Source organism: Contarinia nasturtii, unplaced genomic scaffold (genome assembly GCF_009176525.2).
Source record: "Contarinia nasturtii isolate CC-2019 unplaced genomic scaffold, AAFC_CNas_1.1 Cnas_scaffold_695, whole genome shotgun sequence".
NCBI classification, from domain to species: Eukaryota; Metazoa; Arthropoda; class Insecta; order Diptera; family Cecidomyiidae; genus Contarinia; species Contarinia nasturtii.
This window is the reverse complement of record NW_022198046.1, coordinates 4,233,829-4,305,917: the sequence shown is the minus strand read 5'-3', so window position 1 is coordinate 4,305,917 and position 72,089 is coordinate 4,233,829. Positions and strand designations below refer to the sequence as shown.

General features: G+C 34.5%; 2 protein-coding genes across 5 annotated transcripts; one reads left to right on the top strand and one right to left on the bottom strand.

Moving 5' to 3' along the window:
- The first annotated feature begins 15,759 nt into the window (after positions 1 to 15,759).
- Positions 15,760 to 44,431, top strand: LOC116340999. 4 transcript variants are annotated; one of them, XM_031767813.1, is made up of 10 exons: positions 15,760 to 15,876; positions 23,008 to 23,482; positions 26,609 to 26,769; positions 34,786 to 34,863; positions 37,163 to 37,240; positions 37,334 to 37,388; positions 39,819 to 39,938; positions 40,079 to 40,181; positions 40,657 to 40,754; positions 43,279 to 44,431. In XM_031767813.1, exons 2-10 carry the CDS (start codon positions 23,428 to 23,430, stop codon positions 43,584 to 43,586), a joined length of 1,056 nt encoding a protein of 351 aa, XP_031623673.1. In that variant the 5' UTR covers positions 15,760 to 15,876; positions 23,008 to 23,427; the 3' UTR covers positions 43,587 to 44,431. The 4 variants fall into 4 exon arrangements, with proteins under 4 accessions (XP_031623673.1, XP_031623671.1, XP_031623672.1 ...); XM_031767811.1 differs by having other exon boundaries at positions 15,760 to 16,026; XM_031767812.1 differs by having other exon boundaries at positions 15,760 to 16,054.
- Positions 44,432 to 68,082: 23,651 nt separating this feature from the next.
- On the bottom strand, positions 68,083 to 71,529 carry LOC116340988 (protein I'm not dead yet-like). The gene is made up of 10 exons (XM_031767793.1): positions 71,197 to 71,529; positions 70,897 to 71,029; positions 70,633 to 70,699; positions 70,237 to 70,286; positions 69,998 to 70,146; positions 69,815 to 69,929; positions 69,267 to 69,744; positions 68,804 to 69,193; positions 68,616 to 68,723; positions 68,083 to 68,536 (listed from the first exon to the last, which is right to left on the bottom strand). The coding sequence occupies exons 1-10, from the start codon at positions 71,256 to 71,258 to the stop codon at positions 68,301 to 68,303; spliced, it is 1,788 nt and encodes a 595-aa protein (XP_031623653.1). The 5' UTR covers positions 71,259 to 71,529; the 3' UTR covers positions 68,083 to 68,300.
- Between the last annotated feature and the right edge of the window lie 560 nt (positions 71,530 to 72,089).

The following is a 72,089-nucleotide window of genomic DNA, read 5'->3' as shown; positions in this document are numbered from 1 at the left end:
AATCACTTTTGCTTCATTTGATTTATTTTTGTTTATTTTTGCCTTTTGTTTGCATATATTTATTTTCAAATAAACACAAGCTTAAGGTTTTCATAATTTCATTCAATTCTCCACAGAGAGATTTTCATTTTGTTCGGTGTTCTTTTTTAGCAGCCTTATTTCTCTGCATTTTTTCAGCTTCTTTCAAATGTCGCAAAATTGTTCTTATTAAGATTGTTTATTAACGCGTGGACAATATTGCCATTTTCAAAATTCTACATTCTCTTGTATTATATTTCATCAGCAATTATCTTTTGTTTAGTCGGAATGCAAGCCCATAAATCAATTTAACGCTAGATGTTCTCGAAACGCCAACGCAATGGTAAAAACCGGTGGGCGCTGGTGAAGCACTTTTTGTATGGGAATATTTGTTGAAAATTCAACAATACGCCACCTATTAAAGACAATAAAGATTTTCGTTACTACTGCTGTCTTGACACAGCTCTAGCGAACTATATAGCTGTATTGCAAACGTATTAGTACTAACACCGATTCTGTGTATGCGTTTGTGTTGTAAATTTTGCACAAGCAGCTACGGTTGACGACTGAGTGCAGAATTTGCAATACAAACGGACACACAAAATCAGAGTCAGTGTGTTCTTTAGTTACAAAAATCTTTATGTATTTTAATAGATGTCGTATTCGTTGAATCTTCAACAAAAAATCTTCGATACCAGCGCCCACCGGTAAAAACAGTGTCTACATGACATCACCTGGATATATCATTAACACAATTCGGACTGTGCAATTTTGGTGTCGTTTTCTTGAATACCGTGCAATACATAGACAATAATCAGCTACCGTGAGGATGCCGAACTGTGCGGCTCGATGATTTATTTATCTATTTTCCGCTTCATCAACAAGAAAATTGATTGTCTATAAATTATTAGCAGACCGAAAACACAACAACAATAGATCTATCGCAGGTATTTATCATTTTATTTATCATTCTCACTCGATACATGAACAATAAATTTCATTTCATTCTTTTTCTTCAGATTGTTAACTCGATAGGAGTGTGTTTATTCTCTTTCTCTCTCTTTCTTCGTCATCGTGCCAAATTTCTTCCCTACATTTATCGTCAATATGGATAAAATCGAAACATGAAATATTATTGCAAAAGCCCCAGGTAACAATAAACATCCTTCCTTACTTCATACCGATTGAAATAAAAAATGATGCGAAATTATTCTTAAGATTTCTATCGCAATGTGCCTGGAGGGAACGAGAATGGAAGGCCCACCACATTGAGTAAAAAAAATATTTTCAACGAGTTCGGCTGGCCTGATTTCTCCATATCTCAAATTCATTTTTATTCCATTGATGTTGATATTGATTAACTGTATTGAGTCAAAATAATAAATGATTTTTCTACACAATATAGAATACACATAAAAAGACGAACAAAATTATCATAAAACAACTTGCGCATATTTCATATTAATAAAGCATTTTACGTCAAGTGTTGAAGCATATATATACTGCTCGTTCTTAACACAAGAAGAGATCCATGATTTGGAGAGAGAGAGAGAGAGAGATGATAACGACGGGAGTAAAATTGAGAAAACTCAAGAAATTGAGGTTGGCGACACGTCGATGTTGCCTTTGAATATACTTTGTCAAAACAGACACAAATAAATGATGAAATATTTTCACATGTTATTCTCAAAAGCAATACTTAAACTAATTTTCTGGAACAAAAACAAAGTGAAAAGCAAATTAATGAAACTACCATCATCTTAAGATGTCTGCTGCTATTCAAACAAATAATTTATCAACCGTATTTGCGAGAATTATGTAAAAATATTCCTAAAATTTAACTAAATCGGTAGATCAGGTGTGTACACAGTACATATGGCCTTGCGAAAGCTAATATTGAAGCCATCGTTTCAAGTACTGAATTTTGGTTTATCAACGTAATCTTCCCATCGTTCGTTTGCTTTTCTTTCAAACGACTATTGATTGCTGAATGAAATTGCGGTTACCTTTGAAGTATACAAAGTTTTTTTGCAAGCAAATGTAAAAACTGTCTGTAAACTTTTTTGTAGTAAATCGAACAAGCCGATTTCAGATTGACGCCCGAAGATAAAGTTAAACCGAACCGTCGCAAACCTATCTCTATTTTCTATTTGCGAAGCTCATTTCCACTTGAAAAAAGGCAAAATTGGTGTTTGTTGACTGTTTGAATGTAAAATACTTCATTAGTAGAAAATGTGCTGTTTCATTGCTCCTCAAAATCCGCCTTTTTTTACATTGAAGATTGCAGCCAGTGATATTATAGATTGAAAGCTTGTCTGAAGATAACTTAATTATACGTTAAATGGCAGTCAATTGCACAAGTCGATGCTGACTATAAAATGCAACCCGTCTGAATGATACTGCCGAAATTGAGTGAATTAATACGAAATGATGGGTTTGGTTTGCAAACAGCAATTACCTTGTTATTCAAATGGCATAGATAACGAAATGTGTGCCATTTTACCTTCAATCAACGTCGATTTCCAATCACAGCGTGATGAAAACTTTTGTAATCACATGCACGCATCCAAATTCCAATATTATACAAACAATTTAGATACAATTTGTTTCGATCATAAAATTCTTGGAAAAAAGTGACACTTTCCAAACGCATCAAAAAAAAAAGTTTTCAGCACTAAACGTCAATGCCATTGACATATTTTAGATATGCCAAAGATCATGTCAAACGATGCAAAAAAAAGAGGTAGCAACGCAAATCCAGATTCAAACTTTTTCAATTTATACAACAAGCATGGTGGGAAAAAAGCCAACAATTCCACTGATTATACATTTTCGTTTGTTTGCAGGTTGAGGAAAAAGTTTTGGAATAATAATTCGATTGGAGGTAAAAAAAATCAAGGTGTAATGCACACAACTCGCAAGAAGAATACAAACTTACGCACGATAACAAGTTTCAGCGCTTGACGAAAGTTATACACATTTTTTTTGTTCATTTCTTCATGTTTTTCTATGTGTTGTTCCACTTGAATTTTTAACACTTTGTAAATTTGTTGGCTGTTTACCCTTTTTGTTGAATTTCACAAAAGTGATGCATATCGCAAACGGAACATCGTCGTCATCGTTGTTCATCTATATCATGCACCATTTTGTAAACGATGTATGAAGTATAAAATGGGCGTCAAGTTTTGAGTAATTTTTATTGCAAAGCCACTTAAACTAAGCTAACAATTTTCAATGGGAAACACTTGCTAACTTCATTTAATAGTTGAACATCTCACATTCAGACGCGTTCGCTTCGGTGTCTTCGTTACACTTTAATTTTTTTTGCCACCGAACAACAATAACAACAAGAATAATAAAGTTCATGCAAATAAATGTGTCGTAGGGTGAAAAATATAGCATGAAATGATTTAAAAAGTTCCAACAACCAAATATACGTTGTCAATTTCCATTTTAAATGACTTGAACGAGAAATACGCAAGAATTCCGAATGCCCTTCGAAAAGTTGCATGAAATTAGACAAACATTCGTCGTTGTGCTGATTGATGGATTATTCAGTCAGCCTTCCCAAGATGATTCCAAGTCATTGCCATCGTTGATAGATTTCAATTTCGTATAAACATGAAATTTAACCCAGAAATAACGCAAATGTTTTGTCTAGACGATTGATTACTTGGTGGTGGTAGTTTTCAATCTCTCTCTCTGTGTGTGTGAGTGCTTCGTAGCATGTACATTATGTATCCTATGGCCAATGTTTACGCATTTGTTTTCTTTCTCCCATCTTGAAGCTGTCGTATTTTTTTTCGCTGTCTTACAATGTTTCATTTCTATTTTGTGCGATTTTTTTTAACCGTTCTCATTTCGCCTCTTTTCATATACATTTTCTAAATGTCACCGAACATTTTCATCGTTGTTTCAAATAACCGAGTAAACAATTGATGTTGAATTTCATCGCTGAAAAAGCAATTGATTTTTCTTTCAATTGGATTTTCGGTTCATACATCAGTCAGCAGAGTGTAACAGAGTGTGATGCTTACAGTGTCGGCGTTCAGCCAAAATAAAATGCAACAAAAATCCACGGCGAAAAAAGAGTCAAACACCCAAAGAAAAAAGAATCCGTTTACATGAAAAACAAAGAGAAAAAAGAGAAACAAAAGAAAAATCATTCGCGATTTATTCTATTTGGTGAAAAGAAGATATTGTTACAACTTCGAAATGTTCGTGGATTTCACTCGATTTTCGACGATATAAATGTCATTTTCGATTTCAACATTTTAACACAAAGAATGTCAGACATGTAGACTGTTCTAACTACATGAAAAATAATACATATATCAATAAGATGTACCGCAATTTTTGTGTTATGACATTAGCTTTTAAATAAAAAAAAAATCGTTTTTTCTTCGTGGCTGTCATCGTCATCTTCCTTCTCTCGGCACTGGAAAATAGAGTAAATATGCTGTTTATATTGCAGACTAATGGCCATTCGCTGCGCAAAATGTGTGTTAGGGGAATTGGTCGCAAGGAAAAAAAAACAGCCATCAAGCGGCAAACATTTGCCAAGCGTTTAAAAGTACTATCTATTGAAATGTCTCACATATATGTGAAACATCTTACTTCGAATGTAATGGCAATTTTATTTACTCAAACAAAAACCCACAAGCAACAAACATATTTTACAAACGAAATTGTTGATGTATGTGTCGCCATCGACAACATAAACTGCCTTAGTGACATATTTTCTTTCATTGAATTATGAAGAAATGGCATGAGCATCTGTTGTAATTAGGACGAAAATGCTAGATTTTATTGGAAAATGAAAATACAACCGAATGAATCCAATTGAATTAGTTTGAAGAAATCGTGACAGATTTTTGCCATTTCCGCAATCATTAAAATGCCATTGAATGTGCGCACTTTTCTTTATAGCCGGGCATGTGTTACGATTGTAAAAGCAACACATTAAGAAACGAAAACAACTCACGCTCCGCAGTTGCGACCAGCTTTTGAAGACGTTCATTTTTAGGTTCAATAAACGAACTTTCTTCGAATGTATTTCGGTGAATTCATTTTTATCACATCGAATTATTATCACTTAAAAACATCGTCTTTATGAATGTGAAACCGAGGAGAAGAAACGTAACAAATCGATACGAACGAAAATATGGGAATAATGCACTTACTATCAGATTTAACATTCTTTCAATGAAAAAGTGCAATTCAATGTGGAGAAAGAAAGTCTTTGGCACGTTCATCGTTTTCCTTTAAATACGATCGTCTTTAATCCCCATAAAATTATTTGCCATAAAAATTAATTAAAAATCGCTGTAAAACCCGGTGTACAGTAAAAATTTCCCTCTTTTTTTCACCAAGAAATTCAATTCGAAATAAATTTGTTAGTTTTTATTACTTTTCTTTCGATACATATATTCGACATAATACTTCGAACATTATATTTTCCGTAATTGTACAACTACAACGATCTCACGTACTACGGTCGCATCGTATCGTTTTATTCCATTAAATTGCAATGCGAATACAAGATTCAGTAATTTTTGATAACGATCTGAAATTCACTACAAGAATTAATTAAATCGCTGCAGCGCCGATTGTTTCCATCTTTTTAAGAAGTTTTTCGCAAGCATACAAAACTTTTTCACTCTCGATTGCATGAACCATAAAGTTTGTGTGAATAAATATAGATAATCTTGGGGAATGCACGTTAACACGTTCTTATAATATTTTCAAAGCTTTGTTTTGACTTGGCGCGTTCAAGATTCTACTCGACGATAAAACGGCGTTATCTAAACTGAAAGCGGCGAATGCAGTTAAATGGCATTCCGTCAGAATTACCACCGTCGAGAAGGTACATAGTAAGGTACAGCAGAAATAAAAGAGAAAACATCGTAGGCATTGTGAATTAGAATAGCTCTACTATTGTGGAACACTTTCGTTCGAAATAAGTAGTAAGTTACTTCGAAGTATGTGGTTAACAGCTACTTTCGCAAGTGTTCTCATTTCAGTTATTTTGACCGATCCAACATTCTCGCATTAAATAAATATATTCTCTAAAATATGCAACGAATATTATTACTATAAAGTGGTTGTATTTTAAGATAATGTGACACACTGATTGACACTTTGCATTCAAATTTCGTCGTTCAATACAAATGTAAATTGAATATTTGCACCTCTCCATCGTCAGTTTTTTTCATGTCTCTCCCACTCCGTTGACGTTGGTTTTTATTTTCATTCGACGGATATCTTTCATTTTTATGTTCCATTGCTTTAGGTTTTTTTTTCTCTCGTCTCATTCATTCAGATTGTGATACATTTTTTTTGTTCTCATACTTTTTATCATGCTCCTGTTGTGAATTTATCTATTTGCTTGACTGTCGTTCAACAAAGTTCGTATCATTTGTTCAGAGCAGCATGACATGCCATGACATACACGCTTCACAAGACTTTTTGTTCTAAGATATTTGAATATGAGCATTGTGTATTTATTTCATGTTGCATTCAATTTTTTAAATATGTCTCTGTCTGCGTGTGTGTCTGTGCCATGGGATTTAGTTGTCATTCAAATATATATGATGAAAAAAATGAATGTGCATGCACGTAATAACTGAGTGCACATATAAAAAACATTGATCGAATATGTCAGTTGATGTACGGCTGTATTCGTTAAGGAAATGCCAGAACTTCACATTTCACAACTATCCTACGAGCGACAGCCAAACGAAAATACATATTTTTATCAGCACGACGTGAGTATTTACTGATTTTCATAACGAAACAACAACATGACGAGCATTTTGGTGTGAAGCACGTTTTCAAGTTTGTTAAGAAAAATGTAGCATAGCTTCAAGTGACTTTCACCGTTGAAAAGAAAATAGTTGAGAAAATAATAATTTTTCAGCTCAGAAAAAAAAACGATAAAAAGTCGCATACAAAAATCTACATATTTTCCGCTTGCCTGCAAGTGATTTGAAATTAAGCGAATATGTATAGACACTATTTACTGTATGAGATCTGCGACAAGCATCCGGCGAATGAAATCAAGCATCAGGTTTGTGAAGCGAATCAAAACGGAAATTGAATGATTTTTTTTCTAGAAAATGCGTTTTGGTGTCTATTTTGTGTATGAATGAATGTGTTTGCACTGAAAAAGATCATTTCTGCTCCACTGCCACATATTTGTGGGAAAAAACTTTTCACATTGCATCAAACACTTCAATCGATCTTCCAAAATGCATTTCATTCCATTCAAAGCTCTTTTCAGTCAATGAATTCACACAGCGGAACAATCACAACCAAAATATGATGCATCTATTTCCCACAACACTTTTCCACTTCTATCTCTATTTTTTTTTGCACATTCGTTTTCTCTCGCACTCGTTTTGTCGCCCAAATTGAAACATTGCAAATGAGGTTTAGAAAATCACATGAAAATAAACGTGATGCAATCTTACGGTAGGAAACTTTTTCGAATGCTGTTACTTTTGACCCAGATTCCCTGGTAATAATTTGTCAATGCATAAATGGGTGTGTGTGTGTGGGGAGGAATGTATTTGGTATGCCTTTCTTCTCGTGCATTGAGAGTTTTTGTGGTAAAGCTCAAATACGTGACATATTTTTGTGTACACTGCACATTCGAAAGAGTGAGAGAAGAAGCGAATGAAGCGGCAAATGGTGACACTATAAACGCTGCCGGCTGCATTCATGTAAGCTTGTCATGCAGCTTGTGTGAATGAGAGAAAATGCACATTTTGTGAAAGCAAATCATGTCTCTTCACTATCCCATACGAGGATTCAACCGATTACTTTCATTTGCCGATAACCGGTAGGTGAGATTGGATTCGCCTGCTAATTGTCATCAGTCATCATCAACGCTTTTTTATATATTAGAAGTAAAAGCACAAGCCGTCCATTTCATTTTTTGTGTCTGGTCTAAAAATTACGTAAAACCACGAGTTGAAACAGGAAAGAGAAGCGTTTTTGTCCCCATCATAATCTCAGTACTTTTTTGGTGACGTAGAGAAAATGCAGTGTCCCTTTCTATAAGCGACTATCTGAAAATAACAGTTTTTTTTCAATTCACTTTCCATGCAACCAATAGAAGTTATCTTTTCGAAATCTGAATGGATGTACATTGTACAATGCAAGTCATTGTGTTTAAACATTAAGATGCGAAGTGATTATATTGTTCTTATGTTTCTGCTAATTGCGTATATAAATATGAAAAGTAGTACTTAACATTACCTGCACCGTTCCCGATCCTTAAGGTCGTGGTCAAAAAAATAGACCGCACAGAAGATAATACCGATTTACTTCGATGTGAATACTCATAATATATATTTTTCAATTTCTTGTTCACACTCTTGTTCCGGAACGCTGCATTCGTTCGATAACGGCAAAAGGAATTTTTTCTATGTTGAGTATTGCTTTCGGCAAAATGCTCATGCTTTTCATTTTGTGGCCCAGATTCAGTGAGGCCAAGCGCTGTATGCACATATTGAGTTCACACATACGCTGCCACATACGCGTGCTTCCATGAATAGAAATCAGCTTTCGAAGAAACTCCGGTATCCCGGCAAATGCACTTGATGATGCAATATCAACTCACGCTATATCGCTTTTGTACTATGATAGAGAGAGATATGCACATGAATCTTACCGCAATTGATGATTTACGGATTTTCACACTTCAAAGAAGTGCATTTCAATGGAAAATGATGTACCCATTATTATTATTTACGTAAAAAAGAATGCACAATCCCAAAAATAGATACAATATGCCATCGAAAAAGAATGAAATACTTTCTGCATCATCATTTTTGATCATCGTTCTTGCATATTTATTTTTTTATATAATATCACCAATGGATTTCTACTGTAAACTTTACAGTGCTATTGCGCCAAACAAAAGCACGTTCCGTTACGGGCGATAATTAAAATCAACGGTGGAAAGTTTTTAAGTGTAGACGAATGTGGATGTTTTGAATGGGGTTTATGTGACTTGAGCAAATGGATTTTGATGTTCGCGCAAATAGATTTCATTCTCCTTCTTTTTTTTTTTCTTTGCATTCTTTTACAATTTTATTGAAGTTGAAAATTAACGATTTGCAATTCGCTACTGGCCATCCATTACATCTTTTGGATATTTTACTATTGTTTGTTCGTGGGAGAAACTCTCGCCCGTTAACGTGGCAAATATTACACCCAAAACACGAAACGGAAGGCAGAATAATACTTGAGAAATTTCTTCTCTTTTTCATCTTCATCTTTATGGCATTTCCGCTTGTATTCGCTCTCGCTATATCTTGTTGTTAGAATTATTGTCTCGAATTCGGATGTCATTCGTTGGATTTCATTTTCATTATGAACATTTTACATTTAAGAAGTAGTAAAACTTTTGAGCTTTCCAATTAGCGTTGGTTCGTCGTTTGTTGTTCTTACATAAGCACGCTCTCGATTCTCGGAATGAACATGCACTTTTGCATAACGCATCATCTTGGTCGAATTTCATTTTATTCCCATTCTCTATCTCTCTCAATCGCTCTCCATCGCTCGCTCGCTCGTTCGTTCGTTGCAGATTTCCGAAACGACTTTTTCGTTCTATCTCTTTCACACTCACTTTCAAACGTAAAGAACCGTCTGCCACACAATGTACTTTGTGTCGTGCTGTATCTTGCTGCAGTTTGTCTGTGTGAAAATGGCAGTAGATTACAAAATTAACATATAAATAATATAATTTATGATTTTGTGCATTGCAAATAAAATGGAATTTTCGTGAAGCAGCAGCAGCAATGGCAGCAAACGTAAAATATGGTTTCGGTTTTATTGGAAGCGATTTTGTATCTGTTTGTATTGTACAAATACCGTTCATTTGCTTTGTGATGCTTCTTCTTGGTTGCATGGCATAGGTTTGTTTTTATTTCGTTCCTTTTCATCTTCTTCTTCGCCATCGTCGTCGTCGATCTCTTGAATTTTCGGTTTGCATTGCATTTTGTCTTGCATTTTCAATGTTTAAAGCATCTTCGTGCTAATTTTAACAGCGAACGAAAACTTATTAGAATTTTGCGAATTCAAATTGTGGCGGCATATGCAAAGTAGTCAGTGCTGTGAAATCAACCCTCACAATACACTAATATGACTTTATACAGGGCATCATATGCAATTTAACACACACATTCAGTTCGTTGTTCGTGTCTGTTTGCATTGTTGTCAGTGTTTTGGCTGTAAATCTCGTTTCGTGTTTTTGAACATTGTTGAAAAGCTGGAAAATGAGTTTGTCGTGTGGCGTTTCTTTTGGCGCTTTGTTTTTCGCCGATGCGATTGAAATGTGTGCATGTGTGGTTGTCTGTCTTTACACAATTATGGTTGACCTATTATTTTGTCGGATGTATTGTAAAATGGAAATGATTTCAGTGCATAAAAACCATGTCTTTTTGACTAATTTTTTTCTTCTGCTTCTTCCGTTCGAAGCATCTTCACATATGAGCGTTTCAGCAAGCAAACCAGCATCTAATACACAAAAACCAATTTATTTAGCCAGCCAAGTGTATTTTTGATGAACAGACAAAAACCAGTTTTGTGTTGATGCGTTCCAAATATGAACAATTGGAGCGTGTAAGTTTTCAATTCTCCCAAAGATTCAAAGTAGCCGCAAAAATACACAAATCGCTCTCGTACATACACTCACATACACATAGAATTGGCGGTGTGCTTCTCTTCAATGGTTTTATACTGTTTTTCGCATTTCTTTGTTCTAATTGTGTGTGTGCTTTGTGGCGTTTTGTTGAAAATCCTCAACGATTGGATTGACGAGCATCAAAACTAGGATCCGGATATTTCCATGACAACAACGAAATGGCTCTATTTCCTTCTTATAAAACCTTTTTACTTAATGTTGCATAGATGTTTATTGAAGATTCTTTAGATGAAATTCGAATTGTAAGAAGATTGCTTTTGACTGAAATAATTAAATGCATTCTCATTTGCGTGAAATTGCAAATAAATGTGAAAATATGCTGCTTGTAGAAACCAAATTTAACATTGTCTTTAAGATGATGACGACAATGATGACATGATGATGGCAGTGGTTGTAGTAGCAAAAGCTTATACAATGCTGTGTACGTAAATCGATTGGATGTAAAATAAATCATTAAGAAGTACTTTCATTTATATATTAAGCAAAAACGTCGTACGAAATGCTAATGATTTACTTGCATGCGCACATTAAACGGGATTTCTGTAGCAAAATATTCGTCGCCATCCGAAAAATGGTACATTAAAACATACTTTGTTGTCGCATATATCATTTTTGCTGAAAGAAATAAATGAGAATCGGAGAAAATTTCGCAACGAAATTTGTAATTCCATTGAATGTTGAAAGTGTATGTGTAGGACTTTGCCTGTATATACAGCTGAATGGGATTCTTAATTCCGGTAGAATGAGAAAGGTAGAAAAAGTGTGTAGTATCCAAGGTAATGAAATGGAAAAGTTTTCCGAAATTACTAACCGCATGCTAAATGACGAACCGTCAACACACAAATGCTGCAATACATTTTAGGGATAAAAACTCTTAGTCTAGCTTCACTGTGTACGGTGAGTGGTAAGCGGCGACGACGGTGATGCCGACAATGAAGACGACGGGCGAAAGCTATTCGATTGTATGTATATTTTTACCACATGCCTTATGATTTATTTAATTTTAATGTTAAATGCTTTTCGCTCGAATAAAAATTGTGTGGATATATATAAAAGAAATACCGAACAATTTTCATGCAGCAAAAATAAAACTGACTGACTCAACAAAACTTCGGCAATAAACGTTTTGTATGCTGAAATGTAGACGATACAAAAGCCCGTAAAATGCCTTTACAAAACGCCAAGAAAAACAAGCACACAACCACTTCATTTATATGAGGAATAAGTGTTGAAATTCGCACCTTACATATTTCTTACAGCGATTTTCGCAACTTTTCTACTTTTCTACATGCGTCATCGCAAAAATTGTAACATTTATTTTGTAACACTCTTCCGATTCTCAACAAATCGCAATGTATGTTAATTTGAATTTTCCTCATTTGCATTGACAAAGAGAACCAACAGCAATGTGCACGATAGCAAAAGTCTTCGTCATATTTGTTCGAACGTACTTTTTTTCTCCAGTGCAATGTAGGTGAGGGTGGGTGTGTGTGCGTCGGTGTTTTATTAGTCTTGTGAAAAATTGAATTCTTTTTAGTTCGTTGCACTTGAAGGAGGTTGATGTTGAAAGTGAATTATCATCACTTTATCGATTTTTAACACCTGTAACAAATGCGATTTTAACCGAAAGGGCCAATTTCATGTTTTCGCTCGGTGTGATTGCTCGGGAAAGAATTCAATGATTGTTCGCACATGAATCATAAAAAAGCGGCACCACTCAAGAGTCACCTTAAAACGAATAGGTCATCGATTTATTTGCTTTCTTTTCACATTCGAAGAACATTCCTCTATTTTATAGTGATATCGAATAATAACAAAAACTAGTTCAAAAACATTGCAAATATGGGATAAAGTGAAAGATTAACTCCATTCAATGGAGTCACTTTTAAAAATGGTTCAACTTAAATACATTTTCCATGTCGCATCATTGTCTACCTCCTTTTTTTGGTGTGGAAAAAAACCTGTCGGGCAAAATTGGGTTTTATCGTAAATTGGAATCGAATCAAATTAATAACCGTGTACGACATTCGTGCGCCATCAGATCGATTTCTCTTTTCATTTTATTTGTTCAACGATTTTTTTTGCTGCTTCTTCGTTTTCTCTTTCTTCATGAAATGCAGTCTGCATTTAGGTGTTCAAATATATCAGATCTCGATTTCATTTTGTTCTTGTTTAAAAGTTTGAATTGAAGCGTTCTGCGCGCGTTAAGAAAGATTGATTAAATAAGCTTGCAGTTGAACAGCGTTCGATGTGTACGCTACCGTGAGAAAGGTGAAAAAAACATGGAGTATGAAAAACTATTTCAATATATACAGGTATCGTTGGCGGGTTGACACTGGCTAAAGTGGTGCTATCAAAATGTACACATGCAGAGAAGATAGATGCATTGTGATTTTGTTACGTTTGACAGGTGCTAATCTGTTTTAGCCAGTGGTCGTGCTCAACACTGGATGTGCCATTCATCCATATCGTTCATCCGATATGCTTGTATCGGTTGTATGTATATGTTGTCTTAGTCCATTTAGATTAAAGTTTTAGTCCTTGGGTCGGTCGCGTTTGATTGAGAGACCAAAAGACACCAATAAAAAGTGGCATCATCTAATATACGACTCTATCATTATTGAGTTGATCCTCAATTCGTATGAATTGTAGTTTGTACTTTGCGTTTATGGACTCTACTCAAGCGACCACCCCTAAAGCTTCTCAATTTTCAAATGGCGATTTATTGCAATCCATAATGCTTTCTCGCTTTCAACTATTAGGTCAGTGATAGAGTTGCTTCATTTATTAAGCTTTCCGGATTGAGTGCGCTCGGAACGTTGTGTCTTTTTTTCTATCTCCATTCACTTTTGTCCATTTTCGTGTGTCAATTGCGCGTTAAGCGCCAATCAAAAGAAAAATGTTCGTTACTCAATTTGATCGATATTGTGCGTATGTTTTATCAGGCAACGTGTTTGCAACCAAATTGCCAACATTTCTGTCTATCATTTTGTTTCGCAACCCGAACACACCATTTAAAATGAAAGAGATACAAAACCGAAGAATACGAAGGAATGAATGAGCGGTAGAGTACATATGGCCGAGTAGTCGTTAATCTTCTTGCAATATCTTAAATTCTTAAGCCATTATTTATAATGTATGAATCGATACGCAAGCGATAAATCTTCGTATTTAACCCGTTTCTTACTGCTTTTTGGAAAATCGAAATTTATCACTTGATTATGTTGAAAGCGCCACTTCCACCTGCGCAACCATTTTCAGATTCTCTTCGTAAACTCACATTGTATTCATTTACACCAGTGCAAGGCATCGTAATTGTTTGGCCAGCAGAAATGCACAATATAGCTCTCTAAATACCAAATAATTGTTTTCAATATTATTGTGTTTAAATTCCAAAAGCCCCCGTTGTTACCGAAGAGACGGAGAGAAGGAGCCCGCTTTATTTACAGTCCAATGAATGCATCAATTATTACGACAACGCCAAAGCACTCGAAAACTGCATTTTGCGATTTGCTAACTGTTCTCGATTTTCTGTGCCATAAATTGCCTCAAGTACACAATATGATTCAATTTATGGTAGCTGATTGGGACTGTGCTTTGGTTCAATAATTGCACATTCATTGTCGCGGTTAAGCTGAATTTTGGTTGGTATTTTTCTCTTGTTTTTTACGCATTCAATTGGTTAAACAAAACGGTAATTAGAGAGACTGTAATCGGGTCTAATCAGAATTTGTGCGCATCATAAAATACACCGAACATAGATACCGTTCGGGCATATATGTGCGCTTAATCGATTGATGCACATTTTTTACGGTATCGAGTTTACATTGCATTAAATAATTTGGATAATGAAACCTCGTTTAAAATCAATTCAGTTGGTAGCAGAATCAATCAATATATTTCAATTTGAAACCGCCACACATTAGTCAGGCCACACCTTAATTACTTTCGATTTTCATAGCCGGTAACATTTGCAACAGCAGCCATCCACTCTCACTCACATCCAAATTTCATGAATACAAATTAATATTTTATTTAGCCGTAACCAAATAAATGCGGTCATCATTTAGTCTAGGCCTGATTGATCCGCTCAGTCGTATCAGTCAATTGCATATAATGTAACATTGATATGTGAACACTCTATCATGATTTAAACATTTTGAACAAGCCACATACACTCTTGTTTATGAGCTGCCATGAAGAAAAACCTCGGTGACTGATGACTGTTGAGATTTGAGGTTGTGCAAATCAATGCCTTTCGTGTGTCAGTTGCATCAGGCATCGACAATTATACTGACAGATTTCAACTCATTGTGGTCAATCGACGCAATTATACCATTTATTTGGACATACATACATCTTTTTTTTTCACACAATTCTAAACGATTAATATTTGATTGACCGCATGAATTTTCATTTCATTTATATTGAGTCTGTATAGTTTGTTGTGAGCGATACGATTTTTTTTACCATTTCAATATTATTTACGCCCATATTTCAAACGGATTTCAAAACACATTTTGCACACATGTCACCCGTCAACATTGAGTTAATGATTTAAAATAAACCCTTCTCTATGCATTGGACGAAAATTGTAATAATCATTCTTCAGTCGGATAAAAATAGTAATCCATTGATAGTCTCTAGTTCTTTTTGTGCTTAAGTAGATCTTTTGATATATATAGTGTGTTATTTTTCAACCTAGCAGTCCAAAATGATGAGCTGATTAAAGGCATGCGACAGAACGGAGAAGTTGGGGTGATGCGTGCGCCGCACAATCGTTATGTTCCCATGGAAGTGAAAGCACCACTGAACAAGTTCCACAGTCATACGATAATGTCTCGCATTGGAATGATGGAATGGAAAGAATGTTTCTCCGTTGCGTTTGTGAATTGATTTTGAGTACGGCATCGGCTCCCGCTTTATTCAAAACCGGAAAATTCAAGTGTGTGTTGACTCAAACTCAACATAGAGATAGATATGAACATTGCCACTGCATAAGCGATAGTCAGTTGCGAATAATCGAGTGTTCGAATCACACGTCTCATCAATGTATACGGATCAAAGTTGTCGAATTCCTTCCATTTTCTCGCATACATGGTATTGCTCTGCATTGTAATGATGTTGAGAAATTGATAACGCGTGTAAGTGAAACGGACATTTATGATGCGAATTCAATAAAAGACCACTGAGATCGTGTATATTTGATGGAATTTGCGGTTTTTGTGTGATTGGTTTTCTCTTTTCTTGGAAGAATTTCACATTATTTCAAAATGATTGTTAAAAATTTATAAGTAAGTTAATCTACTAATACAAAACGTGGTAATTGTGAAAAAATGCTTATGTGTGCACGACAAAAAATCGAATTTGTTACAATGTGAAAATTAATCCCAGATAGTGTTCGAAGTTTTAATTGAAATACGAAAATAAGTTTGAATATTGTGAGATCAATTGGATGCGAAAAAAAGAATTGCAAGAACAATGGAGCCCATTCATTGATTCATTCTCGCTCTCAATATTGAGTCTGTCCTTCAATGAAAATTAGTGCTTGTGAAAGTTGGCTCGAAATTAAGTGGCGAATGAATTTCTAGTGAATTTTCAGTGCGGAACAAATGTGAAAACAGCGAATATGTTTTTTTTGTACAAGATCGAGCAACAGTAGTTAGTTACTATACGCATTTTCCGGATTGAAATTACAAAAATACCACACCATAAATTACTTTGGACCAATTTGCGGATAGGTTGACCTATTGAAAACGAGATCTTTAGAAATATATTTCAAAATTCAAAGTGATTGCATGCCATTGAAAAGCGAACCAACAACAATAATTGCTTCATGGAAAATTAAATGGTAACACATGCTATGCGTACGTTTAAATTACATTTGCGTAAGTGAATATCCAAAGGGTGGCCAGTAATTAAACGAAATGTGTTTGACTTCAACATCAAATTGCTTTATTTTTCATTATCAAATGTTTTCAAATGTTCCACACTTTATGCGCTATTATGTGTCAATTGCCTTTAATCATTTATTTCCCATCGATTGTATTAAATTCAATAGCAAAACAATTTTATGTGCGATTGACTCAAGTAAATTCATGTCCATCGTCATCGAATGAATGGCATGCGTGGGAGTGAGCCTGACAAAAGGAAAGCCGATGATCAGCGCAAAATCATTTCCAAGATATTTGATTTGTCTCGTATGATGTACGCAGTCAGAATATAAATTAATAATTAACATAAGAGATTGAGGTCATCATGACGTATACTTGCAAACGATTGATTCGTAACGTCGTTTTATGTTGATGCGTTCTGATGTACGCATTGATTTTGTGATATGTGTATCGATGGTTTCGATGGTTTCGAATTTGATGTATGTTATATTGATGTGTATGATTGTTATTTTGGGTTAAATTTAGTGCAAGGGGCGTAAAACGAAGCAAATCTTCGGATTTCTATCGATTTCAAACACTCATGTGTGATTGATTAAAGGGCATGCAGCAAAATGTATGATTCAATTTTTAGCAGCAATAACTGTGTTGATACCACATTAACATGATTAATTCACTCATCCGAAAAACAACAGCAGCCAGACTATAATATTTGATTTCGGAGGGATAAAAATAGCTAGCCGTCAATCGCGCACACATATACACAATTCGATAACCAATTCAGCCACTATCGACATTGTATCGAAAGCTGTGCAAATGCTAAATATTTCGTTTATGTACGCACGTTTTCTTCGAATCCATTCCAAATGGCTGCTTTTTGAAATAATCATATCGTAAAATATAGTCATATACATGGATATTGGATACACTATGTTTAGTCATTCGCTATCAAGTTAAAGCATCTGAATCGAATTTAGATATGAAGACAAACCGAATGCGACGCAAACATTTTTGCATAGACCAAGTCCAATAAAAGGTCGAATATTAACATCGATCGCAAATAATTCACCAGAATATGTATATTGTCTTTCTGTATTTTATCTCTGAACGCATTTGCCATACGAGAATTATAATCCAAAAATGTGTATCGCTTTGTACCACAACTGCAGACGCACATCATTTCTCTTTGAACGCTTTTTCCACTGTATCGTATCAATGTTTATGACAGAATCGATTCGAATAGCAAAATTGTTCAAATAAACGGCAAATGCTCTCACCATATAACCGATTTTTGAAGAATAACAACTTCGTCATTCCATTCATTTTTATTTTTGCCTACCAATTGCACATATACATTTCAATTTCTTTCAATTCATAAACTCAAAATAAATAAACAAAAACCAAAGACACACATTGCAAAGAAAAATCGAAAAAAGAAAGAAACTAGAGCAGGAGCGAAAAAAGGCGCTTACAAAATATCTTCTTCACGTCTAATCGAATAATACGCTTCATTAATTTAGAAATGTATCCGAAAAAAAAATTGCGAGTATTTTGAATGGACTTACATAGATGTGAGCTTTTGATGCTGGTGTCACTCACTACAAAACTCGATTTACTGTTTCATTTTCTTTCTCGCTCTTTTCTCGCGGTCGTTTTCTCCATCTATACATCTATCTCTCTTCAAAAGACTGGAGTCCCGACACCACAATATGACTCAAAGATTTTTTTTTTATTTGAAATCATTGAGCGACCAAAACATGAAATAAATGTGACTAGCTATAAAATGCTACAAGTTACGAAGCATTTCTGCTGCCTCCGTATCGTTCCGTATCGTTGACTATTCACAGATGACAGTCGAATAGCTGACACATTTTTTTTCTTAAGTTTTTTCGATTTTCAATAAAGTTGACATCATGTCCGCAACGCATTTTCCACAAAAGTATCATAGCCGCCAAACAACAACAAATATACGCTACTACGTCAACAAAAAGAAATTCCGTCTTTGAATATAACGTCGCACAAATCGAATATCAGAAATTCTTGAAAAATTTGCCTTTTCTTGTGTTTGCTGTGGTTGGTGAACACGCGCCGTCAAAAAATGTCAGGCAATAAAATTGACAGCTCACAAAAACTGCACTATAATGCGGCTAGCAATTTACCCCACAGACGGAGTCTCACAGTCAGAGTATATGAAATTTTTCTTCTCCGAAATCTACAAATACCGTAATTTGGTGAGACGTTTTTACATTCATACTGAAGCCATAAGACTTGCTAATGATTTTAATATATGTATGTATATGTTTCGTTTTCAATGGCCAGAAATTTGAAATTCGATTGAAAATCACATTTTTGTGCCTAGCCCCAACTACGTAAAACAATTTTTTTTTCATTTTCATTCGAGTTTTTTCGTTTTAAATATGGTTCCATTTACGTTTTTATCGTATGGCTTCTTTACGTCTTGCACTGTATTGACTAGACCGTAAAAAATACAACAAACTGTACAATCTTGACACTCAACCATTGATTGGTTTTTTCCTACTCTTTCTCTCTTTCTTGCCTTGGAATTGGTTAACGATACTTTCTGCACGTCTACAAACAAGAATCTCGATAAAAATTGATGTTTCCCATAGAAAAACTCAAAAAACACAACTCGACAAAAAGTCGTCCCATTTAATAAGTCGAAATTCCCCAAGCAAATAAATGAAATTACCAATTTGTTGTTCGTTAAAGTTGTGAATCTAATCTGCATAGAGAAGAAATCGAAGGGTGCGAAAAGTCCGGAAATAAACACACAAATCGAATGGGCCATTTGAGATGTGTAGTATGAAAGGCATACTTTCTCAAAGATTTCATATTTTTTGATGACCCCTCGACGAATTTTTCCAGCAATTCATTTCGTCGTATCCATCGTTTCATTTTGGTTCGCACAATTGTGCCAATTCCAATTTCGTTTTAAGTTTCGTTGAGGCCAAGATGAATTCAATGGCCAAGTGACAGAAATTTACTCAATCCAACCAGCAAGAAAATGGGCCACTTCAATTGAATATTGTAACGAATTTTTCAAACATTTCCCTTTTCCGTGATACACTCAGAATGGATTGGATTTTTGTCGAGGCGAAAAAACATACGAAAATATTTGCCTCATTTCATCGACGAGGACGGTACAAATGAGTTTTTTTATCGGAGTTGTTGTTTCTTTCATCTCTTCTTCAACCTTCATTCATTTTTTTAAATGGAAAAGGCCGCACTTCTCGTGAAAAGAGAGCAAGAAAAAAATAAATTAGCGGCAAGTTTGTTCATTTTCGTGTTCATCTTGTAAATAATTTTATTAACATTCGCAAGCATTTCTTTTCAACCGAATAGATTAAAAAAAGAGCGAAAGAAAATGAAGCCGAAATTTTCGTAATTTGAATAAAACATCCAATTTATTTTGGTCGATGATGAGCAGAAGAAGAAATTTTTTTTTTGTCGAAGTGCTCGTCTTTTTTTTGTTTCTTTCCAATTGTTATGTGTCGTTATTTTGTCAATTTCATTAGAAAATTACAGTTGATGTGCACTTTTTGAGCCGTCATCGTCTGTTCGCCTCATTATTTTTAATCGCGGCAATTTTATATTTTCAATTTCACTATCATAATTTTTTGTTTGTTGAGTATAGTATCATCGTAGAGAGAACAACAAACCAACACGGCGATGAAGTTTAAAGATGAAAAATGTTGCGTTAGAACGCATACCCTCTTGTACTATAATGACATACGACTAATCTTTATCATTGCAATGAACTCGGCACCCAGCCATTTGATCATGTGCGGCTGTTGAATTAGGGCTTCAATAATGACCTCGCTTTTGCACAGAGCAAAAAAGCGTATTTGCTTGCCAGTCATCAAGCAACGTCACTGATATGATCCGTAAGGGACTTAATCTTCATTTATAATTCATTTTTTCTGTGGTTTCTTTTTTTCTGTCGTCGCTTTCAATTCATATTCCTTTTTTTCGCCGCATCGGAATGTCGAAGCGAATATTCGTTGCTGCTGTATGAATAGCACACCAAAATCATCCGCATGAAATTAATTGCAAATAAAACGTTTTGTTGGCAAATCGAGCTCAAAATAAACGACCACATCGAACCCCGATTAACTGAGCAGTCATCGTTAATTTTCACCCGAATAAAATTAAATTATTTGGAGCTGCTTTTGTTTGTGTGTTTGTGTGTTAGTTGTCAAACATCAATTCTCAAAGTAAATATTAGTTTTTGGTTCAGGCTCTGCGTTACATTTGTTTGTTGCTTCCCGGAGCGTTTAGGAGAGCAAACGACGAGTAAGATTTCAAATTAAACATCCATGGGAAATAATAAAATTTGCATAAAATTTCATAATGGTCGTGTGAAAAGTGTGCCTTGTCGCCTCAAGGAAAAATAACATTCGCGCACCAAAATACAAGCTCCAAGCGTACAACGCATCATGGCTTTTTGGTGTGGCCCGTAATTAAATAAATATCACTGAACCGTTTGCTATGTTGGGGTTGGTGCGAGATTATTTGGTTTTTGGCATTGCTGCCTGCACAGGTTCATGTAAACAAGAGTTTGAATTCACGAATGCGTGTTTTAACAGCGCGACCATAATGAATACATATTAGAGCTCTCACTTTCAATGTCAAGTATCCAAGCTCTCTTTCTCTTTCACCAATTCGCATTTCGTTCATTTAAATGTGCGCTCCATTCGGAATAAGTAATTAAGTTGGAAATTTAACCGCAACGCCAAACAAAATCATCTGCAAAGATGCAAAGATTATGTGCGGGGATTTCTCGTATGAACTCAATGATGCTGAAGCCATTTCGATATTAACTTACAATCTTCTATTAAATTATTTAGTTCGGGGCTACTTACAGATAAGACTTTTCGACACACTGACTGTGGATGATTGCATTTCAGGTGTATATACAGTATAACCATTATCCCTTTCGCAATAGACATGCTTGAAATTGAACCGAAATCTATTTTCGGTAAAATTCCGCGGCTCTCTTTAATTTCAAATAAATTTCTCAGAAAAAGTTGAATGTTCAAAGGTTCAGACAGTAAAAACTCGATGAGATCAGCGTGTATTCTTCTTAAACCACTTTGCATGATTATATGACATTTTGCCGTGGCAGACCTCTTCAAATCGCATTTTCTATGAATGCAATGCTTCGAATTAACTTCAATTTTACATGAAAGAAAATCTACACGACGGCTCAATGGTATGCTCGCTCGTTCAATGTGAAAAACAAAACCATCTAATGCTATTTTTATTGGGCTACTTTGTCAAAACCCCTTTTTTATTTGTTTGAATTGCGTTTGGAAAAAGTTTTTGAAATGTTTAACATAATTTGTACATATGAAATCTGTTCGTCGAAAAATATAATGATATATCGGGCTGAGAGGATAGACCCAACATGTTGTACACTTTGAACGTCATTAGTCATTATAGAACTTAAAATAGCAGTAGTAAGCCAATGTAAAAGCTAAACTCTCTATATTCTCTAAAAATATTATCTATTTGGAAATCTAATAGAGAAAATTCTCTAAAATCCACTCACAAATGAAAGTTATTAGATGGCACATGCCTAGCAGAAATGAATAATACTTACTGAACGACAAAGAGAGAGACAGCGAGAGAGAGAGAAATTGTGAAAACCGTAAGGCATGCCGAAAATGTTATCGTGATGAAATATCGCATAGTCGAAAACAGAGAAAAAGTAAATGTATATAAATAAGAATCCGACACACATACAATCCAGCATTATAAAGAGACTATAAACGCAACGTAGATGAGATGCTGACGAAAAAAAGAATGAATAAAGCACAGAAAGTGGGGAATATATGATATGCGAATTGAAAGCACCCCAAAGTGAAATAAAACTGAATAAACCGAATGTTTTTTTTTTGAATAGTAAAAGTTCGTGAACTTATTGTTGTTGGCGCTTTTTGTTTTTGTTGTTGCCACTATCGTTGAATGATCACATAGCGAGACCTTATAAAACTTTTTTCTGCACAATAACACCATGTGAAAATGGCTGTGAAACACGCAGCATCAATTTTAGTTTGTGTGACCTTTAGGCTGCAACCTTGTTTAGTATACAATTATTATTAACCATAATGGAGTCTTTATTCATATGTATGTATACTGAAAACTAGTTGAACCATATATCCAAGTAAATGGTCGACCAGACTATCTTTCTCTCGCTTTATGCCCCAGCAAAAAACAATATGAAATGGAATGGCGCTTACATTTAATGTGGCACAGATAAAATCGTCCAGCATCCAACAATTGATCTCACAATGCTTTTTTTTTATAAAAAAAATAAATAAATTTGTGAGTGTGTTAAATGTGAATTGAACCTATTTTTAGCTCCCGGCAATATATTAACGACCGACCGAAAAGAGAACAAAAAATATATATAATAAAATATTTGTCTGTTATGCTGTGAACAAGCGCACCCCATCATACAACTTACACATCGCATTCAATTAACCACAACAAACTGGAAAATATAGAGACAAACAATGAAACATAAACATAAAAATCGTATTTGTACCATACACAAGATAAAATTAAATGTGAATTTCGAGCAACCGACATACATCGACATATACACAAACATTCGTCTCGAATGTAACAAACATTCTATCGTGCATTAAATGGAAACTTCATTTAATTATGAACGAACATTTGACAGTTGAACATTTAATATCACAACAGAAAAATAAGGTCAACAATAAGCGAAACAGTTTAAATGTGATCAAGTGAATACGGTTAAATACACATAGCATGATGCATGGATTACCAACCCTGTTCATCATATTTTATTTGAAATTTTTTGAAGGTAAGTTTAAATGAATATTCGTACATTTTTTATTTGCTTTTTCTTTTTCTATTTCTCAGCTTGATGATATATAATCACGTTTTATTTGGGTTTTTTTAAAGTTCGCTTATTTGTATTTGTTTGAAAAATTCACTATGAAAAGAGATTTCATTGGGTAAAGTGGATCAAATTGAATTTCATAAATCAGTTCGGTCGAATGCACATATAGTTTTATCTCAATGCATATCTGAACATATTTTATGAATAGTATTTTACATGTTCGCTGGAAAATGTGTACGTTTTTTTCCTCTGAAATGTGATTTGACTGAAATCTGGAGTTTTAAATTTCTATAGTATCTATGAAAAATTCATCTCACGAAAATATTCTGCTGCGATTTGTGCATGCAAGTCAACAAAAGAGGGCACCACAGATGCAGATTTTATTCAATCATTTCCAGGAAGTCATTTGCGATGTTATCAAATATTCTCATAGCTTCTGGAGTTGGCGATCCAAGGGGGGTTGTAATTTCAAAATTTTCCAAAAATGTAAAGGGGTAACTTTTTCGTTTTGGTCTCGCACAAATTCAAAAATGCATGTTCACTCCTGGGGGGTGTCTCGGAGCATTTGCCTCAAAAAACCCTAGCAAATTGAAAGATTTTTCTCTTCGCCCAAAAACCCTAGCAAAATTCGATATTTTCTCCCTCTTTAGAAAATCAAGAGCAAAAAAAAAGGTCTTCACATTTTTCACGAAAATCCCTAGCAAATCGAAAGAATATTTCTAAGGGGGGAACTCCCAAATCTGCTCTCCAGGGGGGTTATCCAACCCCTCGGACCCCTGCTCAGAAACTGTGAATATTCTTGATATTTTTCAAAAATGAATCCATTCAAAATAGAATACAAACATTGGCCGGATGGTACAATATGATGGGTATTCTCTTTTCGATGGTGAATATAACATACATAATATTTTAGAGTATGTTTTAAGCTTTCAATGTTCATTCCAAAATAAATGAGCTTATAGAGAATAATCGTGCACAATGATTAGCTCTTTTGAATATATCGAGAAGAGAGTATGTTATCCAGCGCTTATGTCTGAGTAATGTCTGAATAAAAACATACTCTCCTCTCGATATTTTCAATAGAGCTGATATTCTTCAACAATATATGCATTGAAATAAATGAAATGCATCATTACAGATTATTGATTTCGAAATAAAAGCCATTCGATATTGCAAAAATATAAACCAGCTATCGTCAGTGGGTATGGTATATCGCAATCTTTTTGAACAGTTCATATTTTACGAAATACATATTTAATTATTTCTATCATCATCATATGTACTCCATGAAAAACTGTAAAATGAAGATAGAGGATTTTCTATAGTAATATAAAAAAAACAACTACATCGTCGACTTTGCAATGAAAAATCTATTTATACGATGAAAATAAAATTTAGCCAGTAAAACACAGTATGAAGCCATTATAAATTGTTCATTATAATTGCATTCATTTGTTTGATTTTCATAGTGCTGATACTGTGTGCGGTCCATGTAGAAAAGGTTTGTGCTTGTTCGTGTTACGAACTTTGCATACGCCAAATTGCACAGAATTTGTATATATGTGTGTATGTGAATAAAGGAAAATGCTGTTGTTCATCATTAAATTAATTAAAATTCATTCTACTCCATATTTTCAGCAAGTGTTACACGATATCATTCAAAAACAAATTGAAATTCATCCGTTATTTCGTTTCTTTTAATTATTATTATTTCTTACATAAACACACACACACACATTTCGGGGCGATGTTCGCATCCACGACAAAGTGATACAGATAAAAACCTAAGAGAGCCAAATTCAATTAAATAAAACTTGTAAATCTGTATATATGAATTTGAACCGCATTTTGTCTAACCAAATTATGCAACAATAACAAAATGAACGAGAAAAGCTAAGAATATTTTTGTAATAGCATCACGTGACCATAAATAACAGTTTCTACACGTATAAAGCTTCACATAAAAATGAATAACGACGTTCAAAAAACAAGAAGAAACAAACAAATCACAAGGCAGAAAAAGAAACAAAACTCAGGCGTTTATTTTGCTACAAGTTTTTTTTTTCATTGTGCCTTCTTCTTTGTTGCATATACTTTTTTGGTTTGTAGAAAGTATCAAGTCTGTTTATGCTCGTCTATTTATGTACAACGGTGAGTGTGTATTTTGACTTAATCAAAATTGTGGAACCGAAAAATAGCTTTACACTTTCCTCAAAAAGCAAACAAACCGCCAATTTCATGGCGAATGAAACAAAACAAAAAACACAACACAGACGAGAAAAAAAATCATGCAAAATTGCACAAAAAGAGCAAATATTTTACATTACATGCCAGCGAATTGTATCTTGAAGTTTTTTTCATCGCCCATCGTGTTGCTACATTCAGTAGTTTCAGCCCGAGTATTGTCTTTGGACAGTGCATTTACAACCATCCAGTTTAAATGCGCGTGAGCGACCAAACACCAGGCCAAATAATGTGTACGATAGATTTGCGTTTTCATTCGTGTACAATTAATTTTCCAGTGTCTGCATTTTTCGGCACGCTACTTTATTATAAATGAGTCTTTTACCTAAAAACATTATGACCAACCATAAATTCGAGACAACCACAATCGTTGATGAAGAGAAAGCACCAAATACCCACAAACAGCCGGCACACTATATCAAAATGCAATAAGAAGGCGAAAAATACACACAAACGAACTACGCGACTGTAATAAAATATATTTTTTTATTAATATTTTAATTACCGCCGGCAAAAATTATTATTCATTATCACTGCAAATGGCAAATTGGCGCCACACACACATGAAACCGAACATTTTCCAGCCCCTTTGGATTGCATAACTGAAAATAATTTTCCGCTTTAATCCTGATTTTTATTTTATTCGTTTTTTCGCTCTCTCTCTCTCTCTCTCTCTCTCTCTCTCTTCGAAAAGATAGGCCATTATTTATTTTGTACCAACTGCACAACGGATTTTTTTTATTCGGTTCACATTGTAGAAGTTGAATTTCATTTGGATAAACGTTTTGCAATTTTTAATTATTAAATGCATAAATTCTGTTTTCTGGTGATTATTTTCCATAGATTACGCTCGGACGGCTGTCGCTGCTGTTGAAAATAATCATATCGAATCAAATATGTCGCTGCATCCATATTTTGATTTTGATGTGCCGCGCAACGTAACTGCACGGGTGGGCCAAACAGCATTTTTACGGTGTCGCGTTGAACAACTGGGCGATAAATCGGTAAGTCATTTTAAATTGTGCCCAAACACAAAATTATTGAGTCATGAGACCATCTTGTTCGTTCATTCTCTTGCGTACCACATTTTACCAAATGATTTATGATGACGTCATCTATCGTGAAATTCATATTTCAACTGGCAAAAGCATAAAACATTCATATTGTACTTGTAAATCTCAACGAAGCAAGCGAAAAAAATTAATAAATTTTCTGCACGACGTATGAAACCGTTGAGACGATGCGCATACGGCAAAGAAAATGAAAAATTATATGCTTGAAATGAAGTTAATTTTAATTGCATCACACAATTCAGGTGACAACAGTTCAGTAAAGCGGTACTAAAAGCATCTGTTTGAAGAATAATCTCACGATAAAATGGAACATTTCTAGGCAACGGCAAAAGAGATTTGTCGAGTGAATAAAAATGTGAGAGAGATCCGTTTATCGAATGCGCAATTTTGGCATTTTTCATCGCACTAGTACCCGTTTCGGATAAACGAACTTGAGTATAAAACAAAAGGCTTGAAATTCAAGTTTCCCAATGCATTGCACATACGTGCTTATACTATTTTTGCTTAATAAAATATTCGCGATGAGAGTGACTGCTTCAATTCAGTGATGAGCACAGACGACAAACAATTTACCATTAACTTCTTCAATTACGTTGTCGTCACCAACAACACACACACACACTCACATGTATTTCTACTTTTTTCGTTTCTCCCACACTCATCACACTTATTTTTCAAAAGAGTTCATCACATTGCTTGTGCTCTCTTGTCTACTACCTCATTATTATCTCAGTTCAGTAAACACATAAAATTTGAATGCGAATCAAATGTGAATAAACACGTCGCTAGCGCTATGCATACACATACACAAATAATTCAGGCGAGCGAACACTTCACAGCGAAAGCAGTATCAAGTGAAAGTTATCAACGTTGACGGTTTCCAAATCGATGTTTAATTTTGTTCGTACAAATGATAAGAACAGTGTGAAGAAATTGTTTCCTACTTGTGCTTCTTAGCACTGAATTGACATTGAAGAACAAATACACGGGAAAAAAAGAGGAACAGCATCGAAGCATACTAAATTACATGCTCGAAAATTTATTTATAAAATTCCACGACTAAAATCCTGCATAGTCGAACATTTTTCGAAACATTCACTTTTTCAAGTACCAAAACCGTATACACACACACAGTCTTGTTGTCAAATTAATTTTAACGCCATGTCGTTTCTTATGCACGCGATTTCTCTCTCGTTTCTTGTCTATTACATTTGTTCTATTCGATATGGTACAATAAGTAATTTCAGGACGTTCGCTTGTTAATGCGATTAAAGGCAACACAGTTGAAAGCGCCTCTTTTCCATATAATTTACAAGCAGACACATTCTGTTTGTTTGAGGCAACAACAAAAAACAAGACTTCAAAACCATATTACAGACCGAACCGAATGAGCGGAATAACCAAAAGAATTCACAAAATACACATTCGCAGGAAGCACTCACTGAAACAATTTCTATTCTTCCTCTTTTCGAAAGTGACAGTGAAAAATAAATCCATTATTACAGTTTACTGGAAACAATAAAAAGAATGCAAAAAACGAGCAACTCCGCCAGGTGAATATGAACAACGAATGAATGCTAAACAAACGAACCCAACCATTAAGATGGGAACATTGAAACGGAAGCGTGACTTCATTTCACATTCGCACATTTTCATTCAACGCAGCATTTTCATGGAATCCTTATTGAGTGCCCGAAATGTACGTGGATATAACCTTTTTTTCACTCTCGCTACGTCGTATTGTATTTCGTTGTACCACTTTTATACGTATTGTTGTGAAATGTGTACTAAAAATCATGTGACGAGACCTTACTTAAGTGAATTAGGATCTTCAAAACATTATTTGAAAAGAAAAAATCCAGTTGGGGTGTATTTGAAGTGCAATAATAGCCAATGAGTAATACTGAAATTGAGGTCATCTCCAAAAACCAAACACCAGATTTGAAAAGAGTACTCGTACAGATACACGTTAAGTATCAAAATGATTATACAAACAATAATGGCTTATTTAAAGGATTTGTGATACTTTCGGATTTGCAATCTGCATTTTCATTCCATTGAAGAGTCCATATCTTCAACCAAAGTGCATTCAGCAAATAACAGTCAGTAAATGTCCATCAAATCCAAAATGTTCGGTTTTAAGATATTTTATCTAAAAATCACCACGTTCTTTGAAACATTGAAATTAAATTCTTTACACATTTTTGCTTGTAATCGGACTTTTCCAATGACATGAGCTTTTTGTAGTTTAACCAGATTTCACAATGATTTTGGTTATTTTTCGTTTTATAAGTAAATCGCACGAATTCATTGTTCGAATAGCAAGCAAATATTTCAGCTACGGAATGTGTATTTTACATCAAGACGCAGATGCAAAATTCTAAGAACAGAATATTTGTTGAATGTACAACAGAGAGATACTTTAAAATGTTTGATATAGAGTCCATATTGCTGCTGACATTTTCAATAACAATAGACATTTCAAGTAGATTTTCGGACTTTTATTTGTCATACCAAATGGTAATGCTGCTTTTATGGGAAAATCAGTGTTATAAAATCGATTTTATTCATTTTATGAACACAATAAGCCCGAAAAAAATTGTTTTGATTGTAAAACTTTGAATGTGTGATTCGATGTATAGAAAAAAGAATCTCACAAAGAAATGCAAACAATAGTACGATATGAACAAAAAAATTGAATATGACGCATGTTTCACGATGGGTTTTTGGTTCTCGGTGGTGATTGGTTCAACGTGCTGACCTTATGCCAATGCCTACTTTAAAAATTTGACCTTCATTGATTGGTTTTCAGTAATTTAAAGTATCATCAGAGGCAAGTAAGGGGTAAAAATCGATTTATCTCATTTAAAATCTCAAAATTTAACAGAGAAAATTGTTAAGGTGTTTTCGATTCCACTCAGATCAAAATTGATTACCAGGGAGCGAATTTGGCTCAAAATCCCTGATAAAAAGAGAGAATTTTACCCATCTATTGGGAATTACATCCTATTTTCTGGGGCGTTTTCAAACGCTGGAGGGTATAATGCGACCAATATGCGTATTCAACGGCTCTTTGTAACTGCGTTTTTTTCAAAAGAGATTTCTTTTTAATCTCATCGATTCACATATAAATTGAAAATAGACGTAATAAGTCATAGACAATGTCAAGCATCAGTCGAGGACGAATATTTGCAGTTACAATATGCTGCAATTTAATAAAAAAGCACATCACAAAGAAGCGTCTATTTAGAAAATTAATTTGCCAATTTTATCGAAAAATTGATTTATTATCTTCAAGTATTATCACAAAGGTGAAGTACGGGTCATTCCCTTCAATAAAATAAAGTGCACTTATCTACTATTCAGCAAAATATTGCTTTGAAATTGGCACTTATCTTCAATATTCCCATCAATTCTTCCTTGAATAAAGTTGAACACATACTGTTCAAGTATGAAATTGAAAATATAATAAAAAATGAGGACATCACGAAGTTGTTTTTCGTAAAATAATCAGAAGAAATATGAGCAGAAATCAAATCTACTTTCAATGAAAAAAAAGCCACCTGCAGAGCAAATAAATGTACCGGCATAAAAAGTGGCATTCGACTATTTATTACCATTCATTTCATTTGAATTGCATTAGCAATTACAAAAAAAAAGTACGCTGAAAAAAAGAGTTGTGAATAGAATCTCGGTTTAATGGTACTGGAACTGTTGACATGAATATTTAATACTAAAATCCGATCTACATGACACAAAACTATTTTTATGACTGCAACTGCATTTTAGTACCCGTATCCAATTACTGTAAACCGATTGAATGAGTTTAGTGAAGTGATTTCAGATGCTGTGTAATAAAAGAATGTTATTGGTACACAAGCGAATAAATAATGTACGGCTCAATTTGAATATTCTTACTTTTGAATTTCACTTTTGTGGGCATTTAAAATGCTCAATAGAGTTCAGTTGAACCCCAAACCCGGAGCATACATTATATAGGCTTTTTGTGTTGAAATTGCTGTTGTTTTTACATGACAACGAGCGCTCCATTTGTTTTGGCATATCATTTTACATTACAGTACAGCATGTGGGTTGGAATTAATGCACTTCGATCGTTGAACTTTGTCGACGACGTCATTGAGCGAACATCATCATTTTCAAAATGCTACCTTTAAATTGCCTCAAATCGAGCGAAATATTTATACATGCTTACAACCATAAATACGCTTTGTTGACAAAGGGGAGCGGGAGAGAGGCAGAGAGAGAGTAAAAGCAAGTCTCATCTCCATCCGGTCAATTGTCGTGAAAGATGACGTACATTTAAGTATGTAAATCTCTTGTTAAATTTTTATGAATGCGTATACGTATCTGAATCTGATATGTGTGCATTGTATGATGGCAGAATGTGACTCGACTGGTGTTGAACAACAAATGCGCTCAAGTGAGCTCATATCCAGAGATTCATTGAGAAAGGCATCATCATATTTAGATGGTAAAGGCCATACATTTTTATTCCCTGCTTCAATATGATATGATGTTGAGAGTTGAGTAAGTAAGTGAGCGAAGTGAATGAATGGTTGTCTAAGTTTTTGAGATGGTAACTAGCTTACAATGCGAGTCAGTTTTGTGCAAAATGCTCGCCATGGGTAAAAGTGTCTAATGCGCTTATTCATAAATAATGAGCAATAGCATGGACCTCCTACGCCCTTGCACATAAGCAATGCTATGAGTGAGTATTCACCACAAGAGATGAATTACACATTTCAAGGCTTTTTATCATCGCCTTCTGTTCCTCTTTCACCTCCCATTTTACCTCATTATTACCACTCACGCAATATTTCTCTGAATGCGTTTTTTTCGCCTGAACTTTACTCTGCCAAAATATTTACATCGTTTCATGTGATCTCATGGTATGTTAGGTTCAGGCCTGCAATGTGCTTTAAGTATATTTTTGATGTAAACCAAATCGTACGAGGGCGACTATTTAAGTTTCTTCAATATGTATGTTTTAGTATTGCCCGATGCAAACCATTGTCATATTCGTAAAGTTGGACATTTTTCATGACCATTTGACTTAACAGGACGAATTTTAGTTTTGTGGTATGGCCACGGTGTCAGTTGGAAAAGGTCAACTTCGCAAAAAAATGAAATTTACAAAAAAGATTATTTCTCATAAGTTTTCAAAAAGAGCTGCCTGCTCAACAGTATTACTTCCGACTCAAGTCGGGGTATGGGAAGGAAGTACCATGCCTTGCCACTGTATACAACTGGTTCACTGAATCCCATCGTCATGGTGCTCGCTACAGTGATCAATTGCGCGATGGTCCTTCGAAAATTGATGTCATCGAGAAAAACTCTGGTGCCGATTGAGTTAGGATCGAAGTTTCTTTTACAGTTAAATTGTGGTATGCCCAAGGATCACAGAGACTCCAATCATTTGGTTCTTCCATGAATTACAACATGAAAAAAATAAATCTTTACGTGTCAACCCACAGTTGCTCAAAAATCGATTGATTTTAATCACATCCAAAAAATCATAACCAATTTGACATAGGATAATAAAAACACGTCTATACGATCGCAATAGAAGCCAAGACATGATTCCAGTAGTTTGGACCTGAAACAAAAACTTGGTTGACTCTCTGAGTCTTCAAACATGAACACAATCGAACAAAAGTTGTTCGTTTGTGAAGTGATAGGGAAAATCGGACCTCATTATTTTACAGTGTTATGTGTCATGTTGCTACCATGCCTTTAGAGGATGAAAGGTCCTTCAATGCTGAATAGTACACAACCATTTGATTGTCAAAAGTCATCACGGGAATATGGAGACCGTACCGAAATTATGCCCAAAATGTCACACTGTTAGCGCCACGACGGAATTCAATGTAATCTACACTAAGTTGCCGCCAAATAGTGAAAAGACTTTTGCTCAGTTGCAACCAACAGACTAGAACTCCATAGTTGTCCGTAGTGGCGCTAGCAGTGCTACAGTTTTGCATTTTATACAGTCTCTTATGGAGCATAATTTCTGTGTGATGGAGACCAAAACTCTGAAACTTATAATCCCAAAACATGGCAAAAAGAAGCCCATCAAACAGTCGACTATTTGACCACCCAAAAGATCGAATTGATGCACAATACTCCGTGTACGAATTATTCGGGACCCCTCTGTCCACCAGAGACCAAAATCAGTTGGATACAATATATTTTTCGTACTTGAAATTAGGTGCATATTCAAAAAAGTGCACTTTTTGGAGTGTCATGTTTAAGCTGCTGTCGTAGCCATACCACAAAACTAAAATTCGTCCTGTTAAGTCAAATGGTCATGAAAAATGTCCAACTTCACGAATATGACAATGGTTTGCATCGGGCAATACTAAAACATACATATTGAAGAAACTTAAATAGTCGCCTACGTATCGTACTATTTATTCTTTCACATGCTCAACTTCACATGACACTTCTTTTTTTCACCTATCAGGTCACATGTCCTTGCATTTCAATTCCTATTTCCGGAAATATGATAAATAGGCGCAATGCTTTGTAATCGCATTTGCTTCGAAAAATGGGAATAAAAAACCGAACGAAAATGTGTTAGAGCATAAAGAGAATCTGAATTCAAAATTAAATGGAAACATTACGTACGGATTTTTGCTGTGTTGTTGCATTTTTTATCTATTACATGGTGTGTCATGCCAAAATAGCAATGTATTTTTTTGTTCATCGTAACCGCTCGAAACAGAAATGTAATCAGCTCGAGTATTTAATACATACAATCCGTACGTATTATTGAATTCTGTTCGTTCAACGATGTGTCTTTTTTTCGAATAGGATCGAAAACACAATTCGCAATACGCTTTCGATGATGTGAAAGAAGATAAAAATGTATACATAACGCACTTCGATTATTTGAACATCATTTTGCAAATTGTTGGTGAAAAAAAGAATCCGTGTAAAATAGATTTTCATGAAAAGATGGCATTGAGCTGAAACAAAAATCGACAAACATTTTATGGCTTGTATTTATTCACGTCGATTGTGTTTACATGTGCTTGGAGGGCTCTTTTAATGACAGAAAGATGAACCGTATGTCTTTGCCGAACATCGGACTTTCGCATCGACAAGCATTTCTCTTCGGAATGTCAACAAACTATAAAAAAAAACGACTTGAACGCCGAGAAAAAAAACTCGGTTTGTCAAATAGAAAAGACATCTCCATATACATGGAACCTATTTCACCTTAGTCGCAATTTGCGCAAACTAACTAACGATTCGTATAGAACAAATGTGGTCGATCTTGTTCCAAACACATTATTATTTTTCCCCCTGTTTTTTGTTCGTCTTCTCTATTCACACTTGCGATACGGCGTAAAGCATTTGATTGCGTGTTATAAGCACATTTACTCAACAAACGATAGATCTTTTGAAAGAGGAGTGAAAATGTCCTTGTCGTTTTCTATTTTCTGTATTTATTTTTTTTGCCGTGAGAAATATACATTTCAAATCACAAAGAATTTTTAATTTCCGAGAAAAAGTTTGAAAAATATGTATTCTTCGTCATCATTATTTCATGAGTGAATGGAAGTTTTTAGTTCATTGAATTAAGACGCTTTTTTCGGACCACTTCTTTTGGCATGCTGTAACTAAATTCAATGAGATTCTTTTACGCTTCAGGGACACAAATAAAAATCGAATGAAGAGAAAAGAATTTCGTTTTATACGAAAAAGATGTACTTTGATTTTGTTCGGATGTGTCATTATAAGTATAACAATGTGTTTCGGAGCGAAGATTTTTTAGGGATTTCGTTCAGTGACCATCTTGACATCAATTGCATCTATAGACTTGAAGCAATTTATTTTCAATATATGTGTTTTTCGTCCCAATATTAACTATTTCTATTTTTATTCAACAATCTGTTTATTTTTATCTATTTTTACCGCCAGGTTTCTTGGATTCGGGCTCGAGATTTACACATCTTGACGGCTGGCGTTTTAACTTACACTTCCGACGAAAGATTTCAGGTAAGAAAAACACAAACACACACACACGCTCAATAACATCCATTATGCACGCACATAAATATTGTACACGATGTTTTTTTTTTGGGGTAAGATCATAAACGGCTTCCAACCAAAAAGCTATTCTTTTAGAGAGAGCAGAATGAAGAGGTAGATGGTAAAGTGTCGATTCGAATATAGCATGCAAGAAGCATTGTCTTTCCGCTCTATCTATTTATTTATTGAAAACGTTTTATGGTTGTTGTCGTCGAAGCAAAGGAAATGACGGTACAACGGAAAACACTGAAGCAACGACATTGAGCTAGTGCAATTTTCTGTTTCGATGTTGTTGATGGCGTCGATAAATTGATATGATTTCATGCTCAACATCCAATACATTTGCGTCTATATAAATAAAACCAAGCGATAAAATATGTCGCGTGCGCGCGTTATTATGCTCCGGTATTTCGCTTTGTATACTTGTCCATGATTTTGGTATTTTAACATTCGTTGTTCGTTTTTCGATCACTGCTAGCTAAATTTTCTGGTCGATACATATATAACCTTAATGTATGAGATGTTGTGCGATTTTTCTCTGTTCGCTGTGATGCCATTTACGACATTTACAGATGTGTTGACAAGATAAATAAAAGAAAATAGTTTGGACAGGCGTGAAAATTGCCGGGTGAAAGGTTCAGGCATGAGTTCAACATGCTGTTGAGATGCGAAAAGACGAGACAAATTCAAATTCATTTCCACTGTTTTTGTGTATGGCAAATAGTACATGAGTTGACATCACTCAGCATGAGATAGAGGAAAGTGTTGTTTTTTTCTTCTTCTTAGTGTTCACATCACCTACACACGTTTGTAAACACTCACTCGTTTAGTAAGAGCTAAAGCTGGAGAATGAGAAAAATTCATTGTCAGTTTCAGTGCATATACAGTGCCGGCGAGAATGAAATGCGTGGTCACTTTGAGCGTGAAAATGAATTTGGTACGCATGAAAAGGATATGTTGAGAACGTGCTTGATTAGTGACGATCCGTACCAAGAGCAAAAGACTTATTAATTCTAGAGATAGAGTGCAAAATATATTTTATTTTATTTTTTGTGGGAAGGAGAGGTGCTAGATGCCAAAAAATTTCACATTTTTATGATTATCTTTGTGTCTTTGGGGCCATATTACGATTATATGATTTTATTTGATTTTGTCTCAAGCATCTCAAGCGCATTATGATGAAGATGCACGGCCAGACATCGCGCCAGCATTCATAAATGGTATTACATTACAAATGAACGACAAAAAAATGATGATGAGAAAATTCCATTACTTTGTGCGCTCGCATCGACAAACAGTTAAGCTCCTGTGAATCCGTACACTCCAATCGATTATTGTATGTAAGTTGGACTGCCAAAGTCAATGAATATGGATGTCTACAATGTTGTTAAGCCAACGGCAATGTTGATTAATACAAGCTCAAAATATCACTGAAACGAAAAACATACGCACCAAACACGCACACATGCACACGCATACAAATAAAAAGAAGAAAAATATTGTTCCAGACAGTAACAGCACTTTCTACAATATGCGAACACCGGTGCTCTTGATTCTGGCATTAATCAATTCACTAGGCAGAGAAGCGTGGCAAATTCATTGCCAATTTTCTTTTTCACCTCGGCGCACATAATCCAATATGCAGTAAAACAAATGTTCTTTATGGCATCAAAGTATAGAAATCGAATGGTGTTTCAAATGGTAAATCGAATAAAATCGACGACGATGATGCCGTCGCCGCCGCCGCTGAGCTTGATTGCAAAAAGAATAAGACCCACACACTTCATGCCGAATGTGATGTACGTATAATCTATCGGAGCAATTAAAATTTATATCACCTTTGAGGATATGTGTGTATGTGTGCCTATGTTCGTCTCTCTCCCTCTCCACATGTCAATGATTTGGTTCAATGGGTCAGAACAACAAATATTACCAAGTGGAATTGCAATCGGTGTGTGAATAGGACGCTGTTATGCGGAACGAACGAACACAACACGTAATGTACATAATTTATTTGTTGGTCAAGCATCAACACTCACAATTGCAAGCACAGAGCACACATTGTCGAAGGATATGCATGTGCGACTGAGTGATTTTCGAAAAGTGTGTGCTTTGTGTCTGTGTGTGTGAGCATGTGACGGTAAACTCTACTCATCTTCATTTTCTGCCTATGCCATTTTTCAAAGACAAAAAGAACAATTTCTATTTTGATGTCATTCCATTCTCTCTTTCACTCAATCGCTTTCTTTTTCTTTTATTTTCGCAGGTGATACGATCAGAAGATTCGGAAAATTGGACACTGCAAATAAAATTTTCACAGGCACGTGATGGTGGCATATACGAGGTATGAAACTGTGTGATTCTCACATATCGAAAATGTTGTACATCCACTTTGGATGTGTATAAAACGGTAAATTGAACTTGTCTTCATTTTCAGTGCCAAGTGAATTCGGAACCAAAAATGTCGATGGCATTTCGCTTAAATATTGTCGGTAAGTGAGGTTCAGAGGTAATTTTGTTTTATTGCCAAAGTTGTATCCAAATGCGGATACACCAGTAGTAAACACACATATTCTCATATTCGTTCAATCGCAGATAAAGTTCAAAAGATGGAGCATCGCACTTTTTGTCATATTTCCGTACCATTACAGAACAATAGTGCCATTGATTCAGTCTAACACATAAAACGAACAAAAAAAGAGATAGAAATCGATTAAGATTCTCGTCGATTTTTCGTCGTACACATTGCCAACGATATATCGCATCCAAAGTCCTTCGCTCAGACAGTTACCATTTTAAAGCGGTTTCTTTTGCTTTGACTTTCGGTTCTTTCTCACTTTTCTTGAACACAATCACTAACTTCTAACCAAATTCAAACAATGCCAATGAAAACATTAATTTAAAATAGAATTTCGTTTCCTTATCTTGTGTGCAATGTGTTTTTTTTTACTCTCATTCTCTTGCCAATCAGTAAAAAAAGGGCGCGAGGCGATGCCAGTAGCCATTTATGTTGACAATCCACCTACACATTGAGTAACAAACAAAAGTTCGTGAGAAAACGAAAAAAAGTGACAAAAAACAATCTGTAGACTGATCACCGATTGGGATCTATAGAAAAACGAATATGAAAAACCCATTTTCCAACGCAACAAAACCATTCGGATGGAGAAAAAAGTCACTTCTTCGAAATCTCCATTGAAATAATCAATGGCTTTCGTTTGCTTTTGCTGATGCTTACAAATGTTTGTGCAAATCCTTTTTCTCTCTTCCGCGCGCGAAGAAGACATGTGCATCAAACTTGAGATATACATCAGTAAATGGTCTATTACATTTGTTCAAATCGACGAATCCCACTCGAGCTGAATGTGTAAGTGAGTTCAGGGTTGAAACAAAAAAAAAACTTTTCAAATTCATTTGGAGCAAGTTGAAGATGAATCAGAAACGTTTGTTAAACAATGGATTATTTGACATTTAAACGAGACCCTGTTTTTGAAGCACTACCCCATCCTATTATTCGTATCACCAGGAAAAAGCTTTAGGTTTTTTTCCACGACAAAAAACTGGATACAAAATTCCACTCAAAATAAAGTACAAAGAGACACATGGAGAGAGAGAATGGATCTTACCGTCAATTTAACAATTTATTTTCATTGTTTGAAGCGAAATTGCTTCTAAAACAGTCGAAAAACACAAACAATACATATCGATCAGTGAACACAAATGAATTAGGTAGCTCAAAGTGGCGACATACAAAACGCAGATCAGAAAAAAAAATTGGCAACTTTATTCGTTATTTTTGTTTGGTTCGTTTAATTAAAGCCATTCAACATTTAGCTACACGAAGGTGACATGTTCCATTTCACGTTTTCATGTTCGCTTCTCTAAAATGGAAAATTATTGCGAGGAAAAAAATGGTCGACGAAAATAATTTATGTTTTCCAAGTCAAATATTTCATTTTATCACATTTCATTTGAAATTGTTTCGCTCGTTTAACTACTAATGAAACTACATTCCGTACAAATATTCATTTTTGAGCATAGATACCCAGTTTAATTTACACATACACTTAGTTTATGTCGATATTTGCGAAAAAGCTCAATGAGCTTGAATAATAAACAATGTAATTGAGCTAGTTGTATAGAGTAACAAATTAATTAGTGTGTTTCTATGTCATTATATCGTTTAAAACGTCAAGCAAGCTTAGTATACAAGTGATACCGAGAAATGAGATGGAATCGTTCGTCTCGTACAATATGAAAAAAACCGGAAAGTGTTTGTGTGCAATGGGGGTGAAGGAAAATCGCATGGCACTGTGTTTAATAGTTAAAATCATTGAAGCAAAAAGACGAGAAAAATACCAAGCGATCTGATATGCATGCGAAAAATGACTGGAGACAGCGATATTTAAATTTAATTTGCTGCGTTCATGCTTCGACGAAAGTAACAGCTCGTTAGAATACAACGCACAACTATTGCGACTCCAAGTGCATGTTACTGTGCAAATGGCGAATACAAATTTTGCATACAATCTCCTTTTTTTACTATTTTTACGCTGAAAGAAGGCGAAAAAATGCATCCTAACTAATTAGACTCGCAGTCTTTCTCGAATGGAACCAAAATCCTATTAATTCTGCGGCAAACACTTGACCTCGTTTTGCATGCATTTTCTCATAAGACACTAGCTAAACATGTAGCGCGAATGGTGAAATGCATTTCACATAAATCGATGAGTTTGCATTCAATTACGCTAATTACATATTTTCTTGTTTATTCGAGTGTAAAACTACATGAAATTATGCCGCAAATACTACAAACGCTATACAATGTATGGCTCTGGAGTAGCTGTTGCTGTTTTCTCTCCGTTGTGATTTAGTCATTTAAATACATATGTGTTTGTTTGTGCATTTTTTTTTTATTACAGAGGCAAAAGCAGTTGTCGTTGGACCAACTGATATTTACGTAAAAATGGGAAGTGAAGTGGTGTTGACATGCATTGTGAGTCAAGGGCCGCATGAGCTTGGAACCATTTACTGGTATCGAGGTGAGTTGTCATTTTATTTGTTAGTGGAAAAAAAAGCAGAATAAATTTTGATGAAAAACTAATTAAATTGACATTGTTTTTTTTTTAATTTCGTTTTTTGTTCTCATTTTGTCACTTGGTTGTTGCACATTTTCAACCAGATTCTACTATGTTGGACGTTCCTGCAGAGTTTGAATCAAATGACGTGGACTATTCGCCCCGAATCACCGTCGACACAAAATGGACAGATGCGTTGCGCTCAAGGTAATAAATACCATTTTTACTACTCAATACCTCAATGTCTCAGTTTAATCTCGCTTCCGCTGAAATATATATCCTTTTTTTCGTGTGTCTGTTTTTGTGCTGTTGCATTATTGTTTCATTCAATTTTGTTGGGAAAATTTTCCTTTTTCTCAAAGTCCGTTTACGTGTTCGTATCGATTGCAATTGTTTTTGTTTTTGCGGATGAAAACTTTGCAATAGATAGAATTAAAGGAAGTATCAAAGCGATACACAACAGTAACTCTTGATGAAAGTTCCTTTTTTTTCGAGCACAAAAACAGGAAAAATCAATTATAGTTTTTGTTGTTGTTGTTGTTGTTGTTGTTGCTATTTGTGCAAGTTGCTGTAACCCTTTTTCTGGTTCCGTTTTTATCTCATTTTTCTTTTCGGTTGGAATTTTGTTACTATGTATCGTCGTCGTCATCGTGTGCGGATTGAATGGAAAATCTATTGTTAGATTGAAAATATCCGCTGCAAAAGTCACAGACTCTGGGAATTACACCTGCTTTCCAACAGCAGCCGAAGCAGCCAGCGTTACTGTGCACATTATTAATGGTAAGTGTCAATTTTCTCAAATTTAGTGTTTATTCATTCACGCACCAAGAGCCAATAAACCCGAAAAAACACAACAATGACCGAAACAGGAGAAAGCTCATTGATAAATAAATAAGCTGATTGACACACGCTATTCCATACTATATCACTCTCTTTCTCTCATCGACGTAAAAAAAAGAGATCGCTCTCTCAAAATTGATGCGCAAAAACAATAGCCAACGGTTTATGAAACAATAGCCAACGAAGCGAGGAATGGATTGCCGTTAGACAATGAAATGAAGAAGAAGCATGCATATACACAAGAGAGAGAGAGAAAGACAGAGAAAAAAAATTGTTTTGCCTGAAACTGAAACATCGCTCGAGCGAATTCATTTTGAACAGTTTGGTTCTTTCGGTCGTCCGTACGGAAAATGGCAAAAAGTTCATTAAAAATAACAAAATGTGTGATGATGACGTTAGTACTATCATTGTTGTTGCTGTTGCAACAACAGCAACAACAATGATAGCTACATATCACCAGTAATACTAATGTGAATACGGCACACCATTGGAACGACAATTCAGCACGTGAATTGTAACGCGCACAAACATGAGATAAAGTAACAATCACAATGCTTGTGCAAGCATTTGTATTCATTACAACACCACCTTTAATTCCGTTTTATTCTGCAATGCGTTTTTTTTGTTTCGCTCGTGTAAGCGCGAATGGTAGTGGCAACGACAGCAATAGCCAGCACCCAGCAGCAGTGCTAGTAGTGATGGTAATTCGGGGGGCATTGATAGGGCATCACACAGCATTTCCATAAATGTTGAGAAAAAAAGCTCGGGTGATTGTGTAATTATGTATCTGCATGATAAGCATGTGATTCGGATGTTATGTCCATTTGTATGATGCGATTGTGAGAAAAATGACCCGTTGTTATTTTTTTTCTCTCTCTCTTTTATATCACTGTTGAGAATTTCACAAACGAATAAAAAAAACACAATGACAACATCACCGACAAAGTCACATAGACAGCGCAAGAAAAAGACACTAACAGCTAATTTATTCGAAAGTTGTAGCTTGTGCAACGAAAATGAGACAAATGGCGACAATAAATTATTCATAATAATGATGGTCCATGTATCGGAGTTTCGTTGTTGCTGCTTACAGTACATAAACAAAAGGATTATAATCTCAAAGGGGAATTATATCGACATTGTGCATAGAAACTACGTTCGTTCAGTCACGGACATTTGTTTGTTTGTTTGTTTTTTTTTTTTTTGCATTTTACAAACAACTGGCGTATCTCGTTCACTCACACGAAAAAAAGAGAACCATTTTGAATTCAGACATTACATGGAAATATAAAATCTAAATTTATTCATGGCGGAAATTTCTCAATTCAATCTCCATTTGAATACGTTTGTCTCATTATTATCGTTGTGCGCGCTCTCGATTTCGGATGACACTTTTCCACCATCGACATTCATCTTCATCATTCGTATCAAAATTTTATTGCAATGACCGATGGATTCGCACCCATTTTTTTTCGCTCACCATCCAATTTTCGCTTTTTATGTATACAAATGCCAACTAACAACTGAATCTCATCGATTAACATTGACACAACACACACACACACACAAGCTCACTAGTACGACACACAAAAAATCGTTTTGTTTCATTATCACATCGCACAGCGTACAGTACGTTTCGGATTCATGGCATACGAAATAAATCCAATACAAATGACTTCCTATTTCTTTTGTCAGATTTTTTTATTATTTCGATTTGTTGCAGCAGCAGTAACAATAGACGGGAAGCAAGTGAAGCCATAGAGTGAGCTTTGTGTATGTGTGAGTATGTGTGTGCGGTTGAATTAGAACCTCATCACGCGGAAATGGCTTGCACAATGTTTGAAAATTACCGTCCGAAAGTGTTCGCTTAGCATTTATTCCGTTCGCACAATATTTACGTTTTCAAACACGCACTTTTGATTGATTCCAATTGTTAATTGAGCCATTAGGCGAAACATTTACGGGATTTTTTTGTGTTGTTATTGTTGTCGTGGCCGTTGTTGCAAAGCACTTTGTCAATTTGATAAATACATTGCAGTATTTTATGCTTGTTTGCGTGAAATCAACGTTCAAGCGCTGTTGGAGGGAGAGAGAGAGAGAGAGAGAGCAAAAAATGCCACGCAATCAATTGTACAAAGCATTTCGCATTACCTATAATGAATCTGTTAAGCTCCACGTGGGCATTCTTCGGAATGTTTCCATCATATAAAAATGTATTACACACGGAAATGGTTTCCTTGCACGCAACATCGAGAATGTGAAAAGCGAGTGAAAAATGTGTGAGATTCAATTGTGGGTGACGAATTGGCGTATTTTTCGAAGAGCATTTCCTTTGAATTTTCGGTCATGTTTAGTAATTTGATCAATTTTTTCGGAAATTCCATTTTAATTTGGTTTTGATATTTCTTGTGTTTTTGATTTGTTTTCGTTTCGGGTGTTTTTATTTTGATTTTCTGTTGTTTAGGTGAACATCCGGAGGCAATACAACGCGGTTGTGCAAATGCCAACATAGATATGTCAATTGTTTTTTACATCGTAACACTGTCAATGGTGTTGCAGCAGTTGAATCGGATAACACATGGCTATGGTGTATCATACGATGTGATTCGATGGCTCAAGTCGATAACACCGAATACAATAGCATGTAAACATCAATACCAAAATTTACCAGATTGTTCCAGTTTCAATGCGTCTGATCAATATATTGTTATTGGAATGGAACAAATCAGATTGCCGTCAACAGCAACGCGACTATCGTCCACCGTGTCGTGAGATGAACGCCACTAGGATATCAAGAAATAACAATGGCAATGGATTTTTGCTATCGGTGAATAGTTTCGGTTTATCTTGCTGCACAAACATATGGTAACGATCTGTGGTTTTTTGGATGCGATTATTTAATTTTCTGTGAAACATGTGAACAAACAATGTAACGTTGAAGACAATGTTTCCGAAGCCGAAATATGTGTAAATAAATAAGATATTTTTTTGTTGTCTTTCTGATTAGTCCATCCTATTTCTAATACATACATAATATACGATGAAATTTCTCATGTACCGTCGATGCAACCTGTGATTGGCACAAAAGTATATTCTAGCTAAAATACACTCTATTTAGATGGATTAACTTTTCATTATTTCCACCAAATGAAATTACATTTGCAATTTTTCGTTTGTTTCTCTGTGTGTTCATTTTGCAAAACGGAAAGTCACTTTAAAGAGTAAATTAAATTCCGGTGTAAATTAATTTGGATCAAGGTAACGCGGTCAACAGGATGAGCGTTAAAAAGTGAGATAGATGAAGGAAAGTTTGTTTCAATGATACACAAAATTGCAGCACAGAGTACACAGAGGAAAACATTGAAAATGTAACATCACAAAAAAAATATATATGTATATGAATGAACAAATAGCGGAAATCCCATTTGAAACATTAATCACGAACCAAGAGAAAATTAAATTAAAAAATTGAAATAGACAAAATATAAATTGTGAACACTTTTACATGTTGCATGACATCATGTCATGGCCACATTATCATTGTGACAGAGTAAATTTTAGGTAAAATGTAAAACATTGTTCATTGATAGTAAATAAATCACTGAAAAAAATCACAAGTAATAATTTAGTAAAATATAGGTGATACGGTCGGTGTTACGTCAATTTTAATCATGTTCAAATATTGATATGACCTCGCTTTAATTTTAATGGAAATTAAAGATGAAAATAGCCCGGAGTACAAGGAGTGCACTAGAGAACATATTTCACACAAGTTTAGAAAAGATAATTTCCTTGTACCGAACAAAATTCCTTAAAATATGAGAACATACACATGCACATTACTTTGAGAGTTTTTGATTGCTTAACTTGCAAAGTGGGCAATCCGACATTGTAAGTGTATTTGTATGCGTGGTTGATGTTATTACATCACCCGAGGTCACAAACAGTAATATTACATGGCATGGCATTAGAAGCGACACAATGGCATAGAATGAGTAAGAGCAAGTGATATAAATGCGATGCCAATTTGTTTGAGAGCGTATATATATATTCCGAAAATAGAACATGTTCAACATTTTGACGTCAGTTAATGAAATTCTTTTGATGAAATATGCTAACATTAAATCGGATGCTGTTTCATTTTATTATTGCTGTTTGCACAATGAAGCGGGTGACCCTTTCGAAACAAGACATTGCTTAGGTTGAGCAAATATGGCTTCAATATTATTAACGAAAAATTAAAAGAAGGAAATGGTGCAGGATCACGCGCCACAGTTGCTGGCCTCCATTAAAATACGTGATTAACGTATTTCAATTAGCTATTTAGTTTTAAATGTAAATTTTATCAAACAATGTGAAAACCATTAGGCACTAATATGTACTCAAGCGTAATATCTTTCTTGTATGTGAATGGAAATCTGTTAAATGTGACATATTAAAATTTATCTAGGTTAATGACAATCGAAATGAATTAAGAAACACCCGGAAATTGATTCGTAATGATTTTTGTCGAGGTGGCAAAAGATTACGCGTGAAGTTACACACATACACCAAGATTCTCCAACATCGCTTTTTATTTCGAACGCTATTTTTTTTAAATGAAAAAGAACTTGCAAAGATAAATGAGACGCATGTAATTTTCCTAAATGTATTTTAATTGTTGAATGAGCGAAAACGTTTTTATTTTATTTTCAAAGAGACAAAAAAGAAGATGAGTGTGATTCGTCCGTTGATTAATTGAAGCGTTTTCATTAAAATGACCTTTTCAACTGGGCTTATTTAAATTGAGAGAGCCGCATAAACGAATGAAAATTGCATTTATGGTAATAATTGGTGAAATTGTTGAAGATACAATTAATCTAAGAAATGACTTTGTTTTTTTTTTCTTTTTCGTCTTGGTTTTTTTTTTTGCGCACACTTCTCAACCTGCACATTTTGAATTCACATCATTCACACGCGCACTCAAACACTCACCAAAAGAGAGAGACACCGGGACTATTATTTATAACTGGGAGAAAGAAAGAAAAATCATAATTAATAAATTCAGACAATTTTTATTTTTCGCTCTTGTCTGTTTTGTTCACGTCAGCGAAAAAAAAGTTACAACAACAAAAAAAGAACAAGATCCTTCGTTTGGTGAACGAAATGAAAATGAAATTATATGTATAAAAATTAGCATAGAATTTATGTAAGAAAAAGAAAGATTTACCGAGATAATAGCAACGGAAAAATGGGTAAAATCATAAGATAAAGAGAAATGAAGATGGAATGAAAAAGAAGAAGAAGAAATAAAGAAATGCAAATCTAATTAAAATATGAAAACAAACAGAAAAACAAAGCTCTCGTCTTTTTAATTATACGCAATTTTTTCTCTCATTTATTTCGCTTGCCGAATCATATTAATAAGCGCCCGAGATATTTGATATGCCAGCAAATTTTAGCCGGAGCACATTCAGTTTTATGGCCGGCGGCCGCCGGTCCAAATGTAAGTACAAAATATGCTTTCGTAATAGTATTGTGCGCATGATGCATACTTTGGCACAGACAACACAACCATATCCGATATGTCTTTTGAATGCAATGTAAAGGAGCTAACATTTTATTGTTCATCACAAACGATAGCAAAAAAAAAATTGTAAACGTACACCAGGGAAAAACGAATAGACAATGCAAAAAATGAAAAATACAAGACGCGCAAATAAAAACAAATAAATAAATACGTTGAATGATGAAATCATTTTTGTGCCACTTCAATTAAAAACTTAAATTGACATTTAACTTTGGCTGTACTTGTGATGCGGAAAGGAACTTTACAATTGCGAACAAAGCGGAACAGAGAGTGAAAAATACTTTGCTCAATTCTTAATTAAACATGGAAATTCTTTAATGCATAGTCAACAAGCAAATATTGCATACCGTTCAACATCGAAATGCCTTTGAAGAAAGTTTTATTCAAATTGTCCTCTCTCTCACACAAAGGTGCGTGTGTATGTTTAAAGCATTTTAACGTACAGCAGAACAAATAAGCTGGAGTATGTCTTTGGAGAAAATGGTTAAAATGTTGCATTTCTCCATCATTGTTGTGTTGCATTTTCGATTCCTTTATAGCTTACATTTTCAAAAGAAAACGAAGCCAAGCATATCTTCTACCCCCTTGTTATAAATTGATGAATCAATCGAATAAAAAGTGAAAATAAATTTATTCCGAGCATTTTTTAAATAAAAATCCTATCAAAAGCATAACTAGTTTTTTTCATTCATGCGAATCGAGACTTTGAAAGCTTTTCATTGCTCGGACGTGCCATACAAAAGTTACTGAAATGGATACGCTTTAAGGAATATACAAACTGTGCAAAATTTGAAGAGAAAGGAAAAATTGTAATAAAAAAGGAAATATTGTAAACAAATGCTGAACATTCATTTTCAAGCATATTATTTTTCAATTTTCATAATGGAAATTCATTTGCAGGCATTAATAATTACTCACGTTGCTGCGTTTACAATTTGGTATATGTGTCCGCTGTGTGAAAAGGGGGAGGGAACGAAGTGTTCAATCATCTAATTAGATTTACCATCGACACGTCGTTAATTGCTGCGAAAATAGCGAACGCGAAGAAAAAAACATGCAAGAAAAAAAGTGATCTGAAGTGTGTTTGGTTTGATTACACTTTCTTCATCGTCTCCTCAAGAGTCAATTTGTTGGATTTACTTTCTGTTATTTTTTAGTGTTTGTTCTTCGGAAGAATGGGTCGCATTTTAAAACATTGTCTTGCCAAGTGGATGTTTCAAGCTCATAAAAAGCAACAGAAAAATGTGCATGGAGAGTACCAACTGAACGATTGAACGAAAGAAATGTTGCGTGCTTTTACACCGATTGACCTAATCAGTCGAAATGGCAGCGTATGGCAATGCAAAAAACGAAGAATCTGTATAGTGTATAGCTATTATGTCCACAATTCGGTTTTTTTTTCTTGTGCCTTTTTTTCTAATTATTACAAGAAAAGGAAGAACAACGACATCATCAAAAGGAGAATAAAGAAAGGCAAAAAGACGGAAAATATGAGCCATAATTATCTCCATCGCGTCAGCATTGTGTGTTTGATATCTTCTTTTTTTCTCTGAGGTAAGCTGTTTGATTGAAATAAAAAAAGGAATGGACGGCTCAGTGTATTGTGTCTGTTCGTCATTAGCGGATGAATAAAAAAACACTCAAATTATGTGAAACGACCGCCCAAAGAAATTTGATGGGATATTTTAGGCGCGCGTTTGCCTCAACGACATCGTAAAAACCACAAAGTGCAAAATCTCCTCTCTTTGATCGATATGTAAGTGAGAGTATTTTTATTATTATGATTGACAAAGCATTTAAAAAATCTAATAAGCCGACAATAATTTGGTAAGAATGCTGGATTCATTGCCATTGACCGTAAAAATGTGAACAAACGTCATTTTTAATTTCGCATCTCGAAAATTCATAATCGTTCAACGTGCCAACCACTAATCGTTTCAGCTCGGTTCAGTGTAGCATGGGTGCAATGTTTGCCATAGTATGGTGACAGCAATCAAACTGAATATCATGAAAGATGTTTTATAAACATAAAAATAATAATAAACCATGATATTTAATAACTCCGAAGTAGAGGAGAAAGTTTGCTTAATCATCTTGTCAAAGGTAGTTTTTATTTCGTTTTGGCTTCCATTTTACTCATCATAAACTTGCAGCTGACACTGAAGGAGCTTCAAGATATTAAGTTTCGGATACGGAATGGTTGTCTGTTTGGTTGCTTCAGCTCATGAACGAATTAATACGAACTATATATTTCAATCTCGAATTTTTTTTACAGTTTTTTAAACTTTGCACTTTTTTGTTCCGTGTACGATATCAAGTTTGTGTTTTTTTAATCAAAAACAGATCTTTTTTCTGTCTTACGTCATTTACTTCATATTTCATTTCATTGGATGAAGAAATACACATAGAGAAAGGAAGAGAGTAATGTGAAATCGATAAATAATTTAGGTAGATTTGAAAGCATACATAAAATACAAAAAGTCTTGTGTATTTGGGCGAGGAAAAAAATGCGAGAGAAAAATGAACAAAATGGTCGGTCAAATAATGACAGGAATGGCGCCAAAAGACAGAGAATTTTTTTTTTTTCGACTACTTTCATTTCGACATTTTGCTGTTTATATCTTTATTGTTCGAATGGATCTGCGTTTAAATCATAATTCCACACGAATCGAGCGTGCATAATGTGTAGCGGTTAAGGTTGTGAAATATTTGAAGCATTTCGTTTCCCTTCTATCTCATTAATAATGTGTGGCATGGGGATGCTTACAGACAATGTCAATGCATACCTTTCGGTTCGTCCGAGTGAGTGAGTAGGAGAGATGGAAAGGGGGAGGGTCTCTACACAAAGGTTGAATTATTGTGCGTACCTGAGCTTGTTTGCATTGTATGCGTGAGATCACATCATAAAACACACAACCGTATCATTAAATATTCACAACTCACGCATTTGAGAGCCATTGCGCCCAGTCACTGGCAACCATTCCAGAAATTATTGATACAATTTACAAATAAAAATAAATATATAACGGTATTCATATCGTGTTCCATGACAGACGATTGTATGGCGAACTGATCGGCCAGGTGTTGCTCTGATGCAACATCATAAAATTGGTGGTGGCACGGCAATGCGTCTACTCTGTTGTCGTTATTAGTGTCATTTGGCGGTGCTGGTTTTCTTCATTGAATGTTAATGGAAGGTAAATAGGAAATAACGTGATCTGAAAGCATAACATTCATGAATTACACACACACACAAAAGAAAAGAACACCTCTGATATATCAGTCAAACTAAATTTTCGTTTTTCTCATTTTTTTTTTACCTTTTTTGGGTCATTGCTTACACTTTGTTCTATTTTTTCTTCCCTCATCACGCAAAATGTGCTTTTTTTGTCATTGTTAGATTTTTTCGCTCTCTCTCCAAAGCAGCATAGGGATTGTCATGCCATTTACATAATTTGTGTCTTTTGTCACGAATCAATGCATTTAGACTGTTTCATTTTGTTTCCAGGCTGCAAATATATATCAGGTGAGAAAGAAAAGAAAAAACAATGGATTCACAATCGCATCAGATTGAATTGGAATTATCCGTTTAAGTGTAAGTGCTGTTGTTGTGCAACAATGTTTGAAAATGCCATTTCATTCAAAGATATATTCATACATTCTAATCTTGTTTTGAGTGTTTATAAATCGAACGCCCCCAACTGTCTTGTACTGATGTCAAATGAAAACTCTACTTAAGAGATATAAAACGTATTCGAAAGAAAAAAATGAATCTGACTGAATTAGGAAAAATTGAAGGCAAAATATTTTTGACACATTTTGAACGAAGACAAGACGTTAACTTTTGCGTATTTTTTTTTTTGTTCGAATCTCATTTGATTCGTATTGTCGTTTGTAGTTAATGTATTTTCCACCGTTGTCATTTACCAATAATTTGGTGTGAGATGAAATGAAAATAAAAAAAATTGCCGAAATGTGAAAATTACGCGATTTAAAATACGAGATAAAAGTTCGGATATGACCGTAAGTCAAATGTGACTAATAAATTTTGTAAATAAAGTGAATTTACCATTTTTGCAGACAGCTTTATTGACTTTGGCAAATACTTTTTTGGCACTTCACTCTGTTGCTGCTTTCAATTCAATCAATATTCGTTTATGTATACAAAAAAAACCTATTGTACATCGAATTTACATTTTGATCGACAGAAAATGGCGCAGATTGGCATTAAAGAGATGAAGAAAAAATAACGAGTCAAACATGAATTGTCAATAAATAAATGCCAGTTTTTTTTGTTTAGAGAGCGCACACAATTTTCAAATGTGTTATTAATGTGTTTTTATTGGCAACGAACAATTTGTGGTGCGGTTCAATTCCATGACATTTAATGTATACATGAATGGCCGATTCATAAAAACTTTTCTCACGTAGCCAAAAAGATTTTGCTGTGAGTACAATGTTTGTGGCAGTTTCGAAATTAGATTGCGTGAAAATAAACCGAAGTTTGCTACCCCATAACATAAACGAAATCTTTTAATTAGCTCCGCACGTGATCACAACAACACAATCAATTTGAACATCATGCGCTTGTTTTCATTAATAAAGAATCGGTTTGAAACTATGGGAGTTCGAACTTGTTTGTGAGGTAAGATGTTTGACGTTTAGCGCATTTGACTTTTTCTTTGGACATTTTGATACTAAATAGCATTGTGCATTTCATTGCCCATACTGTAATATTCCCTTTATTTCCATGCATATACATAGTTGGAAATTCCACAGCAAACTTGTTAGCGCAAGAAATGAATTCATTCAGTTTTTGCGCTTTTTTCACTTTTCCTTTCTTTCTCTCTCTCTCTCTCTCTCTCTCTCTAGTTCTCACTTCATTTTTCATTCCTACCACTTTTTTTCATTTTGAAACGCATTTTTTAAAAGAAGCTCAACGCATACACATACCAATTTTGACGTAACAAATTAAAATTTATGCACTGAAATTAAGCTGCATGAGCGTAAATTTTTCGCCGTCTCGAATTAAACGCAAATATGTATTAAGTGAAGAAATTCTCTTTTTTTTTCATTCAGTTTGCTCAGTCGTTTGTTCGTTCGCATGTTCGCTTTCACTTCCATTTTTTCTGTTCAAACCTTACGGAAAGACAGACTAGAATGCACAGAAAAACCAGTAGCGAATGATTGTTTTGTGTCACTTTTTTGCAATGAGCCAGTGAAATAATCGAGAGTACTTGAAACTTCTTCATTTTATGTAAGTCAATTCATTTTTCCTTAACACTTTTCAGCTTCTCAAAAGGTTCTTTTTTCATTTGTTTCCGAGTTCTGTGTACATATTCCATTCGGTATTTTCAATGAACGAGGACGAATTCAATTCTAGTGGAATTTTTTTGCCGCACATTTTTTTTACATATTTTATAAATTAAAACTTTTCTATTTTACATTTTTAACACCGTGAATAAAGTAACACTGTGAAACCGAAATAATCGTTTTGTATTTGACCGTTTCCAAATGAAATAATCATATTCAACGATTTTTTTTTCTCTTCTGCCCATGATTCTTTCGGGATGATGATCCACTTCATCATTCACAAATTTCAAGCTGCAGATTTATTCGCGTTACTTCCAAACATACCGAATTCAGTGCTCTATATTCAGCATGGGTTTTATGCAAATAACTGGTTCGTCGGTCGGTTCTATTTAGTTAAAAGTTACGACAATTTCTACTATTTCTCATTTTTATCAGCTATCAACAAATAGAAGAGTCGGCAAAGTCACTACCTAAAATCGTTTAAAGTTGCTGAAGTAGAACCACTTTTGCTAAAGAGTCAAAGAAGATACACATTTTTTTTTCTCATTCTCATGGTTTACCTGAAAGAAAAGTCATTGGAATCTCGGTTTAGCTGCAGGTCTTATGTAAATTAAATATGATATTCTCCGGCAAAGTTTTGCACTACTGCCGACGCATTATATGGACTCTCCCATTTGTTTCTTCTCTTGTTCATTCCTTCGAAAATATTTAGATTTCTTCTGAACAAGAGACAAAAAAAAACGCACGCAAGAACTTATTTGTCTCATGGGAAATAGCGACGAACTCACTTTATTTAGTGAAGAATAGAAAAGAATTCAATTCTGTTGAATTTATATCGCTCACTTTTGATTAAATTGTGTTTGCAACTGTATGTCAGCGAGGAGCAAGTGATTTACGGTTTTTATGGCCCGTTTTCCCATTAACATAGTTTCAATGAGTAAAAAACATTCTCTCAACTTGTAATTATGTAGTTTTGCATTCAGTGCAATCGTTGTTTGTGAATAACGGCATTATGTTGATGTGCTTATGCATGTGCGCTTTCGCTTGTTTGCCAAAGCTAAAACGCGCCCACGGAACAAGAAGAGAAGAGAATAAAAAAGAGCCGCGAAGAATAGAGATAGCATGAAATTGTGAAATGTAGTACTATGTAACAATTGCTGCTGTTCAGCACACAGACCGATGTCTTTAGCGTCAGTGCCATGACATTTTTGCTTTCATTTTTAATGATGTAATCGTTTAATTACAATTTACGTTTTTCATTTTACCTGCTTATGAGTTTTTAGTGGTTTATGAAGGGCCATAAACAAGCGCCGCCCATGAATGAGAGTGAGCTCCTGAGTTAATATCGAATGCAGTCTTTTCTCTCTTTCTCTCTGTGTGTTTCTTTTTTTTCTCTCTCTCTATTTGTAAACGTATCAGCTTCTATGTAGCTTTTTTGCCTTTGCTTAAAAGCTTTTACGTCACCGCTCTAAAATGAAATTGATAAAAAGTTAACAATTTTAAATGGGAAAAAAGCCCAGAAGTACTTCTTCAATGTGCACATAATGGCCTTTCCTACACGAGCAAAAACCACTTATTATTTTCTATTTTTTTCAGCAGCCCGTTCTATTTTATTAAGTTTAAATATAAATAAATTACGGTATTTTTTGCATAAAAAATGACAATAGGAAAGCGACCATTTTTATAGTTTATTCGTTAATAACTTTTGCCAATGCATTTAGGTAATTTGCCATTTACCGTTATTGTCGGATCAGATTATGTTTGAGTCAAGACCTTGTTGATCTAGAAAAAAAATGTAAAGGTACTGGTTTAATGATATAAAGCTGAAACGATAAACTCAAATAACAAGTGTCACTTTCTCGACAACAATGCCATCCACCAAATTTGTGAATAACTGTTTCAAAAGGAAATCATAAAATTTCAGATGAAAATAAGAAATGAAAACACAGTACGACAAGATAAATTACCAACGGAATTTCATACCGTTACCGTTTTCCTGTTCATTAACTTGAGCATATTTCATGTTTCTTTTTCAAGGCCGCCTAATAAATTCCATTTTTTTAGATGAAATATTGAGTGGATTCAACTGTATGGTTCATTAGGCGCAAAAAAGGACAATCTCAATGGACTTGTTCATTCACTTGACAACTTATTTGAAAATTCTAGGATTTCTTCTTCTCTCTCTCCCTCTCTCTATCTCTCTTTCATTCTGTCGATGTGGGTCGTCGCGATTACGCTTGAGTCGTAAACCACTTTATTCGAAAGTCTTTAATTTTTTCCGTGAATCATTCTGGATGACACTTATCACAAACCTTCTTTATATAGCCGGCATTCCAACCACATATTTCAGTGCTTCATCAAATTGTGAAATATTTATGCAATTATCTAAAAAATGGAAATGAACGACATTCGTTTTTTTTCGCTCAACGAAAAGAAAGCCAACAGCAATCGTAGATTCATACATATACCTCCAGTCAAAAGTTTGATTGCTTGAAGTGAAATTACTCAACAAAAGAAGAAAAAAAAAATGAATTCTCTAAGGATTTCGAATAATTTCTACAATCGTACAATGAACCTCAAGTGAAAGTGAGTGCACAACGCATTTTTATTCGGAACCAAAAATACAATTTCAGGACTTTTAGTCCGTGGAAAATTCAATTCCAACAGCGGGATGAATTCTCTTCTGTTCGTTCTATTATTATTTTTTTCGGCTGCATGAAAACAGAAGTTGTGTACTAATAAGCAGTAACTTGAGGCACGTTTTACGTTAACGGTTGTATGGTCGAATGGTTTTTTTTACCCAAGCGTAAGCATATTTCAGTACACAAACGAAACCGTGGCCATAATCTAAATGCATGTATGTGTAAGTGTTGCTCATGTTAAAAAAGTGCCGTGAGTGTGAGAGGAATGTGTGCAAAAATAATTATTTGTGGCACGTACGAATGGTGTGTCGTCGTGTGAATTCAGCATAAACGCATCGAAACCTTTGCAACATTATAACCAGACGATGTGCTTTTTCCGTTTTAATTATAATGCTAAATTCATGTTTGGAATGAAACTGTCGCCATTTTATATGTATGCGTTCCCGATGAAGCATTTTCAAGAGTAAAAAAAAACATCGACAGATGAAAAAAAAGATGAACGAAACATTAGAGTAAAATACAAGTGGATGGCGGGAGAAGAGTGATGTACATTTGAAACGTTTTTATAGGATCATCTTCTTTTTTAATGTATTTTGGCTGGATAATGTTTGCTTTTAATAACACCACAGAATTTTGTTTCAGTGTATTTGCGCCTTAGTATCGAGTGCAGATATTGCAAATGGATATTTATGGACTTTTCTATGGATTATTTCGCTAAATACTAAATTGGAATCTCTCTTTTTCATCCAAAGACTATAAGACACCCAAAGGTATTTGTGTATTTCACAATTTTTTTGAAAATAATTCCAAGAAAATCTTAATCCAAAAGCTTGAGAATTTCGTTGTAAAAAATTATATTCGAACCTTATAATGAACAATAGCTTCTGATGTTGGCGATCGAAAGGAGGTAATTTCAAAATTTAACGAAAAACCTAGGACAAAAAAGCAATTTGATAGGATTTTTTTCTGAAAATCCCACTAAACTGAAAGAATTTTTGAAAAGACCACAATATCTAGTGTAAACTCGTCTCTGATGAAAGTGAAGACCAAAAAAGGCAAAATTTCTAATTAATTTATTTCCTTATTTGTAAGGGATAGTTTCTAATACTCTCCATATGATCTTACCCCTGGAAATCTTACTTATAGTCAAAAGTTTCGATGTCGTAGTTATATTCGGAACCGAAAAAGTTCATATTATCGGTTTGAATACAACCGCAAATTTTGTTCCGGCTCAATTATATTATCATTTCGTTTTTTTCCTCGAAGAAATAATGAACGAGTATTGAATTTTCACTTTGGTCAAAGCCAAACGCAACAGATTGTAGATTGATCAATCGTTATAGGTCCATTAATTATCTCTTCATATCATATCGATTCGTTAGCAGCAACTTCTAGAGCAACTTATCAATACCGAATCAAATATATATTTCACAAAGCATCAGCAGCGTCAAATGCACGCAACCACATCAGAGATTGTGAAATGAATGCAATCAAAAAAGCATTTGTTTCAATTTTGCTTGCGGCTTGATTTATACGCTTGATATTTTGATTCGCTCTTGACATCAGATTATTGATGGCATCCAATAATATCATATGATTGATGTTTTGTATAAAGGCAAAGGTAATTTCTGTCACTTTCAGTGAAACATTCATCGAACATTTGTATCACTCACGATATCAAAACCAACACCCTCGTATCCACACATATGTGATTACATTTTGATTCGTACGAGGGTTGCTCCATAATTTTTTTTAAAAACATATATAACACAGTTGTTTTTTGTCGAAAATGGTTTTATTGTTTTTCAAAATATTCCCCGAGATGATCGATACACTTTTGCATTCGATGAAACCATTTGTCATAGCATTCGTGCCACTCCGAAACTGATATCTCCAAAACGTGTGTTTTGAACGCTTCAACTGCTTCTTCTGGTGTCGAAAATCGTTGACCACGTAGTTTTTTCTTCACGCTTGGGAACAAAAAAAAGTCATTGGGTGCCAGGTCAGGACTGTACGGTGGATGACCCATCAGTTCGATGTTTTGACCGGTCAAAAATCGAGTAGTTTGAAAAGATGTGTGAGAGCTCGCATTATCGTGATGAAGAATTATTTTGCGACGGTGGTTGTTTTTTCTTATTTCACCAAACACTTCGGGCAAACAAATGGTGGTATACCAATCAGAATTGACGGTCTTACGATCCTCTAGTGGAACGGTTGCCACATGACCACTTCTCCCGAAAAAACAGGCGACCATTCGCTTCGAAGTGCTTCTTGCTCGAACAACTTTCGTTGGGTTATCTTCATTTTGGAAGACCCATACAGTCGACTGCTGTTTCGTTTCGGGCTCATAGGCATATATCCACGATTCGTCACCAGTGACGATTTTATTAACGTCTTTTGAAGCACCACGATTGAATTTCTTGAGCATTTCTTTACACCAACTCACACGAGCCATTTTTTGTTCATCGGTCAATTTATGTGGGATCCAACGAGAGCAAATCTTTTTTACGGCTAAATGTTCATGCAAAATTGTATGTATGCTGTGGGATGAAATGCCCAAAGATGCCTCAATCTCACGGTAGGTCACATGACGATCTTCCATAATCAGTTTTCTGACAGCATCGATGTTTTGTGGCACAACAGCCGATTTTGGACGACCTGTATGAAACTCGTCTTTGAGCGAACTACGACCGCAACGGAATTCTCGGTACCAGTTATAAATTGTCTGAAGGGTTGGTGCTTCATTGCCAAAGGCCAAATGAAGTCGATCGAAACACTGTTGTTGAGATAATTTACTTCGAAAATCGTAGTAAATCATTTTACGAAAATCTTCACGTGTAAAATTCATTTTTTTGTTGAGTCGCAGTTTACCAGTCACTGTAAACAATACAAATAGCGTTCGTACGACAAAAGGTTCAGGGCACGAATACATACCAAAACATCAAACTTTACGAATATGACAATGGTTTACATCGGGCAACACTATAAGTACCATTTTAAAAAAAATTATGGAGCAACCTACGTATCACTTCCATTAGATATCGCGCCGAAAGAAAATGAGTTTCAACTGAAAATGTGATTCATTACAAATGTGAATATGTTTGTTTTTTTACTTCTTCTCTAAAAATAATACATACAAATTTTATAAAGGCGTTGTTATGACGATGGTGAAATACATTAAGCTTCAATACAATACAAAAAACCCGTAGAAAATAGTAATTGCATGCGAACCTCAGCATCAGCATTTATTATAATGGGATACGCTATGACGTCACCTTTGGTGCCTCAAGAGAAAAAGGTTAAATGAAGAAATGGAATATGACTGAAGTGTCAACACTAATTTTATATAAAACACGTGTAATACAACAATATTACTGTCAAGCATATTGTCATCTATGAAACGAGGATGATGTAGGCGTGCGACTTAAATTACAAACCACATAAGACAGAAATTCTTTTAAATTTAGGGAATTCTAAATTTTTTGTCAAAGAAGAAGAATAAATGACTTCAAACCAGATGGGAAATTCTAATAAATGCGCCTATTTTAACCGATTGTTAAATAACATTATAAAATACTCAAATTTGGGTAAATGCACGAGCAATTTGTCACAGAACAATCGTCCAGACTTTGACTTTCAAAACTTTGCTCTTCGAAATGAGCATGATTTGTGTTGAATTCAAGTGTTTATCGTCGATTTAATTAGTGTCAATTATTGTGCAAAACGAAAGGATTAGAGGCTTATAAAAGATTGGTATAAATGCCAGTCGTGTTAAAACACGATGCTTTGAAGTTGGATTTGTGCATTGTTTGATTGTGCTTTTGATCAGTGATAAAATCTCTTTCCAAATGGTTTTACCTCTATTCGTGTATATTTTTTTTGTTCAATAGTGTTGGCAACACATTTGAAGCCCTTTTTCTATTTCAAGTTATATATGTGTATCTTTTTTTATAGACTCAATGCGGTAGAGGATGAGCGCTCTAACAAAAAAATGTTCGTTGCAAAGCCGTAAATCAGTCGAACTCAATGCGGAACTGAATACAAAGGTTCGTTGTGATACATTTAATTCAGGCATTTTCAATTGGCGTTGAAATTGAAAAATGAACGAAATGTGTTATTCTTTTCACTCGGTTTCCGATGCAGATACAGGTGAGACGAAAGACGTCGAGAAACGATGAGCATTCAAACATACAAATACACACTTGAAATAGAATATATATGCAGCATGATAAAAAGGCAAATGTAAAGGCATTTGAAATCCATTTTTGTGATAAATGAGGATTTCCATTCGTAGATTTTTTGATATTTATCTTTGTTGTGGCGTTTTTCTATTGCCATAGTTCTTTTTTCTCTTTCTCTCAATTCATTTTTCTTTCCTTCGTCGGCTTTACTCTTCATGTATGTGTGCGTTGGATCATTTTTCGTTTGTTCTGCTATTCTTGCATATTACGCGGTTTCATTCGTAATTCGTTATTCAATAAAAATTCTGTTGTGCTTTACCTTTTCTTTGTGTACAAAAGCACTGTCGCTGCTCTCTACGAATTAGAGTATGTTATCTTGTATTCCTTTTCGTTGTAGTTCGCTTCTATTACTTTTTCATTTCGGTTAAACTGTGTAGTGTATTTTTCTGCTCGTAGTGTAGATTTTGAATCGCTTTTTTTTTTTTAAAGAGGAAAAAACGAGAATGTATGAATAGATTTATAAAAGGTGAAATGCGTACGCAATAAATGGATTGCATCAATGCTTCGCTGAAGCAGGCGGAAAAAAATACATTGAAAATGGGAATCTGTTCGTTTGCAAGAATGTGTATGCCTTTTTATTTTGATATTCCCATTGACTCAGCTGAGCACAATCATATAAACGTATATATTTTCTTGTAGATTCCAAAGCTTCCTCGTTTCTTTTTTCGATTTTAATTTTATATGTGTTCAAATCATGAGTCTTGCGTTTGTTTGCTGCGCTTTCCACACATATCTCCCTTCGTTCACATGGTGTGTGTGTGTGCGCGCGTGTAGCATTCACTCTTGATGCCTTTTGCAATTCGCAATTCTCGCTTTTTTTTCTATTTCTCATCCAATATAGCGCCAACTTAAAATCCACAAGGGTAAAATTAGCTCGGTGAATTTAGAAAATGGGAAATAAAGATAGTCTGGCAAAATACCATCAAAGGAAAATCATCTCATCGTTTATTTTTCTATTCCACTTGCTGCTATTTCTCTTTTCACATTTAAATAGAGATATCCGTTTTATATCTTTATGTTTAAATTCGCCACTTTGTGAGTACTTGCAACGACGCTGATTCGATTTGCTGCAATAAAGCGTATAAAAGAAAAAATATGAGGGGGCAATGAGAAGAGAAAAAACTGTGACGTAGACGCAACACAGACAATACGTGAAATGGATGCTTATGCTAGCGGCAAAAAAAAAAATTCAAAAATCTGTGTCGAAAATGATCCAGTCGACGTGAAATATTTTTTTTTTTTTGTGAGTGTGATGTCGCATATCACATTCACGTACATTACATGCATGTGTATGTTTGTATTCACATTTGTACGCAAACGAGCGCGCAATGGATATTGTCGTACGTGCAGACAATTTTAACTGATTTACACCTAATAACAATACTATTAGACTTGAATTTAGTTTTATTACAACATTGCCTGATTAAAATCCATTTTCAACTCACGACACATCGCTGTAACAGTAACATTGTCGATGTTTGGCATCAGTGTTGTAGTGGTTGTGTAAGTACGAATAAGTCAGTGTATTTTTGGCAAACGCAAGCGGTAAAACTAACTGAATAATGAATGAGTGCAGTCGTGCACACAACTTTTATGCGATCCCTAAACGCATTAACGCATTTATGGAAAATGCTGCTTTCGATTTTACACATTATGCGAAGAAGAGACTAAGTTTACTCTACAAAGCCACAACGAGCTTTGAAATGTCTTCACTGGGCAACTAAACAACACGTCTCTACAATGTGAAAACACTCTCACATACACCAATTTTACACGCTTTTCCCCCGAAATTGCACTGCACTCATCCCGAATTGGCATTGAACACAATTTACAAGCAAATGCAGCAATTTAAGTATATAATTTAAAAGAAAACGTGATTTAGTCACATACCAAACAATTGCAGCAATTTTACAAAACTCAAACGCATTACGATTTTCTGGAACATTTCTGGGAATATTTACTTTATTTTATTCAACAAAATTTGGATTGTATCATTTTAAGCAATTTAAGCACAAAGTTTTATTTTAATTACATTGAAGAAAATTTATGTGAGTTGTGAGAAAAATTGTGTATCAGAAATGCATGTATTGGGTACGCATATCGAAGTCACATATTCTGATACATTTTCTGGTGTTTCTGGCAAAGTTCAACATGTATCAAAATTTTAGATCTATAATTAAAACCACCGAATTAAATTGTGGAACATCCAAAACAAATATAACGAACTCAATTACAATTCATCGAAAACTTTAAACCAGTTCTGATAAAGCGGTTTTTTCATGACTTTTTTTCACATAAATTGAACTTCTATGAAAGTCTCGTAGAAATTTTTAATTTCTATGATTTAATAGAAATAGTGCCTATTTAGAGTACCTACAAATTTAATTATTTTCATAATCGGATTTTCTTCGGGTTCGATTAGAGTTACTGCTAGAACCCCACGGATGACACGAAGAACTCACTTGAATTATATGTTTGGAATGTGCATATGATAATAGCTCGTAATAGGTTGAAAAGAGCTGTAATGTAAATTGTCAACAAATGCGCTGTTATGTTGATAGAAACATTGTGTTTTCAATTCAGTATCATAGTATCAATTGTCATACTATTTGAATCATGAATTGAATGATTTGAATTTTCCAGTAAATAATTATGTGCAATCTCCTTTTTGTGGAAAAGTGGAAGAAGAGCCACAAACTCATTCAAATTAATCGAACTGCAATCAAAATTAAAATGACCATGGGGTCAATCACGAAATTCTAGTGCATCTAGTTTTTGATAAGATTTCACTAGAAAACTAGAAAATTCTAGTGCGTGAAGTTGGCTCTCAGTAGTTTTTCATATAAATTATATGGCCTTTGGTGTGACTGACTTCGTTTGTGACGTCATTCTTCGCACTAGATTTACTAGTTTTTCTAGTATTCACTAGCGTGATTCGCCCCATGAAAATGACTGTCGAATTTTAATCGAAGGCAAATCGTTGAAAAGCTCATGAAATGTAATATAAATCAATACCTAGGGGGTAGACACAATAGAGAATGAATGAATACCAATGAATTGTCATAATACCTATCTATTTTCAAATACGACAATTTCTTAATTATTTAAAGATTACTTGTACTAAAAATGTGAATACCGTGATTACCAAATGTCAAATTGATATCGGTAATAAAGATTTCAAGCTTTTTCCATTTCGTTTTAACATTACCATTTCGAAATTTATTTTAATTTTTTCTGTTTTCTTTATGTTATTTTTATCAAAATTGTTTTTGCATTTATTAAACCAATTGAAAAAATACACTTAATAGCGTTGAAAAAGTTTTTTTAATATTTGGAAGATAACATTCATATATGCAAATTGTGAGACGTTGCTGAATGCATTGACATTTCGTCTAAAACTGAGAATACCAAGAATACCAAGAATACCTTCGATTTCTGTGAATATCTCAAGTAATATTCCATGTGTCTACCCCCTAGATCAATACAAAATTTAAATTGACTCCAGTTAATTTGCATATCTATTTTTCCTTTTTTTGCAGTAACTGAAGTTGGATCATGCCTACTAAAAGACCTATTGTAATGTTTTCCATAAAATTGGTCGAATTGCAACCATATCAAATGTGACCTAACGGAGAGCGTAAATTGTTGCGGCCAAGTGCAATTTGTGGTTGATTTGGTTTCAACAGACTCACAAATATCACGGTTACCAACAAAACGATACGGCAACGACTCGAATAACACATAAAAAGGCACCAGGTTGGAAGAGGAGATTAGTGGTGCACTTTTGTAAAATTGCGAATGATAGAGGTCAGTGCGGGTCTTTGAAATGAATTGGATTTCATATTTTATGCTACATTGACACGTACTCTGCATCAATTTTCATTTCGAACTTTGGCTTTCTGTTTTCACTTCATTTCGATATACGTGCGTTTGTGTGTGCTTCTCTGAATTATTAACATTGGTTCTGTTTCAGTTGGCACGAATCATACTCACGTCGTACTTACCGATCCGGACTCAATCGAATCAAATTTTGTTCGACTTTTTTTTTCGGGCGATGTATATGCGCATAAAAAGTACCAAAGGCAAAATACTTGTGCACGTGCATTTGTTAAGCTATCAAATATCAAATAGAATTGCATTCGAACTGTGTAGAATATAATCTGTATTTGTTTGGATGAGTATGAAAAGAAAGAAATGGTAGAGATGTACATTTTGAATTTGATAAATGCAATTGTATCCATTGAGAAGTGTTAACTGTTAATATATCGAAATACATTTTCGATTTCAAGCAGGGTCATACGTGATGATGATAGTGATGACATTCATATTCGATTCTTTTGTGAGCTTTTTTAATACCATATCTTTGACATTCCATTCGAAAAAAGAACCATAAAATCACATTTCGGTCATTTTCATGTTTGGCAAATGATTGACAGAAAATACAAAAACAAACATTTTTCGCGATTTGACAAAAATCATGCGCCATCAGCATTGACATCGCCGATGTTGTTCTCAAGAATGAATTGTTACACTGTTTCAGTAGAATAGGGAAATGGACAGAATGAGAGGCAGAAAGTGAGAGAGGAATACAGAGGGGAAGAACAAAAGTGAGAGTTACTGGGAGAAGAACAAAAAACTGGGTTAAGCATTTATTGTGCTCATCCAAACAAAGAAATGGATTTTAAGAGAAGAAGAAGGGGACAACAGTGACGACGACGACAATAAAAAAATAACCCAACGCAACAATGAAAAAGTTTTTGGATTTCACAAGAATAAAGGAAGTGGAAGGAGATTGTCGTCATTTTGACTTGAAGTTGAATATATATCGAATAAAAACCCATTTTGGATCCATCCATTGTACTTATTCGACGTGGCAAATTCACCAAATAGCTCTGCCATCATATTTTTCATGCGAATCGATTTCATCAAATGGATTTTAATGCTTCGCAGCAAATGAAATGAAGACATCGCTTGATCCGAGTATAATAATTTTTGATGCCATTTAAAAACTAAGCACAATATAAACATGGGTGTTTATTAAAATACAAAGACTATGAAAACAAACCGTTTGCAATGAATGAGGGGTGAAGTGGGTTCATGGTTAAAAGTTGCAGATAATGAGAAGACATGTCCAAATCAATGAATTCATTGTCGAATGTCATAATTTTGAGTCGCATTTCAAAATGATAAAATGTATCATTGTTCTGTGGCATTCTGTGGCAAATAACAAAATAGCAAATATTAGCTGGTATTAGCACGTTAAATGCGCGAAATGTTTTTTTTTTATTCATCGGGAGAAAATGAAACAATACAAATTCCATTGTGAATTGCACAAGTATCGTGCTGACTCGAACAGAAAAAAGTAGCAAAAGAGAAAGAAACACAATCAGCAGACAACATACATAAAGAAACTAAAAACAATTCCGTGAAATATTTTTTGCTCGTCACATTTCAGCACATTTACCAATAAGCATAAAAATGAATAGGGCAAATGCCAACCAATTTCGAACAAGAGAGAAAGAGAGTGGGTGAAAAAACGAATCACTTTACGTTTGATGTTTGGTTTGCTTTGTTGAATGTGTCTTTTTTTGTCTCTATTTTATTTTATTTTTCAATCATTGTAGCGTTTGATTCTGCTGAATTTGTTTCACCTTCAATTCAATTCTTTTTTGGCATTTCACAAAAGCCACCGTCGATTATGACAAGTCAGCATTTAAGAAAAAAAGGCTTTAACCACCATCTGCACGACACAAATAAATGTTTATTCGTCGAAAAAAAATGATATACAAAATCAAGACATACGTAAATATCGACCCTGTACAATACATACAAACACACCCTTCAACCCACTCCCGTTGTTGGTTTATTGTCCTTCAACCAACAGTTCCTCATGACATTGAAATCCATCCACTTCACATGTGAACATATCATCAATGAATAAAACATTTAATGACTTTAGAACAATATCAAATATGTTTGGATTTGTAGAGATCAGCATCGAAGAACGGGCGCGTATCAGCAGAATTTAATAAAACATGCAAACAACGTCAAAATTGAAATAGATCCACTCGAAATTAAATAGACGATTTATTGGTTAACTCATTCTTGTTTGTCTTGCAACAAATGATAGAGAGAGAAATAGCAAAAGAACGACCGAGATGTATGTATATTTGTTGTTTGTTGTCACTAAACTGTTGTGGATTTTACTCGTTAAATAAACGAAGAGTCGAGTTGATGAAATGTGCTTGACATGGGTGTTCGAGTGTCTCAAAAGCTTTCATGGTTGGATAGTGAGACCGTGAACGCGCGTTCCGTTTGTCTATGTTTCTTATGTGGGCAGATGGGTAGCCAGCAGAAAAAGGTCACGCCGTGTATGGATGTATGTGTAGATATAATAAAATGTATAATGTTTACCAATGCCGTGCCATCCGAAAGGATACAATGTGCGATTTCATTCAATTCAATGATCAATCATCATTGAAGAGAGAGATCCACTTTTAAGCTGTCGTATTCATTTAATGGCATTTTATCTCTAATTTAATATATATTTTACCACTGGACATTTTCACAAATTAATTAAACCACCACAAGCAATATCGAATTTGACGATTTACATTTTAACAATATCATAAATATTAATTCGACGAATGAATTTCAATTTATTCTGTCAAGGTGGGTAGCGAAGAAGAAAAAAAACATTTGCCAACTATTTTAATTTTTTAAATTCAAATAAATCACCACATACTGATTTATTGAAACAATTTACCGATGTATCCATCCGATGTATTCAACGATCCAATTTGCGGTTGGATTTATTTTTGTTTGTCTATATTTCCGAAATTCAATGCATGATTTCAGTTTTATACGGATGACTGAATATTTTCAACCAAAATTTTCGGTCAATTTTGATAAGCGCACAAATGAATACCATGATTAAGGCAAAATCCATGATGGAAAAATGGTCCAGAGAGAGAGAGAGAGAAAGAGAGAGAGAGAGAGAGAGAGAGAGAGAGAGAGAAACGCATTGAAAGGATTTCCATCAAATCAAGCCGATATAAATAAATTCCAACATTTAAATTTGACCATAATACCCCAATAATTTATAAATTCAAAATACAAACAGAAAATTTATTATAATTTATATCATTTCAATCTCATCGCTTGCTATCATTTTCAGGCTATTTCATCACGTTTTCCGATTTCGGAAAAGTTGATAAGTTACCACAGGTCACGTTTTAATCTGTTTTCCTTGGATCCTCTGGATCTCTAACACAAAGCAAATGTAATATTTGCCATTACCGCAAAAACATACAAAGCTATGTAAATCACATCTGAATAACAATAACAAAAATATATATTTGAAATGACTTAAATACCATAATGGTTTGCATGTTGCCTATTCCGTTGGTTCGTTGTACTTTTTTGCAATCGTATCCGTTCTAATTGCAATTGGTGAAATGTAAATTATGCATATGTCGAAAATGGGCCAAAAATCAACGAGAAAACTTTTTTGGGTGTTTTTCATAGGTCATGAATCAAAGTATGAACATAGCACTCAATCTCTCTGTCGTATAAAAATATCTTGCACATATAGTATTAAAATGATGATGGTTTTACATTTTCTACAACATTGAATTGTGAATGTAACAAAAATTCAAGTGGAACTAGGAAAATGTCAAAGTTATAGCACCACATCGTCAACGCTCATCAAGCGCAAACCAACATCTGTCATCTCGTGTCATCGATTAAAATCAAAATGTTTACTACAAATTTGTGCGACGAACGGGAAAAAAGAGAATTCAATCTTAGACACCCTTCAAACACCGCCTCGTAATCTCAATCTCTGCTGCTTTATTTGATACATTGTCACAAATTGTCTTCAGGACATTTTCTTTTTTCTTCTCTCTCTCTCTCTCTCTCTCTCTCTCTCTCTATTCATATAGCATGTTGTGACCTGCTGCACCGAGCTCGTGTCATGAACAAAGTTTTAAATGAATTCTGAGCGATATTTGAAATATTTGACCATGTCAAAGTGAATTTAATGTAATTTTGCATGCAGAAAATATTCTAGTTTCAACATCAATTTAAATCCAAGCGCATCATCTATTGACGCAATAATGCTTTTGCAATATATCAAACGTACATACCATATCATATCATATCAATTTTTGCGAATGTTAAACTTCCATTGAGGTAAATGTTCGCTTCCAGCTAATAAATTGAAACATATGAAAAGTTTTCGATGAATGGATACATGTCTAACTTAAGCCATGGGATCGCTGCTTTTGTACGCTATCTCTTCATTTTGCTGTTATATGATGCACAACGCCAAACAATACGCTCAAAACTTTCACGGAAGAAAAAAGACACATTTTCCATTGAACGACCCCATGGTTTCGGATAAATATGTCAAACCATCGAGAAATTCATCTCAATGATATCGCATAGAAATAGACAGTTGGGTCTGGACAATATTGTACGCTTGATGAGCTAATAATTAATTGTGAATGTCACCCGAAAACTTAATTAAATATATTGTAAACAATTTTTGACGTCTTTTTTCTCTCGCTTTTGATCAAACTAACGATGGCTTATGCTGAAAAAGATGTCCTTTCCAACGTTACCCTCATCCAAAACGATTTCGAATTTGTGAAATGGGTATTCAATATAATTTATGTATCGATTGTGTCAAGTGTCAATAATATTTAATGAACTCATTCATTATTATATACGGTCATTTTAACTGAAAACCAAAAACTTTCTCATCGATGTGTTGCTTTCATTTTGTCGATTGTTGCAGCAATGCACAGCTTGATAGTTACAGAGGATATCACTAACCATCAGATATGCAAGTGACGAAAGCACCATAGTATGGTATCGATTTAAAAATATGGCAATTTTTTATTTTCTGATTCCTTTCAATTTAATTCAAACAAATGGATTTTCGTTGATACTTTATATTATATGTTAATCTCTTTCTCTTAAAAAAAAAAAATGAAAAAGATGCGTGGTTTCGATGAAAAGTTTCCACTTATAAAAACAACAAATTGATAGCAACTAAAGTGATAGTAATTTACGTTGATAATAAACATTTGATAATTCTGGAGCGTTGTTATTTGTTTATTGTCAATATTTTTTTTACACGTATACTTTAATAAATACTTAAATAGCAAACATAATACTTTTATAACATTTTTTTTTCTGTCATTTGCTACAATTACCCGCATACACACTTATCAGTAATTAAAATGTAATCAAAATAATCTTCTCGCATGTGATCAGACAATATATTTGGATTTTCTCATCTGGATATTTCAGCTCATCTGGATAACTTTAGGCGATGATTCGGAGTGAAAACAATAGAAGTGATTGTTGTATTGTATAGATAAAAAAAATAATAACATAACTATAACAATCACTTCTATTGTTTTCACTCCGTATCATCGCCAAACGTTACCCAGATGAGCTGAAATATCCAGATGACAAAATACAAATATATTGTCTGCATGTGATATCTTTATTATGAGAAATGAGTACTCTTATAAACAAATTGTATCTTTTATTCCGGCAACAAACTAATAAAGAGAAATGTCTATAATTTTTTTGCTCGCTTCTCTCGGAAATTTTAGACTGCTTATATTGAATAATAAAACATTATAATCAACAAAGAAACATTTTCAATAACAACAATTCTATTAAGTTTTGTTTATAAACGATTTCTTTAGTGTAGTGTTGCATTCAAGATTGGCACAACATCAACAACTGCTTTATTGGCTACCATTTGTACAGCCCAATCCGGGAAGCCCTGAAGTCCTGGATAAACGACCAATGAAGCATACATTGGCATTGACAACCAAATTGTAAACAGTGACACTAGGGATGGCCCAATTCCAGCAATTGCAAGGTCCTTGTTACCAATATTTGCAAGTCCGGTAACGAATGCATTTGGTGGTGTTCCTGAAAATATTGAATCAGTTACGATAATTTTTTTTTTTTTTTTTTTTTTGGTGACCTTGCATACAAACATAATACATACCAACTGGTGTATGGAATGCCATTGAACACGAGACAGCTGCTGGGAGCATGATATACAATGGATGGACTCTCATTTGCAAGGCCATCTCAGCTAAAATTGGCAATATCACTGAAAATCAATTGAACAAAAAAAAATCTCTATTAAAGAAATGAAAAGAGACGGTTGTTGATTCAAAGGCTAATAAATACCATTTGCAACAGCAGTATTTTGTGCGAATTCTGTGACGATTTGTGAAAATAGACAAACCAAAAGCAGCACCAACCACAGTGGCAAGTTTGAAAGGCCCGACAGATGGGTGCCCAACATCTTTGACATTCCCGATTCACTGCTACCTTTTGCTAAAGAAAATCCACCTCCCAATAGGAAAATCAAGCCCCATGGAATATTCGAGTTGATATACTTCCAACTTATTAAGCCTGGTGTTGCTGCCTTTGGCAAATTTTCTTGTCTACCAATTATGAATTTCAACCAATTCCAATTGGCTGGCAGCACAAACAAAGCGATTACCACGAACATAGCTGGAACTGCATCGCCAATTTTTGTTTTTGTAATGAGCTTAGCCCAACCAGTGATAAAACCTGTGCAAAAACAAGAACGTATGAAACAAACATGAGATGAAAGTTGAAATCTGTAACAGTGAATCTGAATTACCTGGAGCACGAAAGATCAATGACGCAATTAATAACAAGAACAATAACGCAACCTGGATTTCTTGTTGAGTAATTGGACCCAATTGATTGTAACGTTTGATAATGACTTGTCGAGCAACTTCCTCGCCGTCTTTTCCCAATTGAAATTGTTTGGCTTCTTTGCTATTCGGTCGGAACATTCCCATGAAATACCATTGCAAGTACATCCATGTAAAGAACGTATTGATTAGCATTACTGGAATATTGTAGATCATCCACTTCACAAACGAAATTTCATCATCTGGGAATAACGAATCGTAAATGCCTTTGAAAGCCAAATTTGTCCCGGTACCAATAATTGAACCGCAACCCCCAATCGAGGCGGCAAAAGCAGTGCCTATGTAGTAACATATAGTAATTTTGGTTGGCTTCTTATTGGCACACACTCCTTCTTCTTTAGCATGCGGACTATCGTCTTCGTACATTTTACAAAGTCCTTGCTGTTGGTTGTAGAAAGAAATAGTAAGCGTTTATTGTATCACAACAATGTGATCAAAAAAGGAGACAAACCGCTTCAAATTCCTCCAATACAGCTTGCACGATTGGAATTATCATTGCAGTGGCGGCTATATTTGAAATCCACATAGATACAAACATGGTTACGGCAATCAAACCGAAATTCAATCTAAAACGACGAAAAAATAAAAATAAAAAAACATTTCAAATCTGCTCACATGGTGCTTAATAACTCACTTTCTCTGACTGCATCCAATGATCGAAATCATCTTCAATGCCACACGTTTGTGCAAATTGCTGTACTGTATGGCCAATGCTATGATCATACCACCCATGAACAGCAACATAGCATCTTTCATATAGTTTTTGCATGTTGCATCGGTATCCTAAAATACATTTTTAATTTATTAAATCGAATGAACACCAAATTGAAGTACATGTGGATGGAATGTGCAGTGCGAAAGAAATTCACTTACAAGAATGCCAAGTGTTGGAAATAGGACTAAGGGTAACATTGATGTGACCGCTATAAAAGAAAATAATTATTAACAAATGTGTAACTATTTTTATGTGTACGGGTGGTTATGGAAAAAACTTATACGCACAGTCGCACATACATGCTGTACATGCAATTGTTTGAACAATAGAAAATCGGCAACAACAACCGTTGCGTAAACAATCACCATTCGCACGAATGATCATAAATTAATGTGTGCGATCAATTCGTACGAAATACATTAAAATAGCTATTGGATTTCGTATTTGGTAGCAAAATTATGTACTTTTTAAATTTGTTTATTTTAATGAAAATGGATCGAATGCAAATATAGAGAATTTAATTGACAATAAATAGTAAATTATATCAAACATACGTAATGGCAGGGCTTCAAAGCACCAATAAACCGTCATCAATAGTGTAACGTACATACATCTATGTTCCTGGAATAGAAAAAAGTGTATGAGTAAAATAAAAATCAATTGTCTGGTATTAAAATCTGGTGGTGTTGACTCAATCAATGAATTTAAAATTCAAGCACGTATGATGTCATGGTATTATAACAATAATGTTGGAAAAAGAAGCGATCGCTCGAATTTATTCGTTGAAAGAAAAGAACCAACGGCCTTCTATTACTCACAGGTATATCGTTAAGCAGAATAATAGGCAGTAAGACAATCGGTGTTAAAACGATGAGCAATGACTTCCAATAGATTGACAGGAATTGTGTAAATCGGCTACAACATGATATTTTCGGCACTCTTAAAGATACACTGCAAATAAGCGAAAGAAAATTGACACATGCTATTTTTGGATAAAGATACAGTGTAATCAATTCAAATATTATTTCAATTCAGAATGAACCCATTACTCTTTGTAGTTTTAACTTTGAAAATAAAGATGATTTTTGTGCAAAAAAAAAAATCTGTGAAAAACTTACGGTATGGCTTCCTTTGTGTTGTCATTAGCATGAGCTGCTTGTGTTCCATAGGATTCCGTCATTTTCGTGCGTGAGGGCTTCTACCTTATGCAAATGCGATTTTTCTCACTTTCTTATATTGATGCAACTCTAAACATACGAACAGAGAGCAGAAATGATTTAATTACATCTGAACAATTTTTCTGGCGATGATTTTTCGAAATATGGAAATAAGCGTATTTCAATTTTATCTTGACTAGACGAAATCACTCAAGCTATCAAAATGAATTGGCGTAGCGTTGAAACAATTACTTTATATCATTACGACTGATTGTTAAGGCTGTTTTGATACAAAAGATCCAGCAATGCAAACAACTATTCACTGAATGACAGATATGTAAGGTATGGAACAATGGAATAATTCCTACATCAAAGTTAAACATTAATTTCCTTATTATTGTTCACGTGCTTGCTCGCATGCTCTTCAATTTAAGGCTATAACTAAATTACCTTTTGTGACATTTTTTATCATTTTTCTTCTTCATTTCTTCCTACAAATTCTTTCCAATTCGATGTTACTTATTAAAATGGTTCTTCGAACATTCGGTTTATAATACTTCAAATCTCATTTTTATAACACCCCATATAGAAATTAGGAGAATGAGTATGATTTTTGAGTGTGTCTTTTGAGTGATTATCAACAGCGAATTCGAACTACATAGTAAATGTTATTCATAAATTGACGATTTTAATTTATTTGAAACCGAATTATTACCTATTCGCACGTTTTCGGCTAGACATGAGCCGAATATATCTATATATATCTTCGAAAAGTTTATCAATATTCAAATATTATTTGCGGGACCACATATTATTTATTAAGGTAAGAAAACAAAATTAATTTGTTTTTATTT

Bases quoted from the DNA above. Each gene is read 5' to 3' on its own strand.
- LOC116340999 (XM_031767813.1), top strand. From the start codon at position 23,428: ATGATGCATGGATTACCAACCCTGTTCATCATATTTTATTTGAAATTT. The intron at 26,770-34,785 runs GTAAGTCATTTT...TTTTACCGCCAG, and splicing joins AACAACTGGGCGATAAATCG to GTTTCTTGGATTCGGGCTCG. The intron at 34,864-37,162 runs GTAAGAAAAACA...TTATTTTCGCAG, and splicing joins CTTCCGACGAAAGATTTCAG to GTGATACGATCAGAAGATTC.
- LOC116340988 (XM_031767793.1), bottom strand. From the start codon at position 71,258: ATGACGGAATCCTATGGAACACAAGCAGCTCATGCTAATGACAACACA. The intron at 70,287-70,632 runs GTATGTTTGATA...TTTCTTTTATAG, and splicing joins CTTTGAAGCCCTGCCATTAC to CGGTCACATCAATGTTACCC. The intron at 69,930-69,997 runs GTGAGTTATTAA...TCGTCGTTTTAG, and splicing joins ATTGGATGCAGTCAGAGAAA to ATTGAATTTCGGTTTGATTG.